At 43.4% G+C, this 60,948-nt stretch overlaps 1 protein-coding gene across 1 annotated transcript; it reads right to left on the reverse strand.

The window, feature by feature from the left end:
- Positions 1-26,532: 26,532 nt before the first annotated feature.
- Positions 26,533-60,697, reverse strand: SUCLG1 (succinate-CoA ligase GDP/ADP-forming subunit alpha). The gene is made up of 9 exons (XM_051974339.1): positions 60,563-60,697; positions 43,900-44,003; positions 39,365-39,481; positions 37,355-37,567; positions 37,150-37,207; positions 31,399-31,482; positions 29,549-29,700; positions 28,511-28,699; positions 26,533-26,784 (listed from the first exon to the last, which is right to left on the reverse strand). The coding sequence occupies exons 1-9, from the start codon at positions 60,621-60,623 to the stop codon at positions 26,758-26,760; spliced, it is 1,005 nt and encodes a 334-aa protein (XP_051830299.1). The 5' UTR covers positions 60,624-60,697; the 3' UTR covers positions 26,533-26,757.
- Between the last annotated feature and the right edge of the window lie 251 nt (positions 60,698-60,948).

Below are 60,948 nucleotides of genomic sequence, written 5' to 3' on the forward strand. Positions count from 1 at the left end.
TCTCCACAATATATCCAACAAGTGATCAATCAGCCTTCTCCTGAGGACCTCCAGTGATTGAGAATTCACTTCTTCCCAGGAGGAAGAAGGGGGTAGTCCAGAAAGAAGGGGGTAGTCCATTCCACTTAAAGGAAGCTCTAATTAATAATAATTAATTCATAATTAGCTCAAGTTTCCCCTGGCTTCTCTCTGTCCTTACTCCTAGCTTTGCCCTGCGGGGCTAAAACAGATATTTCTGATGACATGAAGTAAAGCAAAGAATACAGTATTTGTAGCAGAGCACCAGACTCTGCCATTTCCTTCCTGTAGGACTTTGAGCAAATCACTTCACTTCTCATTGTTTCAGTTTCCTCATCTGTAACACGAAGGGATTGGGCTACATGGGCCTCTGAGGTCCATTCCAGCTCCACATCTATAGTCCTATGATCCCAAGGAGAAAGCCTAATCCATTGTCCATAGGCCAACTTTTCTAATTATGGGAAGCTATCACGTTCCCTCTGAGTCTTCTCTTCTGTAGACTAAAAATCCTCAGCTATCTTAATTTCCCCTCAGATAGCACGTACTCAAGTTGAGGACAATCGTCAGCTAGATTGTCCATCTCTAGAAGCTCTCTAGTTCATCATTGATGAATTCCTTAAATGGTAGATCCCAGAACTGAACAAATCCCTAAATGGTAAAGCCCAAAATGCAACATGATCTTTCACATTTGAGCTGATCTAGGAAGAGAACAAGACAATCACCCACCTGGTCCTGGATACCATGTCCCATCCCCTTCCAACCACAACCATGGATCTGCCTCCCAGGAATGGTCTGAAAAGTAAACAAGTGAATCAATACAAGAGGAACCTGAGAGAATAAAGAAAGCCATATAGCCGAAAGTTGAATTATTACCCAAGCCCCCACCTGCTTTATAGGCTGGAGTAGCTGCCAGATGCTTCTAAGAGGAAAGAAATGTTCCACAAAGGTAGCAGGATTTTTATAAATGAGAATAAATAAACATCTCTCCAGTCCCTGCAGACAATGCTTTTGGAGATAACTTTTTTTTTAGTGCTATCACAGTGAAAGAATGCTATGTACAAGAGGAAATAGTCTCTGTTTGATCTCAGAGAGCAAAGCAGGGAGATACAGGTGGAAGTTGCAGAAAAAAGGCAAATTTAGGCTGGATGTAAGGAAATTTTCCCTAACAATTAGAAAGATCCAAATATGAAATGGGCTGCCTCGGGAAATGTGCTGGAGCTCTTCCCAGAGACTAAAAGACTACTTTTTGGCCTCAAGCTGCAGGCAAAACTCCCCTCAACCACATTAAAATTTAATTGGGAGATACTTAAGAAAATAAATAAAAATAAAATACAGCATTATTGTTGCTCAATTTTGTCATGACCCTGTTTGGGGTTTTCTTGGCAGTGATCCTGGATTAGTCTGCCATTTCCTTCTCCAGATCATTTTACAAATGAGAAAACTGAGGTAAATAGGGTGAAGGATCACACAGCTAGTAGGAGTTTGAGGCCAGATTTGAACTCATAAAAAAAAATCGTCCTGGCTCCAGCATTCTATCCAATGCACCACCTAAGTCCCCCACAATAATGTTAATTGGTGGCTTCCTAAGTCAATAGTTAACCTCCAGGAAACCTTATGTAAAATTTAGTTGCCCCTATTTATTTTTGAGTTTGGGATCACTGATGTAGTCCTCTCCACTGCTAGTTCAAATTACAAATCTACTGTGCAGTCTTGGGAAGAAACTTCACAGTCGGTTATAGATTTGACAGGAACATTCTCACGAGTTCCAAATGGCAATTCTAATCCTTCTCCTGTCTCCATATATTTTCAGTATAACAGGAGAGAGACCTACAGACTCTTGCTGCCTCTTAATTAGCTTTGTATTCTCCCCCAACCCAGAAAGGATGGATTGCCTTCAGGAAATAGCTCTATTGTTGTTCAATTGTTTTGTCATGTTTACTCTTCATGACTGCATTTGGGGTTTTCTTAGCAAAGATAATGGAGTGGATTGCTCTTTCTTTTTCCAGGCCATTTTATAAATGAGGAAACTGAGGTAAATCTGGTTAAATGACTTTACCTGGATAGCTTGTAAAAGTCTGAGGAGATTGCAAGGTTCCTCTAAGGTTCCCAAGCTTCCCTTGGAAACAAAGGTCCCTCTTTTTAATACCAACAATCTTCCAATGCCGTTTATTGCTATGAAATGTGGAATACGACAGTCTTTGAAGAATTAAAAATGAAAATCTGCCCTTGATGAATTCAAACCACCTGGCCAAGATGTAAGAACTGCCAGATGTAATTATGGAGATACTCCATTGATGATGCTTAAAAGATGGTGGAAAATGGGAAAAGTGCCATAAGATTAGAATAGAGGAGGAAATAACCAGAATTGCCAAAAAAAAGGGAAGAAAACAAACAGAACCTGCAAGGCATAGGCCAGTGAGCCTGACTTCAATTCCTGGGGACATTCTAGAATAGATTATTAACGATGAGGTCGACCAACAGCTGCATGAGAAAGCAATGATTACAAAGAGGCATACTAAGCTCATTTTCCTAATTAGTATCAGCAAAGGAGGGGAATGCTATAAATAGGGCTTATCTAGATTTTAGCAAAACTTTGGATAAAGCATTTCATAATGTTCTTGTAGAGAAGATAGAGAGATATGGAATACATGACACTATAATCAGATATATTTATAACTTGTTAGATGGCAGGACTCAAAGAGTCGTCATTAATGAGTGTCAACAAGCAGTTATCAAGCACCTACTATATGTCAGGCTAAGTACTAGAGTTAAAGGCTAAAAACGGTCCCTGCTCTAAATCTCACAATTTACTGGAAGTTTTGCCCAGCATCACACAAATCACAGCATCAGAGAATCAAAGACCTTGTCCACCGAGGACAAATCACACATGAATGGAACCTCTACTGTACCATGCTTGACACAATCTTCTGTCTCTGTTTGAAGACTTCCAAGGAAGAACCCACCAGTTTTCAAGGTAATTCATTCTACTTTGGAATGGCTCTCATTGGTAGGAAATTGTGCCTAACATCGAACTTTAATTTACCCCTTTGCAGCTTCCACTCATTGCTCATGATTTAGTTTGACCTCTTAGGATCACTGTTTAGGAAGGATATTGATAAGCTAGTTCAGAGAAGGACGAGCAGAATGGTGAAGGGCCAGGATTTAAGAAGGTGGCTACAGCTGAGAACAGAGTACAATGAGACTGTCATCTTCCTTTTCCTGGATTCTTGGCCCACAATAACAAACAATCATATAGGAACACAAATACATACAGGATAAATTAGAATCGAGGCACTCCATCATTGGAGGGAACATTTAAATTAGTTGAGGACATGGATCCATAGAGTTTTGAGTAGAATGATAGGGTTGATCCTTTGGGCTTCTTTCCTATTGTTTACCTTGCATTTATAGGGAAAAGGAATTGGGCCTTGTTCTTAAATCAATATATGCATGTGCATATATGTATATGCATAGGTATGTATGTGTGCCTGTGTATTTGTGCATGCATGTATGTTCACATGCATAGGTAACTCTAGCTGGTGGGATTCAGGAGTTAGAATGAGTCTTGTAAATAATAGAATCAGGCCTAAAATGAGTTCTAAGCACCTGAATGTAGTATTTGAGGCTACTAGGATTAGCTGAGATAATATATGTAAATCACTTTGAAAATTTTAAAGTGCTATATAAATGCCAAGTGTTATTATTATGTTATTGGCTTATATTGATAAGCCAGAACTCGGCTACTTATTTCCTATCTTACTTCTTTTATTTCTTCCTTATATCCTTCCTTTCTTTTCTTTTTCTTTCTCTCCTCTATTTTTCTTTTTAATTTTTTTCCTCTTTTCCTCTCTTCTCCCTTCCTTCTCTTTCCTTTTTTTCCTTTCTTCTTTCTTCCTCTTCCTTTTCTTATTTTCTTTTTTCTTCCTCATTCTTTCTTTCCTCCTTCCTTTCCTCTCATCCTTCTTTCCTTTGTTCCCTTCCTTTCTTCCTCTCCTTCCTTCCTTTCTGCCTTTCCTTCCTCCTTTTATCTTTTTTCCTTACCTTCCTCTTTTTCTTTGGTTGACATTATATCACAATAATTAATTGAAGTACTAGATCTAACTTGAAATATTCCCATTACTACAAAGTTCCTAAGCAATCTTGGGCAAATCACTTCATCTCTGAGTGACTCCGTTGATCCATTCATTAAATGAGGATGATACCTTACTTATCTCAAGGCAGAATCCTAGTCCACTCTTCTCCCAAGGTCTTTTGCAACTCTCAACTATATGCCTCTGAGCATATAGCTCAGAGCTATACACAGAAAGACAAAACAAATTTCTTTTCTCAAGGATCTCACAGTCTAACAAGGAGAGATATAAATTGTCCAATTATTTTCAGTCATGTCGGGGATCCTACATAATTCTATTTGGGATTTTCTTACCAGTGATACTGGAATGGTGTGCTATTTCCTCCTCCAGATGAGAAACTGAGGAAAATAGAGTTAGATGACCTGCTCAGGGTCGCACAGCTAATATGTGTTTGAGGCTGGATTTGAACTCAAGAAGTTGAGTCTTCCTGACTCCAGACCCACCAGTCTGTGCACTACAACAACACCTGGCTGTCCTGACAGGTAAATAACCCGAAACAAATAGCATGTATACAAGATAAATTGGAGGTAATCAAAAACTGGAGAATTAAGGAGAATGGGGGAAAGGTGAGCTTTTAGCTGTGACTTGAAAGTAGCCAGGAAGTACAAAACAGGAGATAATGCATTCCTGGCATAGGAGGATCTGGGTTCGAGTTCTGCCTCCATATAGACTGGCTGAGGGATTCTGGGCAAGTCTCTTAACTTTGCTGTGCTGTGGTAAGTTTCTAAGGTTTTGAATTGCAGGGAGAGTGGCTACATGCATGACTAGAGGGAGTTTCCTCAATGGGGAGATCCCAATACCAATAAATTTTTTTGCTCTTTTACTCTTTGCTCCAGACCCACTGTAAACTACTGAAATATCCTCCTAGGATAGACTAGAAAAACTCTGGTCTGGAGCAACGCTGAGCTCTATAAAATTCGTGTGCCCAATAGGCTAGTCCCTATCCCTAAGGCCTTTAAAACTTAACTCAGAATTTAATATCTTCCAAAAAGCTCTTCTCATCCATCTAGTTGGTGATGATTTTTTCTTTCTGGTGTAACACTTGGCTTTGTAGCTATGTATTTTGCTTCATGCATTCAGGAATATTCTCAAACAAGGTTTCATCCTGGATCTATGGGTATAAGAAGGAATTTTTTCACCTAGGGATAAAAAAATAATAGTTAAAATGGGATAGATGGTGTAAGCAGCCTTGTAGACAATCGGGCATGGGCCAGGAAATGAGAAAGGGAAGGATGCACAATTCTAGTTCACCTAATTCAGCTCCAGTTCACCAAGAGCTACAATGATACCAGGAGAGAGGATCTTCTTTGCCCCCATCCTCCACTGACCTCCAAACCCCACTCTGTGCTTTTTAGTCTTTTTTCCTCAATTTTTTTAGAGTCACATACCAGGAAAAATGGTGAAGTTGAGGAATAGTGATCTCTTGAACTTATCTATATACAAGGTGTAATTACCACCTGTATGAGGACTCCCAAATCCATATCTCCTGCCCAGACTTATTCTTTGCTCCAGACCCACTGTAAAGTACTGAAACATCATCTTAGGATAGGCTGTTCTGGAGCACCTCTGAGCTCTATAAGGTTCGTGTGCCCAGTAGGCTTCCTTTTCTGTAGAGATGTCCCCTGCTCATGCTGACACCCTACCCTGCTTTTATTATTATTATTATTAATCTTTCATTTCTGAAATCTTGTATTCAAGAAATTGTCTTCAAACCAGACTTGCTAGCCAATCCCTGGCATCTCTCGGTCTGTGACATCAGAGATGGATGATCCATCAATCATGACTGTGAGAAAACAACCTGTTCTTCCCTCTAACATCCACAACCTTTACCTGTATGGAAGAACTACCATAGTAAAGAAGATAGAAACTGGAGAATCAGACTTTGCATCAAAAGACCTGAATTCAAGTTCAAAGTGCTTTACCACTTACTGCCCAGGTCACCTTGGGCAAGTTAGTTAAACTCTCTAGACTTCAGTTTCTTCATTTGTAAAAATAATAATAATGATGATGATGATGATGATGATGATGTGGATAAGGGGGTTGTACCAGATGGAGTCCTTTCCAGCTCTAAGTCTATAATCCTAGGATACAATATATTCAGTATTCAGGGTCTCTGTCAGAGGAGAATTTCAGAGATCACCCCCATTGCTTCCCCCAAAAATGTCAAGGGGGACAGTTTCAGGGTTCAACCCCGTCATTATGACCTCTTGAAGTAGAGTCAAATCCATCGATCCTCCTCTTTTTGCTGTTGTCTGAAGATTGCAACCAAAGCCAAGCAGCAGCTCTCCAGTGAGAGAAACTATTATTAATAACTAATGATTCTGGGGAATTCAGAGTGCCCTCTTTCTTTTCTATTTTCAAGACCTCATCTCTGAAGGTCAAGTTAAACTCCTTTATGGACCCAACATAACCTTACAAGGAACCTCTAATCTAGGTGAATTCTATTCAATCAAGCTTAGGTGGAGACATCCTTTTAACTAAATAGCCCAAGGCTGGAGATGGTCTGTGTTTAGAGAAAACTTTTCTCTACTTCATTTTACGATAGCTCATTTTCCATCTTTTTTATGGTGTTATCCAGTCAGAGTTGCTTGCCGCCTCTCAGGAACACCTAATCTTTGAAGGGTTTGTGAACTGTGATGATTGTCTTTGATCTAAAAGATGGCCAAATGACCATTCTTTTATTAATAACATGCTGGAGTTTTAATTAAAATGATTAAATTACCCAGAAACCATACTCTTGAACTTTTTTAAACTTTACAACTGAGACCCAGAGCTATCCTTCTATCTCTGGTGACTGCAGTCCAAATATAACCTTCCTCTGCTAAAGCCCTAGATCCCTCATGGCCTTAAGTGTCTTAAAGGCTTGAGCCTTCCCTTGTGGGAATTAAAGTGGGCCCAGAATATAGATTTTTTTTATGAAAGCTTCTAAGTCTCACAGCAGTTGCAATGAACTAGGATATTTCCTAACAGAACTTTCTGTTCTCCCCTCCCCTGCAATTCCATTGTTTTTATCTTTTCCATAATAGTTTTTCTTAGAACTAGATCTGTCCATGGTTCTCCTCTACTCAAAAGTATCCAAAGGCTCCTTATTGCCTTCTAGGTAAAGTTTAATCATCTTTGTCTGGAATTCAAGACCCTTCAGAAACTGGCACCCAACCTTCCCAATCTGATTTCAAGTCACTGCTCTATCCTGTTCTCCTTACCCTCTGCTTTCATTGTGGCAAATCATAGGTTTATAAGAGCTTTTGGGTTTGTGAAATGTGTGTGGTGGTTTTTTTTTTTTTTTTTTTTTTATAGTTCTGGAGAGTTTAGATGGAGAAACTAAGGTTCGGTAAGACAAAATTGCAAGTTCACACAGCAGCAGGTCACTGCTGAAACTGAAACACAAACCTTAAGTCTGAACTGAAATAATGTTTAGTGCTCTTTTTCACCTAGACAGTATAGCTAATGCCTGTAATGCCCTCCTTCTTCTCTTTCTCTCCTTGACTTCTCAGCAATCCTTTCAAATCAAATCCAGATATTATCTTCCATAGAAAGCCTTCCCTGATCCCCAATCGATAACAAATTCTCTCCTTCAAATTTGATTTAGCTTTCTATCTTTCATCATAAAATGTTGTTTGTTGTGCCTGTCTATACTAACATCTCATCTCTTTAAAAAGAAGCAAGTCACTTGGCCACCAAGTGTCCTTGCCTCTAGTCTCTCACTACCCCAATCTATTCAAAATACTGTTATTTAAGTAATTTTCCTTAAATGCTTATCTGACCAGGTGACTCCCCTATTCAATCACCTCCAGCGGCTTCCCATCATCTCTAGGATAAAAGATAAACTCTTAAGTTCATGAAGTCCCAATTAATCTGTCCTCCACCTATTTTTCCAGCCTCACTGGACATTGCTCCTCTTACTCAATGATCCAATCAGATTGATCTTCTCTTTGATCCTTACCCATGACATTCGTTCTCCCATCTCCAAGACTTTGCCATTCTTCATGCCTGGAAAGCACTCCCTCCTTATCTTTCTCCTCCGTTAAGATGCAATTTAGGGCAGCTAGATGGCACAGTGGATAGAGCACCAGCCCTGAAGTCAGGAGGACCTGAGTTCAAATCTGACCTCAGATAATACTTCCTAGCTCTGTGACCGTAAACAAGTCACTTGACCCCAATTGCCTCGGCAAAAAAAAAATTTTTTTTAAATGCAGTTTAGTCATTTTCTTCATGAAGTCTTTCTTGTTTCCCTTCAACTGTCAGTGCCCTCCCTCCCAAACTATCTTGAATGTAACTACTTTCCATATATCTATATTTTATTCACTTAACACTTATGCCATATGTTTATGTGTACATATATACAGGCTTCTTGTCTCTCCTATTAGAATGTAAGCTCAATGAGAGTAGAATGTTTCATTCTTTGTGCACACACTTCCAGCACCAAGGACAGAACCTGGTGCTGTAAATTACTACTTGTTGAATGATCAATTGATTCAATAAATGTTAGTTGTCACATGAAATTCATAGGATCAATGATTTGGAGCTGGAAGATATGTCAGAGGCTATCTAGACCAGGACTTCTTAAACTTCTTCCATTTGGGACCCTTTTTCACCTAAGTAATTTTTACATGATCTCACATAAAGAGGTACATAAAATAGGTTTAGAAATCAAACATGTAGTGATAATAACTCACAATTTATGATCTCCACATTCGGTTATGAGGCCCCATATAGGGTTTAAGAAATTGAGACGCAGTCCAACCCTTTTATCATACAGATGAAGAAACAAGCCTAAACAAGTAGTAAAGTTCCCAGTTCAAGATTACACAAGTAGAAAAAAGTAGAGCTGCTATTGAATTCAGGTCCTCAGGCTCTACCTGCACCAGTCTCTCCACTCTACCAGATCTCCCCTTTCTTTCCTTTAAATTATGAGGGGCAGCCAGGTGGTGCAAGTGATAGAATACAAGTCTGGAGTCAGGAAGACCTGAATTCAAATCCAGATCTCAGATGCTTAATAGCTGTGTGACCCTGAGCAAATCACTTAACCTTATTTCCCTCAATTTTTTCATCTGTAAAATGAGCTTTAGAAGGAAATGGCAAATCACTCCAGTATCTTTGCCAAGAAAACAGCAAATGGGGTAACAAAGAGTTGCATAAAACTGTACAAAATCTTCAGCATAGTTTTTCTTTCAGAGTTATCAAAGTCCAGTGGCAAGACGATAACTAATGATGGCCTGGGATGCAGTGCATGACCTTGGTATTTTCAATGACTGATCAAGTTCTAAGAATTCCCCAGTGCCTGCTTCAGTCACCTTCATAGCTATTTAAATAAATTGTTCTTAATTCCCATTTTACAGATGAGGAAACTGAGGCAAACAGGCTAAATAACTTCCCCAGGGTCATCCAGCTAGTAAGTGTCTGAGGCCAAATTTGAACTCAGGAGGATGAGTCTTCTTGACTTCAAGCCTGGCATTTTATCCATTCTGCCATCTAGCTGCTGTCCTCTCCTAGTTATTCTGGCTTTTTCCACCCACCACACTCTCCTGGTATTCCATTTCCACATGGCCTTCCTCTCCCTCAGCTCCCACCTGAGCTGATTAGCAGCTAAAAATATTAGTTATTGGAAAGAAGCCAGTTGTACAACAGTTTAATACCTCATCGGTTCCACTCAAACGTATCTAAAATGTTCAGAAAGAAAAAAAGGGTTTAGTTCTCTTAAGAAGTCCAGGGCAGGGGAAAAAAACCTGGAAGTCTAAAGCAAGCTGTAAACTGCTGGGAGCTGCTAATCTAATTAAAGAATAACCTTTAATTATTCCATTATAAATAACATAACATGTGTTCCAAAAGCACATCAGTCGAGACCAGTCAAGAAATGACTTAGTTGCTGAGAGAAACATCTCCGACTAGAGGAGACAGAAACAGTCTTGGTATTGGTGCAATTATCTAGGATGGACATTGTCCCTCCCATTTTTATATTTTTGAGAACCAGAAAAAATGAACTAGGGCAGGGCAACTGGGGCCCAATAGCCACGTGACCAATTCCTCCCTATAAAACTTTCAGTTCTCCATCAGTTTGTAGCATTACATGCCCAGCAATCCCTTTTCAACACTTGGGGTTCAGTTCTTGAGGGATTCTCCCAGGGCTCTATTTACTCTCTTTCATCCATCAGGTAGATAAATATATTCCGTTGTCTCTGAGGAGAGATTGCTTCTCCCCCCAGAAGAATTATATCTATAATCAGACTATCTTAAATAGCTGTCTCTCTCTTCCCCAGAATACCTCACTGTGTCTTTTAGATGAAATTAAAATTGTTGCATAAGAAAGCAGGATTCCATAAAAGAGAGAGACTAGCCATTTAGAAAGAGCTGGATGCTGACCAGCAGCCAAACCATGAACTGGTCTGCTCAGGGAGACCACAGGAAAAAAGATGGTAGGTGATCACTGCAAGGCGGTGGATGGGATCAGGGCTTAGCATGTCTTAATGCCCAGAAGCACCCACAGAGCTGAGAAGTGATGCTGAGAGGCTTTGGATGTTTCAACAAATAAAAGATCTTTACTAGGAATGAAGGAAGCTTTCTTCTTAATCCGGAGAGAGAAAATTGTACTATCTTGAGCAAGAAGCAGATAAAATAGCTGAGGTAAAGCAGAAAAAAGGGGACTTACTTTCTGCCTAGATGTGTGGGTTTTTTTTTATTTCTCTAGATTGTATCTGGGTGTAAATATATTGATAATAAATAATTCCTTAACCAATTACTCATTTAATAAATGACCAATTACTCATTTAATAAAAATCCAGCCCCAAAACTTGAGAAGTGAGTGCAGACAAGTAGAGCAATTTGGTTACTACTATAGTAAATTTATAATACTTTTTTAAAAAAAAACTGTCTATACACTAATGCATTGTTGGTGAAGTTGTGATATGATCTAACCATTCTGGAAAGCAATCTGGAACTATGCCCAAGGGTCATAAAACTGTGCATCCCCTTTGACTCAGCAGTGCCATACAGGGTCTGTATCCCAAAGAAATCATAAAGGATGGGAAAGGACCCTCATGGGCTAAAATGTTTCTAGCAGCCCTTTTTGTGGTAACAAAGAATTGGAAAATGAGTAGATGCCCATCAATTAGAGAATGACTGAACAAGTTGTGGTATCTGAAGGTAATGGAATATTATTATTCTATAAAAAATGATGAACAAGTTCATTTTAAAAAGGCCAGGAAAAATTTACACGAACTGATGCTAAGCAAAATCGGCAGAACCAGGAATACATTTTACACAAAAATAACAGCAAGACTGTGCATTGATCAACTCTAAAAGACTTAGTTCTTCTTAGTGAATTAAAGCAATTCCAATAGACTTTGGCCAGAAAATGCCATCTGCATCCAGAAAAAGCACTATGGAGACTGAATCAACACATGCTATGTTCACTTCTTTTTTTGTTTGTTTTTTTCTCTCCCATAATTTTTCCTTTTTCTTCTGATTTTTCTTTCCCAACATGATTCATAAAGCAATGTGTATTAAAAAAAAATTTTTTTAACCTGTCCAGGACAGTAATTCACAGTTTCACATACAACTTTATTTTACACATTTAAAAACACCATTCTGAGAAGAGCTTCGTAGACTGATGGGTTCACATACAATTCTCCTTTCTGTTCTTTGACTTCATTATTTTTATAGCACAATAGTATTCCATCATAATCATATACCACAGCTTACTCAGCCATTCTACAATTGATGGGCATTCTTGTAATTTCCAGTTCTCTGCCAACGCCAAGGTAGCTGCTATAAACATTTTAGAATATATAGGATATTTTCCCTTTTCCATAATTATCTTTGGAAATAGACTAAGTAATGGTATTGCTGGGTCAAAATGATATTGTTGTCTTTAGTACATTGGTTTTCTTGAGATTTGTTAAGTATATAATAACAAATAAAATATTGAAAATAAAATCTTAAAATGACTCAATAGACAAAAATTGCTATAATCGTGGATAGAACACCAGCCCTGAAGTCAGGAGGACCCGAGTTCAAATCTGGCCTCAGACATTTAACACTTTCTAGCAGTGTGACCCTGGGCAAGTCACTTAATTGCCTCAGCAAAAAAGAAAAAAAAATTGCTATGATCTACTAAATGCTGGGGTTCCAAAAACAGAAAACTATCCCTTCCCTCCTGAGGAGTTGGCATTTTCTTGTTAAGATATGACATGTAAATTAGTTGATCTTTTTATTTTTACATGTCTTGGACCCCTTTGGCAGCCTGGTGAAACCTACAGATGCCTTTTCAGAATGGCATTTGAAAATATATAAAATGTGTGGGATTACAAAAGAAGATAATTATATTGAAATAGTTATCACAATATTTTTTTAAAAACAAGTCTATATCGTCTTAAACTGTGAATCATCACCCTAGATGGGGTCACACAACTGAATGTGAGGATCGTGAAATATCAAAACATCAGTCATCTCTGAAAAACACTAAAGATGCTATACATCCCTCAGCATCAAATATTCTGCCAAGATTTTATTTTTGTATGTAAAAATAAACCCAGCCTATCTCCGTACATTTGCTTTCATCTTTAATAAATGGGAAGATTATATGTCTACCAAAGAATTGTTTTAAAATAAATTTCTTCAGGATTTATTATCAATAAATGTTTGTATTTGTATACCTATTTTATATACCTATAGATCCAGAGTCATGTAAAAATTTCTCAGGCAAAAATGGGTCGTGAGTGGAAAAACTTTAAGAAGCTTGGAAAACAGCTAGGTATACACATGATAATTTGGGGGGACAGAAGGGCAATTAACAAATAGGAGGACCAGGAAAGGCTGCTCAAAGAATGGAATATTTGAGCTGAGTTTCCAAGGATAGTGATCCTCAGAGAAGAAGGAGAGCCTTCAAAGGACCTGTCTTGTAATCATGTCTTTTCTTTGTTGAAAAATTTCTCCCAATCCATATTGCCTTTCCTCCTGCTTTTGTTTGGTTTTTAATATTTGTTCCCACTTGCCGTGAGAAACATCTGAGTGTACACCTGCTGCTTTGGTGGAGAAAAACTTCATCTGGAGCACGAAGTGAATGACCCAGAGATCAGGAGAGGGAGAGCCAGCTGTCAGGTGAAAGAAGGCATAAAGATAAATAGATTAAAAGAGAAGATCAAAAAGAATTACAATGATGCTACCAAAAAAAGGGAATATTTGCTGCTCTTGGGTGAAATTAGGAGGGAATTAACATTTAGATTTAATAGAATTTTAAAATCCAAATGTCTCCCTTTAAAGATGGGGAAACTGAGGCATAGTATGACAAAACCAAATCTAAATTTGGAGAAGAGCTAGATTTGAATCGTAGCTTTTCTAATTTCACCATTGCAAACACATGCTACTTCCATATGCTTTGGTCCCGAGGTATTCATTTCCATTTCCGAGGCAGGGAATGTACAAATTCACAGAAAGGCAGCACTGCAGAATGCAGATCTGGGCTGCTGCTTGCTGCTCTGTCTTCTCAACTAGAAAAGGAAGTCAAGAGATCCCACAGGTCTGTGGTGCAGAGGATAGCGTATGGGACTTGGAATCAGGAAGACCTGAGTTCAGAGTTTGGATGCTTGCTTACCATGTGACCTTAAGCAAGGTACTTAATCTCTTCACCTCAGTTTCCCCAAGTATAAAATTGGGATAATAATAGAACCTATCATCTCCCAGAGTGGTTGTGCAAATCAAATTAGCTAACGAACATATAATACTTTGCAAATCTTAAAGCACTAGAGTGAAAGGAAGGATGATTTCTCTCATAATCGTAACTAATTATTGAATCAGGATCAAGTTTTCCCCCTTTCCTATTTCCTCATTCGGAAATCAACCAGTATGGCAAAGTGTTCTCAAGACAGTAAAAGAAATTCTAAATGTAACCTAATAGGAGGATTCCTGCTCATTGTGTTTATTCGGACACAGATCAGAGGAAATATTGATTCTCCTTTTTGCCAGATAGGTGATACTGAAATTGACCAAAATGGGTAAAGTCACAGATATATCCCCAAGACCCTCATTAGAATATTCATTTTCTCATTCATTGTTAGCCACTCAGAACTGATTGCCAACCACCCTCAGGAACATTCAATCTTCCAAGGGTATATAAACTGTGATTCCACCACCATGAGGAATCGTTTATATTCAAAAATACCATGGACCTCTTTGTTATTAATAAACATGCTAACCTTATGAATAAAATGATTAAATTGCCCAGAAACTATATCTCTTGAAGCTTTTTAAATACCACAATAGCAATGCTAGTGATGATGATGATGATGATGATGATGATGATGATGATGATGATGTTGTTACTTTGCTTTATACTGCATAAAGGGGAATCTCCTCTCCCTAATCTCTTATTCAGAGTTCCAATCAGCCAAAGGCTGTACCAGTCCCGGGGAAGCATATAGGAATCCTGTGTCCTTTGCAAGGGGCCAGTGGACATCCTCATTCTCTCCACAGATGGATTACCCATATTCCATAATCTATTCAAACTGGTCAGGGACTTCTCTTATCATCCCTCCTTACAAAGAAATAAATTAATACCTTGTGAAGTAAATTGTACAAGCATGTTTTTTTAGCTGTGGAAACGAGGCTCCAAGAGATTTGTGAGCCCTCTCTTCTAGTGGTATGCTTTATAAGGGGTGTTATTTAACTCCAAAAATACAATCTCAGTGGTATACCAAGGCTTGGGTGTCCAAAAGGAAATAGACACTATTTCTTTTACCATACATTGAAAAGCAGAGTTTACTAAAGACTAGATAGTCTCAGGGTCCATCCACGGGGGTCTGGTTAAGGGAATACACCCTCAAAAGGACTAAATAGAAGCCAGTCTGACTCCTACCAGCTTGGCTTGACAAGTGGCTAGTGGTCTAGCCCTGCCCAGGTGATGGTATAAAAGTAGCTCGGGGCCTCCCCAGTGTAATCCCAGATATACTGTGATTAAAGCAGCCATGCTGGAAATAAGGCCAGACTGAGTCAGAAGAACTGGGCTGAAATCCTGTTTCTGCTCCTTATGGCCAGGCAAAAGCCACTTGGGATCAAGGTAGAAAGGAATCTTGGAAGTCATCTGGTCTACTCCTTTTCTCTCCTTTATAACTGAGGAAACTGAGGACCCAAAAGGTTAAATCACATAGGTAGTAATCAATTGGCCTGCATTATTAAGTACCTACCATTTGCCAAATTAGGGATATAAATACAAAATCTCTAGGAACTTAACGGACTATCGGGAGAAATATGTCTAGGCTGGGAGTGGGGCAGGGATTAGTAATAAATATTACTTTGAACAGGTCATTTCACTTTTGACCTTCAATTTTCTTATTTCTAAAATGGTGAGGGGATATCTAGGTAACCTCTAAGAGCCCTTTCAGTTCCATACCTCTGATCCTATGAAATCACTTACCTTTCTAGTCCTCAGTTTCCCTATCTGTAAAACAAGATGGATTAAATAGCTTCTGGTGTCTCTTTCTGCTCGCCCTAGAGTCTTATCCTATTTTTACCAGGTGATTTGGTAGGAGAGTAGTAGAAGTAGAAAGTATTAGGAAAGACTTCAAGCCTTGAAGCCTGGTCCTTTGAGTTCAAATATAACAATGCCATCTTGCCTTGCACGGGTCTTCGCTGGGTCCCTCTACCTCCTAGATCTCAAGAGTCACTTTTCCAGGTTTACAATGCTCTGTGTAGGCCACATTTTCTCTTTTCCCATTCTGTAGCCAAGGCAAACACTTGTAAGACAATTGGAGGGCTCTATCACCACAAAATAGAAGAAAACACAATGGTCACACTCATGACCTTCATTCATTAAGGCAAAGGGCCTAAGAATATTATTGGAGTGAATCCCAAGACAGAGAGCCTTCAAATAAGAGAACAGTTGGGAGGACTTCTCCACATGACTCCAAAGAATCCGGCTATTAGAAAACTAGAAAATTGTTCAGATTTTGGTCAATCCATGACTATGCAAAAACTATCTGAATTCTGGCTCCATCCTCTTAGGGACAAGCTGTCTTTTCTCAGGGTTCTCCTATTCCCTGAGGAGGGGTATAGGTATCAGAGTCAACTTTGAACCCAAATAGTCCTGATTTCTTAGCTAGCTGTCTGAGCACCATGTTTTTCTCTTCAGATCATATAAATCACTCATTTTGCACAGATCTAATGTTTAATTTTATTGTTGCTTAATCGTTTTTCAGTGGTATCCAACTCTTTGTGGCCCCATTTGGCAAAAATATTGCAGTGATTTGTCATTTTCTTCTCTAGCTCATTTTACACATGAGGAAAGTGAGGCAAAAAGTGACTTGAAGAGGATCACACAGCTAGTAAGTATCCGAGGGCAGATTTAAACCCAGGATGATGAGTCTTCCTGACTTCATGATTGGTACTCTATCCACTGCAATATCTAGCTGCCCCTATATGTTTATTTTGTGTGTGTGTGTGTGTGTGTGTGTGTGTGTGTGTGTGTGTGTGTGTGTGTATAAAAGCTTGTTTTTGGAGTAACTATGCTCATTTTGTAGAAGGATGAACAGAAATACAGGGAGATTAAGCAACTTGGCTGAAGTCACACAAGGGACTTTCTTTTCTTCTGGAAAAAGAAAAGACAAAGGGCTTTCTTCTCACTAGTTCCTGACTCATCTTATTTAAAAGGCCTTCTTCCATTGTGCCCGGATTTGTTTAAGAGCAGACTGCCCTAAAGAATTATTGTTGGAGCTGTGCTATTTAACTTTTCTGCCAAAGACCTGGATAAAGGCATAGAGTGGGAATTTATCATATATGCAGATAACCCAAATCTAGGGGAACTGAAGCTTCTTCTGTCAAGAATGAAAAACCAAGAGACAGAGTTTCTAGTAATTGATGACCAATTTATTTTTTAGGGTAGTTCATAATCAATAAATTCATGATCATTGTGTTGAGGTTGGGAAGGGACTCCAAAAGGTTGGGGTTATAGATCGGTGTCCCGAGGTGTCTCAGAAGAATTTGTAGGTTTGAACCCATATCCATCCATATCCAAGTCAAGGGGCAAAGTTTACTGTAATATAACGCCAATTGAAGTGGGCTAAGTTCCAAAAGAATTTAGCTAAGAACCTGGAGCAAGGAGACACATTTATCCAGTTCTTCATGTCATTGATGTGCTGATTTTACGGGCTAGAGGTGGAACTGAGGAGGGGTTTCAGGAATTTGGTTATCACTGACCAGCAGACCTAGGACTATACTAAAACCAAAAATCTTTAGAATTATTGACAGACATTGTTATAACAATAGCACCTAAGGTCAGAGGGCCTCAGGATCCCTAATATATCTTCCCTAAAGTCTAAGTAATGAAATACTATGTTCCTAGACCAGAAGATTTTTACAGTCATTGATAGACAGAATAACAAAGTTTGGGGAGGGGGGGGAGGGAAGAAGGAAGAGACCTCAGAATCACAGATTCCAAAGTCAGAAGACTTTAGAATCATTGACATTGTTAGAACAGAAGCTCCCCAAGATCTGGAGGATTTCCCTAGTGCTGTCTCCCCTAGAAGCTATATTCTAACATTTGTTTTCTCTCAGTAACCAAAGACAAAACTATGGAGATACTCAATGTTTTTAATATTTTGGGAAAGTGCACCCCCACCCCTACCCCCGCCCCAGATAAAAACCAACTCTGATTGGTAAACAATTAATGAGCAGAAGGGCTAAAAGAATCTTTAGTTCCTTCTGCTGAGAATGTGGCTTGAACTTGAGACACAGCTGCCTCCAGCATTCTGGACAGAGGAATCCCTCTCCCCTCGGAAATGGGCTGGGTCACCCTAAACTCCCCAGGAGGAGTGCAAGGATTGGGGTTTCTTCCCTCAGGACTGAATTCACCTAGATTAGATTCTGTTTATACTTCAAATAAAAGTAAAATCTCCTAGTTGGGTGGAGTCCTGCCCAAGATTAAGGAACTTGTACCCCAAGGAAGAGGGCAATCTTTTTTATCAGCCATATCCTTAGGAGACTAGTTGATTAATCTATAGGAACTGGTTCCTGTATAAGAAAATAAAAAGCCTGGATCCTAATTAATAATGGATTATAAATATGATAGAAAATAAACATTTATCTCACTTCCAACTTTTAAACTCTGGGATAATGACTCAATTGATTTGTTTATCTATTCAATAAATATTAAGTATACAATATAATGTATCAAGGGCTGGAGAAAATAAAACTGAGTAATATTCGTGTTCCTTCTCTTTAACAAGGTTACAATATACTAGGGGGAGATAAGGCATGTGCATAGATTTATAACACTAATTAGAATATAAGTACATAACCGGAGTATAAATTGCTACTCTCTCCCTTGATGATCTCATCCACTTCCTGGCTTCAATTATCACCTTCCCTCAGAAGATGCTGAAATTCCCATCTCTACTTCCTATTTTTAAGAGATTCCAGGGTCAATTAGATGTCTCCACTGGATTTTCCCACTAGTACTGCAAACTTAACGTTGTCCAAAATGTAAATCATCTCCTTCCCCCACATCTCATATCATTAATTCTTATAAAATCAGCCAATAGACTCACCTCCAAATCTCAAAGACTTTTATTAGGAACTCCAAAAAATTCATGTGTCATCTCACTAACATGGCATTAGAGAGCCACACTCACCTCCATCATGGGACAATGGGAAGGGCCCTCGGGTACAAGTGAAGGTCCTAGTGAGCTGGCCCAGTGGGTAAAACACCGGCCCTGAAGTCAGAGTCTTCAAACCTGGTGTCAGACACTTAACACTTCCTAGCTGTATGGACATTAGCAAGTCAATTAAGCCCAACTGCCAAGAAAAAGGAAGGAAGAAGGAAGGAAGGAAGGAAGGAAGGAAGGAAGGAAGGAAGGAAGGAAGGAAGGAAGGAAGGAAGGAAGGAAGGAAGGAAGGAAGGAAGGAAGGAAGGAAGGAAGGAAGGAAGGAAGGAAGGAGGAAAAAAGGAAGGAAGGAGGAAAAAAGGAAGGAAGGAGGAAAAAAGGAAGGAAGGAGGAAAAAAGGAAGGAAGGAAGGAGGGAGGGAGGGAGATGGGGAGGAAAGAAGGAAGGGAGGAAGGAAGGAAAGAAGGAAGGAAGGGAGGGAGGGAGATGGGGAGGAAAGAAGGAAGGGAGGGAGGAAGGAAGGAAAGAAGGAAGGAAGGAAGAAGGAAGGAAGGAAGGAAAGAAGGAAGGAAGGAAAGAAGGAAGGAAGGAAGGAAGGAAGGAAGGAAGGAAGAAAATATTCTAGTTCAAATTCTGCATTTGCCACTTGCCACTCAAATCAATTACCTTTTCCAGAATCATTTTCCTTATATGCAAAAATAAGTTTGGAGGACAGAGGGAAGAAGTAAATTTGGATGACCTCAAGGTCCTCTTCAAGCTCTACAGCTTTGGTAACTATGATCCTCCCTGTGTGAATAGGGAATTTATTTAACTTCTCTGGGGCTCAGTTTCCTCATTTATAAAATGAGGGGTTTGAATTAGAGCTATGGCATCAAACCCAAAATGAGCAGCTAGATGGCACAGTGAATCAAGTGCCAGATTTCAAATCATCTTCCTGAGTTCAAATCTGACCTCACACACTTGATGGCTCAGACACTGTTTGCCTCAGTTTCCTAATCTGTAAAACAAGTTGGAGAGTGGGATCACAAAGAGTTACACACAATTGAATAACAACATTAATCAAATCCAAACAGAAACAGAGGCCATTAAACCCTAGATAAGGATCCCTAAGGACCACAAATTAACTTAGAAAAACATAAACATTATTAATGTTCTGTTGTATATTTTATTTTGCTAAAAATTTCCCAATTACTTTTTAATCTGGTTCAGCTGCACTCCAGAAGGCAAGAGTATCTGATACCTTTAGAGTAGAGGATTTCTTAGGTCTCTTCCAGATCTGGATCTAGAATTTTACAATGATCCTTTCAGTTTAACAAGAAGAGAAATCATTTGGGATCATAAGGGGAGGGGATGTGCCTCCAGACTGAAGCTTTCTCGGATATTCCTCAGCTGGAGCTCCTGATCAATCATCCCCTGAATTCTAACTCCCATGTCTCTGGGGGGAAAGTCAGCCTTGAGTCAGTCAGGGTTCAAGGGCCGGGATATCGACCTAGAGAAAGAAGGGCCAGAAACAGCTGCTAACCAAATGGCTCCTTAGCACCCTGGCAGAGCTAATTAGTCAGGGTCTTCCGGCATTACCCAACTGTGCTTACAAACACTGCCCTGCAACCATTCGCTGACAGTTTATACCACGCTTGAAGCAACTGAGTGAACTCTCAGTGATGGGCATTGACCAATCAAACAGTGTGTAGGAAGATAGGAGGGAGTATTAGGTAGGGGGATTGCCTAGTGTTATTTCCCCCACTGACCAAATTGAGTATTTTTTTTATTTAATATATAATCTAACATTTAGTTTTATATGTATATATAAATAAAGGTATTAAAATAATACCTAATATATCTAATTAAATATATAGATATTAAAAATAATATCTAATATAATCTAATAATATAATTTATCTGCCCAATTCACACACACATATCCTTCCCCTATCTCTCTCTCTCTCTCTCTCTCTCTCTCTCTCTCTCTCTCTCTCTCTCTCTCTCTCTCTCTCTCTCTCCTCTAATTCCTGCTCTATCTATCCCTGGATGCTATTCCCATTCTCATGGAATTCCAGACAATAAACCTGGGTCAAATCCAACTCTTCCTTCCCATCCCCCACATCCATTAAAACTTTTTATCTTATGGCAATATCTCCCCCATCTGCTCGATTTTCCTTTCCAGACACACTGAAACCACACTGAAACTACGGAAACGTTCTAAATGGTCTCTCTGCTTCTAGACTCTCCCTTTCCAAACTTTCCCTCACCCAGCTTCCAAAATAGTCATTCTCCGCACAAACATGTCCTCACTTTGTTCACAAACCGTCAGTAACTCACTAGTGCTTCCAGGATAAATTAAAACTTCTCAGTTCTCCATGGCCTGGCCCCAATCTCTCCTTCCGGCTTTATTTCACATTGATCTTACACTATATTCTAATCGGTTGGATTACTAGTTATTTCTCACATTACTTGTAGCAAAATAAGATTTCTTGTTTTGATTTCTAGTTGTATCCTTAATACCAAGGACATAGCTGTTTTTAATCTTTTCCAGCCTCTTGAACATCTCAGTCCTCCATGGCCTGGCCCCAATCTCTCTTCCCAGCTTTATTTCATACTGATTTTACACTATATTCTATCCAGCTGGATTACTCGTTGTGCCCCACGTTACTTGTGGCAAGATCAGATTTTTTGTTTTTATTTTTAGATGCACTTCCGAAGCCTGGGACATAACTGTTTTCCATTCTTTTCCAATTTCTTGCTTCACTTTTGTATATGTATGTAGGCTATATCTCATGCTTAGAATATACACACCTTCATCTCAATCTAAATCCTTTTTCCTTAAAGGGTTTCTTCTTCAAATCTATCCCTTCTTCCCTGAATCACCAACTCCTTGATGAAAGCTTTCTCCACCCTGTCTCCCAAGAACTTTTGGTCTTTTTCTCTCCTTTGGCCCTATTATCTTCTACTTTGGATCATGAATTTTTTGGTACCCACTGTGCTCCCATTACACTGGAAATTCCTGGAGGACAAAGCCAATAATTATCCATTTCCATATGCTGGACTTGAGAGAGATCAATTTATTAATTAGGTTAATCGATGATCTGTTTAACAAATTGATGGACAGTGGCCTCTCTCAGTAGGACCATGGGAGGTGCCCTGACAAGTAAAATTAGTCTGGACTGGTAAACAATTGAGGGAGTATACTTTCAAATGAGGAGGTGGGCTGAAACCCTTCAGCTCCTGCTTGATCATGAGACTCAGCCCCCTCCAGCCATCGGACAAAGGAATCCAACTCTACTCAGATCCCTTTGGTTGATTTTCTCCTTCATGAGGTGGATTACCTTAAACTCCACCGGAAGGGTGCAAGGACATGGCAATACATGGGCTAATCACCTAGATTAGATTCTGTTTACAATCTAAACAGAAACAAGATCTCCTGGTTGGGTGGGGGCCTTCCCAAGATAGAAAAGCAAGTTTGGGAATGATTTCATCAGTCTCATCGATCAGCAATTACTGGTGGACAGGGGCTGGTCCCTGAATGAGGGAATACAGAGAAAAAGCCTTAATCCTAATGGAATAACTGGTTATTAATATAATAGAAAAATATTTTCCTCACTACTATGAGGCAGGCATTTTGCTAAGCAATGGGGATTAAAGAAAAAAAGGCAAAAATTGGTCCCTACCCTTAAGGAGCTTATAATTTAATGGAGAAGAGAAAATATAAATAAATATAAACCAAGCTACATGTGGAATAAATAGGAAACAATTAACAGTTAGGGAAGGTTTTCCTGTAAAAAGTGGGATTTTAGCTGGGACTTTAAGGAAGCAAGGGAGATTAGCAGTCCAAGCCAGAAGAGGGACACCTTACAACAGAAGGTATGATCTGGAAGAGGAAGAAAGGGAGATCAGAAGATCAAGGAGAATGAGACGGTTGACATCTTGAGAAGAGCAGTGTTGGTGGAATGAGGTTAGGACTGGAAGAAGTTAGGAAACAGTGAGGGGACAGAAGGATGTGACAGGCAAAAATGGGAAGTTGGGGGAGTGGGAATTCCAGACTGGGGGGAGGGAGTTGGAGGGGACCTCAAGCAGAAGAAGAAAACCCCTAAGATACCAAGAAATCCAGGATAGCTGAAACCTAGAAAATGAGCAGAAGAGTCATATGAGTTAAGGTCCAATAGGTCAGATTGATAGATACTGAATTCTGTCTACTCTATAGATAGTGGAAAGGTGCTGGATATTTTCAAGCAAAAAAAAAAAAAAAAGTGATGGAAAGAGTCTTTTGGGGGGGGGGGGGAAATCAACCTGAAAATAGTGTGCACCATAGATAGAGGAGACTAAACTAAGAAATTTGCAAATCTCACCAGTCAAGTGCCTGGTAACCAAGTCAGACCTAGATCAGTGGGCCAAAGGAAGTAGTAAAGGAAATGGATGGGAGAACAGCACTAAATTGTGTAGAATTTTCCATTACTAATCTGCTTAAAATATACTGTTTAGCACCTAAGGTGTAATCAGTTGCTTAATTACTGCTGGTTAATATTTTTCCAACTACTTACCTATTTGGCATCCATATTATTCTCCAATATCCCAGCATGCAATTGTAGGCTTTTGAGGCTCACACCTATCCTTTCCATTCCTTCTCTGTTGAGCCTGTCGTTCCTATTATTATTACCTTCATTAAGCCAAGCGCATCTTTTGACTTTGAAAGATCCTATTAGAACTCAAGAATAACCCACTAAGAGAAATAATTAGTATTTTCTATTCTGAAGTTGCTAAGTTGAATATCTATGAAAAGAGTTTAAAAAAAAAAAAAAAAAAAGCTCACAGATCAGTGGTTAATTCTAAAACCGGTAGAATGATTGATCATTTGGTCAAAGAACTATTGCCCGTCGACTGGTAAAAATCTGAATAGTCTAAGACAGATGGATGTCTATTCTTTTCTTAAAGGTTTTCCAGGATGGAATCTTCACTACTGTCTTTTGTAACTCAGGGATTTATCAGCCTGATGTTGAAGCTCTTTTTTTGTGTGTTAAGTGGAATCAATTCTACTTTAATATAAATCTATTTCCTCTAGTTCGGTTTTTCACAGACACAGTCACTCAATCAATCAACATTTATTAAATACCCATTATGAGCCAGACACTAGTAGGGGCACTTTTGGAATACAAAGACAGAAAATGAAACAATCCTAGTTTTTAAAGAGCGGTTGTGGTAACAAGACGGAAATATTCTGTTCGAAGGTTTGTCGGCCGTTTTGTGTCTTGAGCTGTGATTTCATCCATTTGGGGATTTGTGTAGTTCAAATTACTACTGGTGTGACCCCAGGGAGGTCACCCCTTTCTGCCCCATTTTCTCACTGGGGAAATAAAGGAGGTGACGTTCTAATGAGTTTCCAGCTCTACCTCTGGGATTCAGTGAAAGTTTAGCTGAAATGGACCTTTAACTCGGGGAAGTAAGATTTGATTTTGTGTGTATATTACTCAACAGTTTTGATTTTCTCGGCCTTTTTATTTCCATTTATAAGAAAGGCAATCCAAAGTTTCATCAGGCCTCTCGCTAGAGCCGGTATTACTCATTTACAACCGTTGGCATTTCATCAACTCCTACAGTAAAATAGCATTTGCCGGCATGGACTTAGTAATAATTTGTAAGAAATATACTCCAAGTATATGTTTTCGGCATTTTTTTTAACTGCAGTCAGTTCTGACATTATTAATATCACATAACACAGCACAGCACCATCTGGCTAAGGTTAAAGAGAGAAAGTTGAAATAATATAAGCGTCAAAGGAAGTAGATCTTCCAAATTACACACACAGCTGGAATATACATTTTCCTGAGGAAAAGCCTATCTTCTGCTTTGGGAACAAAACTGCGAAATAATAATGAAACTGCACGGTGGGGTCCTTGAGGTGCTCTGGGCAATTCCTGCCGGTGGTTCTCCAGGAAACCCTGATCACTATTGGATACAAATAAGCTCCCAAAGAACCTTCCCTCACAACTCAATTAACACCTCTCAGTGGCCCTGGGAAATATGCTGGGCTTGTTACAACTATCAACCAATGGGACCAAAACAGGTTCCATCAATCAATAAACAAGCACGTGGTGCCTACTGTGCGCCAGGCCGCAAGGAACTTCCATTCTGTTTTAAAAACCCACGCGTGGAATAGAATGAAATATAAAACACAAGAAACTAAAGGGTCGTTTTGGAAAGATGGTAGGAAGGACCCGGAGATCTGCCTTCTTAAGGAGCACAGTCACTTTGTCAGATTATATTCATCGAAAACTATTTCTTCAGTACCAACTGTGTGCCAGGTGCCAGAGGAAGAGCAGATTGTGGGGGCCTTGGATCTAATTTGCATTAGATCTATCAGGCAATGAGAGCCCCCAGAAAAGGGAGAGGTCACGGTGGATCGGGCTGGCCAGGGAAAGCATCCCAGAGGACATGTGACTTGAGGTGAGCCTAGGATAAGTAAGATTCTGGTGAGTCAGAGGGAAAGGAAGGGGAGATAGCATCTAAAATAACGGGGTTGAGTTAAACAACCTGTAACATACCTTCCAACCTTCCATGTACATTATCTGCCTGCTTTTGTATCCCCAGTGCTTGATATAGTGCCTGGTACACAGGAGGTGCTTAATAAATGCTCACTGATGTATCCCTAGTGCTTGATGTCTGGTTAACAGAAGGCATTTAATAAGTGCTTGCTGGTGACATGTTGCTGGTGCTTAATATAGTGTTTAGCATACAGGAGGTACTTAATACTTTTTTTGACAAGTCCCTGGTGCTTGACATCATGCTTACATACAGGTACTTAATAAATGCTCATGGAAGTATTTGATGTAGTGCCTGGTAACAGGAGGTATTTAATAAATGCTTGTTAGTAACATGTCCCTGATGTTTGATACAGTGCCTAGTACACAGGAGGCACTTAATAAATGATCGTTGGCAGTATATACACTAAAAGAGGTAGTGTCTAATATGTAGATATTACAACAGCAGGGGCAGGGGCCATTATTATCCCCACTTTACAGATCTGAGGCCAAGAGTGGCGGTGACTTAGCCAGACAGCACAGCTAGTAGGTGTGTGTGTGTGTGAACTGGAACCCAGAGCCTCCCCAACTGCCGCCTCCCCCTGCGATGGATCAGGTGCCAGTCCTGGAGTCGGGGCCACTTATGGGAACTGGGAACTCTCCGAGGCTGGAGGGCATTGTCATTATTATCCCCCCCTTTTAAGTAAGGTCCGGCTCACCCAACGCAAGCTCGGGTCAGACCCCAGACTCCGAGTCCAGTCTGGGGACACTAAGGAAGTCCAGGCTCCCGACCTCACCCTTGCAGGCCGTGGCCACTGCGGGGGTTCCATATTCACCTGGCTGTGACAACCGCCCCGGTCTCCCCGCCTCCCTGTGGCGATGGAGGCTCGTTCCTGCCTGGCCTCCCGCTTCCGGCACCTCAGAACGAGGTGGGTGCCCGGCTTTTCAGTGAGCAGCGGCTGGCACTGTGGGCGCCCAACAAAGCTCCCTCTGGCAAGGCCACGCCTGGAAACGAGCTTCCTCGGCCCCAAATGTGGGCCTAAGTAAGCTGGGGGCCGACAGAGGCTGGGAGCGGGAGAAGGAACCTTGTCACATGATTTCTGAGGCAGAAGCAGGAGACGGGAGAGGGATCCAGCAGGAAGTAGTCGGTTCCGGCGCCAGTCAATGCTCTGTCATTGCAAGGACCCAGGTGCGTCCAATACCACCTATATCGTCTTTAAAAAAGTTGTAAATGCTCCCCCTTCCCCAAGGCCTCTATCCCCCAATGAACTTCAGAACTTCAAGTCAAATCAAATAAAAGATTTATTATTTGTCTATGATGTACAATCAGGTAAATACATCTGAAGGTAGGACGTCCCAAGCACACGTATCGCTTCCGGCTGGACGGAAGGCCGGCGTTGGGCGGGCGCGGACAGGAGCGGACACTTAGCGGACACCAGCTACGCGGAGGCCGGCAGCTGCTGGTTCACGTTTCTACAGTGATTCATTCCAAGGCTTTTTTCCCACGTTTCATAACAACTTCCTCTTCTCAAACTCCTTCAGAGACAGACAAGAACGGGGAGGGGAGAGAAATGAGAGACCCAAGTGGCACTTGTGCACAACAGGATTCAGACCCTCTCCCTGCCAGGGACAGAAGCCCGGGATGGGGCTCCCCAAGGGCAGCTTCTGCACCCCCGCGGCCTCCCTGAGAGTCAGCCCCGAGTCCCGCTGGCCCCTCGCTGCGGGGGGACAAACACGGCCGCGCTCCCTACGTGGGCACTGACAGAAAGGGCTGGTCCCCCCAACGCAGGAGCACGACCGAGACAGCAGAAAAGCAGAAATGGCTGGAAGGGAAACTAGATTCTGATTCCTTGGGGTCTGAAGAAACACCCCAGCCGCGGCGCCGACATTGCTTTCTGAGGCTGTCAATGACAAGATAAAGTCACTGAAATCCCAAGGCTTCTGCTGCCACCTGCTGGAGCAATCTGGCAACACAGGCTCCTGCACTGCTGGGGGCCTTGCCCACCTCCACCTGGCTTGTTCCCCTTCCCTCTCCCCCTCTCCTATCTTTTTCTATCTTCCTTTTCCTCTCCCTTCTTTCTTCCTTTCCCCCCTTTTTTCCTCCCTCTCTCCCTTCCTCCATCCTTCCTTCTTTTTTTCTTTTCCTTTTCTTTGGTGCTCCCTAGCCACCAAGGTCACTCTTTAATAGGACCAATGTTATCCAATCTGATAGGTGGGTGAGGACACTAGAGGATAATGGGAAAATAAGTGACTCACTAACTCACCCAAAGACAAGGCCGAGAAAGAATTGTATCAGTATTAAAAATAGGCTTTTTTGTTTGTCCCCCCTCCCCCCACACTGCCCCCACCCCCACCTCCCCCACCCCACCCCACCCCCCCTGCTCTCCTTGACCAGACAGTGGTGGTAATTCGGTTCCATTAACCCACCCCTCCTTTATTAAGCCCTTGCTGTATGCGAGGCCCTCAGGGCATTATAAGCCCCCCTCCTCTCCAGGCCGACCAGAGTGCATGAGGAAGGTTCCTTCGGCCCAGGGAGAAGCAGCATAAACATCAGCTTGGGTCACTCACCACAAGCTCCTTAGGATCTTTTCAATCTCAGATTTTGGGGTGAAAAACAACCCGTAAGGAAACCAGAAACCAAAACCCCGATGATGGGGACCAAGCCTGTCCAGCGTGGACACCTAACTCAATGTTAAGTTCAAAGGCAAAGAGAAAATCGATGGTCCTGTTCCAGAAACAAAGCCCTGCCCCTCATCAGGCCTCCTTCTCCACCGTTCTCCCTTCATGACAAAAAAGGTCCTTCTCTCGGGAGGTGTCCGGCCCTGGACCGCCCAAGCACAGACAGGTAGAAGGCACAGTGGGGGAGAGGAGACTCCCGGAATCAGAGACCTGCCCACCAATCCTGTGCCTCCGGGGAGCTGGCCCCGGCTCTCCAACTGGAAGAACCAAGCTCAAATCCTGACATCTACCTCTCAGTATCTAAATGACCTTGACCAACTCAATCAGTTTGCCTCATCCTTTCTTATTCACCCATGAAATTGGCCCTGAAAAGTTGCCTGTGAGCCCCAGAAAAGGACCTGACACTCAGGAGAGTCAGTGGGACCCTCTTGGGGAGGCCTCTCTTGCAGCCACACGTACAACTGGTAGTCCCAAAGGCCTGGGTTTTTTCATGAGATTTTTACTCAGAAAGTTATTTCCGAATGGAAGAAAAGACCCAGGAAGGGCTGGACATGGCCTAGTCGGGGGGTCCCCTGGCACTCACTTTGTATATGGTGCTGCCCAGCTGGGCAGGGGACATACTGACGACCACTCCCGCATTCTGAAGAGCAGCGATTTTCTCCTTCGCGCCGCCTTTCCCTCCGGCGATGATGGCCCCGGCGTGGCCCATTCTCCTGCCCGGAGGAGCAGTCAAGCCAGCAATGAAGGACACCACAGGTTTGGCTTTGGGACCCTGCGGGGAGAGCAAAATGCTACTTTTAAACAAGGGCCCAGTTCTGGAAACACGCTAATGAAACGGTCAATCAAACCGTGGAGCTCAAGAACCCCCACAGGTGAGTGGGGAAGTCTATTCCTTCCATGTTGAATGACCATGTCAGTTCCTTTCCTTCCTCCCTGAAGACCCCCTGATCAGCCTCCCTCCTTCTATCCTCCAAAATAAAACTCACTATCCAAAGAATTATGGAAGGCTTGTCCCTGTCTTCACTAGGGACCCAGAGAGAAGAACAGATTTATCCATACTGGGGGAAAAACAACAACTCAAGTGATGGCTTCCCTCTCCCACAACTCAACTTCCAGGATCACGCTCACTCTTCTCAGTATTTTATCCAAATAGAATATGAATTGTCTTTAAAAAATTAAAGCACAAAAGGCAGCAGCTCAGATATAGTGGAGTATGGCCCCAATGTGGCTCAAGTTTCAGAGATGACTAAGGAAAGAGCAGTCAGTCAGAGGATTATGAAAGCAGTTTATGTGAGAAATAAAACTTTTCACAACCTCTCTGAGCTCAAGGGATGCCAATAATCTTCAACCCCAAAAAGTCTTTTATTAATCTATTTGAATTCTGCATTTCCTATGTGTGTGGGAGAGCTCTTATGGCCTAGTCCTGCCTGACTGACCCTGGCCGCGGCCAGAGTCCTGAACCTCATTCTCCACCTCCCCCTAAGCCGGAGGCACCCAGCAGCAGGCCTGCAGCAGAGGTCTCCGGAGAAGGCCTCCTAGAACCGACGACTCTACGGATCATTTTATCAAACAGGGACGGTGGTTTTTAAAGCCCACCCAAGAATCAGGCATGAGCCCTTACTGAATTGTGTTGTTTCAAGAAGGCCGCTGCACTTTCTTCAGCATTGCCACCGATCTCCCCAATCAGGATGATGCCTTCTGTGGCCGGGTCTTTCAGGAAGACTTCAAGGCAGTCGATAAAATCTGTTCCATTAAAGGGATCACCTCCAATCCCTGAAAAGGAAAAGAATGGAAACAAAAGCTGACAAAATGGTGAGGAAGACCTGGAAGTGGCTGAGAATGGCTTCAGATGAATGGTTCAACAGCCCTCCTGATGGCTCTGAACTTTTTTTCTTTCTTGTCCTAAAATCTATGTTAAAGGACATCTCACTTAAATTTTTTAAGGTGAAAGATTCCAAAACAATAACTGGGCTTCCTTGGTGTGAATATAAGTGATATCCACACCCCCCTTTCTCTCCCTCCCTCTCATTTATAAAAGGCCCTTTTTTTAGCTCTAATAGATTATGATTTTTTCCTCTATCTTAAATCCCTTTTCACTTTGTCACTTTTTTCCCTAAAAAACGATTCTAATGAAGAACAAAACAAACTACCAAAAAAGATATCTATTCTAAATAAAATGTGTACAAAGGTCAGGGCTAGTTTTGTGTCTCTGTAGAGTCCATGAGGTCAAAAAAGATGTGTGTTATCTCACTAACCACCTTTAAATCCCAATTACTGCATACAAAGGAATAAGCAAGGGCCACACAAAGGCAGCTCAGGCAGACCTGGGGGGGTGCCTCTGTTGCCTCCCCCCCAAGTTGGGAGCACCAGGGCTGATGGCATGGCCCATGCATGCCTAAGGAGGCAATCCCTACAAGAGCCTGTGGATTTGGCCCCAAGCAGAGCTGGTTCAGCTTTTTACAAGCTGATGGGATCTGAGCCCAGGTCAGAGCCAGAAGATCTGGCCCTCCCCCTTTCACAGCTTCAGTTTTCCATCTGTAGAAAAGCAATAGAAATACAGGGACTGCCTAGCTCACAGAGAGAAAATCGCTGCAAACCTCAAGGAGCTATAGAAATGTGAGCCCTTGTGACTGTTGGGTGCCTTCAGTTCCTACATCCCGGGTGAAGGATGGCACACAAGCCTAAGGAAAATTTCAAAGGAGAGAAATCTACCAATGTTCGGTAGCTACTGTGTTCAATATAACCCAAGCCAGATAATGTGAAATCTGAAATTGCAAAGGATCAGTTAAAAACCTTACAAATAAACTGAGAAGAGAGCTTTGGGAAGCAAAGTAAATCCCATCTCTCCATTAACAGCAGGAGCTCCCACGGCATGACATGGTCCAAGTCTTAGCATTTAGCCATCAGAGCTCCCCAGAAGCGGAGTGCCCTGTTCACAGCCAAGCAAGGCCTGGAACTGGCACCAGCCTAGGAGATCACCCTGCCCCTCAAGGTCTTCTGCCAGTGACTCTCTGGGAGCACCGCAGAAACAGGGGGACCGTGGCCCGTGACTGTTCAAGCAAAACACACAAGTCTTACCTCAAACTCTTGGCTAGTATCCTCACCTGTAAAGCTGGAACAATACCACCTGTGCAACCTATCTCATAGGGTGGTGAAGTTCATGTGAGATGAGGCACACAGAACACTATATAAAGCATCAGGACCACTTACTTCCTGAGTTCAGATCCAGCCTGAGACACGTACTGGGCAAGTCACCCAGCCTAGTTTGCCTCAGTTCCCTCATCTGTAAAATGAGCTGGAGAAGGAAATGGCGACCCATTCCAGTAACTTTATCAAGAAAACCCCAAATGGGTCAAGAAGAGTCAGTCGTGACTGGAAAACGGCTACACAATGGAAGGATTATTACACGCCCAAGTCACTAATTTCTACTGCAATCAGCTAACTGCACAGTTTCACTGGGAATCTCCTCACCAATACACAAGGACTGGCCCAGGCCAACTTGGGTTGTTTGATGAACTGCTTCATAGGTGAGGGTGCCGGATCTAGATACGATACCTGAAGGAACAAGAATCCAGAAAAAGGATGTTAGAGTCATCTCTTAGAAGACGTCACACACACTGAGCATGTGCTGGCCTTTATAAAACACCAACTCCAGTTAATCTACAAATATGCCTTGGAATAAACCCAACACTAATTCTGAGGCTAGAAAGATACAAAAATGAGGCAGGACGGTTCCTGTGTTGCAAGAAAAATGCTTTTATTTTATGGGTTCTTACAAGCTAGACATGCTAAGCAAAGGAAACAGGAATCCAAGTTTCTGATAAATGAGGCGGTCAGAGTGGGATAGGGAGATACAGTTTTGCTTGCAGGCACAATGGTTTATTTTGTTAGATAAGTAAAAACCCAGAAATCCCCAGCCATTAGATGACCTCCAAATTTCAAAAAGACAACCACATTTGTGAACAGCTTCTTTCTAACCCTTCCCCATTCATATACTTATTCTGTCTCTCTTCATAATAAAAAAGCAACGAACCACAAAAAATCAAAAGAAAAAAAATCAAGAAGGGAGGCTCACTATCTAATCTCCATTAGATCTCAGGTCTTACGTCTTTTAGACACTGGACACGTATAAAAGAGCTTCTTTTCCCATAGACACTACAGGAGAGCTGGATGTCCTTTCCTTTCCCACACATGAAGTTATAAAGCAGAGAATTTGTTCTAAGCCACAATTTACAAAACAATTTAGAAACGAGATAAATAATGGGGAGGTGACCAATGTCACTAAGCTCATAGACATACAGAAAAAACCTCCTCTGTCTGGGACTCCCAACAGATATAAAACTGAGAGTGGCAATCACAACATAAAGATTAACATGGCAAGCAAAAGATGTGATCGAATTCATTTATCTCTGGTTATATGGTTTACGAGTGGTTTCTATTTATGCCATTTGATGTAAGGAAAATAGAATCCTAAAGGCTGGGCTTTGGCAAGTATGTCGAGCAAATTCGAGAACTCAGCCAAGTCACAGGCTCTCTAGGCCTCAGTTTTTCCATCTGCAAAATGAGGGTATTGGACAAAACAGTCTCTAAAGGACCTTCCAACTCTCAGTCTGTGTAACACGGGGCAGACTGCAGCTATAAGAACGCCATCACCGGACAAGCAGAATTCACATCAAACTGAGAAGTTGTCCTCCTTACCCCCTCAAAATGAGCACACTGATATTCTTAACCAGAGCACAGCCATTAATCACTTGATAAATACTTGGTGCTGTGATATGGGTATAAATGAGCATTTCCCTTGAATGACGTTTGGTATACATGATTTCAGATTCTTGAATCAAAGAAAATTGGCCAAATTAGGAAAAAGATCTTGTTCCTGCTGGTCCTTAAGAACCGTGTAGACAATGGTCCAGACGGACTAAAATGTTATCAAACTCAACAATCCTCACAAGCCTTCATTCTGAAAAGGGACTGCAAGACAGTTTCCATCAGCTTAGTAACTCACAAGCCTCCATTTTCCATTTCAAAACCACTCGTTGCTTTGAGCACAAGTTCATGCTGTTGGTGGATCTCCCAACTTACAACAGTACCCTCTAGGGACAGCTGTAGATGACTGCTCCTGAGGGGATTTACCAGTTTGCTGGCCTTGGCCTTCCTCTTTTCCAAAGATCTTCCATCTGATTTACACTGAGTTCAATCTAGCAAGTCTACAAAGCTGGCTCCCAAATCTTTCTCGAGCTCTAACCTCTCCACTTTCCATTTGTCCATCACATATCACCTTAATAACATCCACGAGCATTTTGATTTCCCTTGTCCCAAACTGAACCAATTTCTTCCCTAAAATATCTTCTTCCTTCTGCCTTCATCAGTCCCCATCCAAGTTAACTACAGTTTTTACTTCCATTTGTCCCTCTTCCTCCCCTTTCATCTGCAGTCATACAGAATGCTATATATAGCCACAATCTCTCCACTCCTTTCCTGTCTCCTTGCCACCAGGCAGCAGCTTCCTAACAACTCTCCCTATCTCCAAGGTCTCCCCTCTTCAACCTCAATCCAGCAAAGGACAGAGGAGTGGTCAGAGAGGTAGAGGAGAACAACACTTCTGGACTCATTTCCTTCTATCTTCTGATCAAAACCAGTGACTTTCTACCATCCAAACTTCTTTCTGTGGCACCTGAAGCCCTGGCCAATCTAGGATCACTACGGCTTTGCAGCTTGTCTTATACAAGTCTCCTCCAACTACTCTCCCCCACCTCCCTGCTTTCCCTCACACTGTTCTCCCAGACCTATATTCTTCTCTCTTGTCCCATTCCTGTCCATCCTTTAAAGAACAGATAAAACAATGTTCCCCTTCATGAAACTGAACCGACCTGCTCTGGCCACAAATGGGTCTTTCTCCTCTCCAGTCTGTTTGCTCATCATGTGCTCATCAGCACTTTGTACTATTGTGTGGAGTCCACCCTCCACCTGAGTGTTGGATCCCTGGAAGCTGGGGACTATGTATAGCACCCATAGCAGGCCAGGCAGAGGGAGACGTGCCCAGGCACAGGAGACGGGCAGAGAGAAGGGAGAGGGCTGCAACAACCTGGAGGCCAGTGTCACTGAGCCAAGACAGAGGAGTGAGATCTAAGACTGGAAAGGGAGGAAGGGGCTAGGCCAGACAGGGCTTGATATCTCATCCTAGAGGTGACAGGATGCCCCTGGAGTTTACTGAGGAATGGGGGAGGGGGAGAAGACAGGGAATCAGACCTTAATTTTAGGAACATCACTTTTATGGCAGAAAAAGGAGAGGCTTGGGACAGACAGACCCCATAGGGGGCCCCTGCAATAGTTCAGTGGGAAGATAATGGGGGCCTCCCCTGTCAGAGGAGGGCAAAGGGCATATTTGAAACACATGACGGGAGGAGATCAAGGCAACAGCTTGAATAAGGGCAGTGAGAAAGTCACAAGTCCAGGATGACTCCCATGGCATAAGCCTGAAGGATGGGAAGACAATGACATCCTTTACAGTGATGGGGAAGGGAGAAGTTCTGTTTTGGAAATATTTAAAACATCTACTAGACATTCAGCTTGAGACACCCGAATGGCAGTAGCTATAAGATACTGGAGGTGACCAGGAAAGGGAGATTTGAGAACTACCAGCATCGAAATAGTAAGACTCTATGGAAGTTGAAGGAATCACCAAAGTAGGAGAGAGGGTCAGGATACCAAAGGGATACCTACACTAAGAAGGGCATGCCCTAGAAGAGGATCCAGCAAAGGACAGAGAAGAAGTGGTCAGAGAGGTAGAGGAGAACAAGGAAAAGGCATCCTGCAAACCTGGAAAGAAGAAAGTACTAAGGAGAAAGCCCATGAGAATTAAAAACTGAGAAAAAGCTTTGGCAATTAACTGCTCTCTAAAGAGAGCAGTTTCAGGTGAGATTGGAAGCTAAGGCAGGAAGGGGTGAAGAAGTAAGCGATGAGAAAAAGTGGGGGCACCTAGTCCAGATGGCCTTCTTCAGGAGTCTGGCCCCCAAAGGGCAGAGAAGATACTGGGCGAGATAGTGGGGATGGAAGGGTTAAGTGAGGGAGTTTTGAGATAGAGGCAACAGGGGCAGGTTTGTTGGCAGCAAGGACTGAAAACAAGTGACAGAATGGGGGTGACAGAAAGGGACGATCCACTGGAGGAGATGCAATGAAATGGGATTGCTTGACCAGGTAAAGGGACACATACATCCAGAAGCTCAATAAACGCCACTGAACGTTTCACGCCACCACATACAATTCGCACCCAGGTCCATGCCAGTTCTAAAGCATTATAGAGCTATTTGATTTCCTCTAAAGAATACCTACCCAGCATGGGTCTACGCCCAAATGTACATTTGCAGCTATCGTTTGCAGATAAAAGGTCATAGAAAGCTAATCCAATGACTTTATTCTTCTGGCGGACTTTCAGCCGCAGATTCCGATTAGTTTGTTTAATGCTTTAAGCAAATTGCAAATTAAGAAAAACAGAAAAACGAGAGTAATTGTGTACAGTAGTTTACTCTCCTGTCTTCCCTCAAGAGTTTAAACAGTAAAAACACATTCATAAAAAAAGCCATAATAATAGAACCCACAAATTTGGCACGGAAGCAAGTTAAATGCTTCCCATTTGGAGGCCGTTTGCTTTCTTCAACGATATTCCATTACTGATGTGTTGTGTTATTACTCAGTCGCCATCAACATAAATTCGAGTCTCCCCATTCCACTCCAGCACAATTACATTTCAGCCAGATTAGTTCAGACACATCTGCAGGAAGGCTCATCAATCTCCCGCTGCCAGACATCAGGCTTCAGGACAAAAGGTTAGGAGGGGGCCGGGTCACGAAGGGCTTGGAACGGGGAACAGAGGATTTTAGACATTAAGCCGGAGGTAATAGGGAGATTCTGAAGTTACTGAGTCATGGTGGGAGAAGAGGGTCTGATCTCCCGGGTATGATCGTCAGAGCAAGAGAAAAGTGCAAATGCCCCCAGGGTGGGAAAGGAGACATTGCTCCTCTCTTTCATGAGTGTATCATCTCCATACTTAGATCCAGTTACTGACCTTACAAAAAGGCAAGGTATGCTACTGGAGAACGTTTGCCTGCCTTGGAGGCCAGAAAACCTGGGGTCCAATCCTGCCACACTGCCCGTGACCTGACCTCTCAGCACCCCACGCAAGTCTCCTGACTCACAGTGATGGAAGGAATCTGCTTAGAGTTCCCTTTATGAATGAAACCAAAGGGGTGTCTCAAAAAAAAATTATTTTTAAAAATCTAACTAAAATGATGGCTTTGCCCCCACATAACTAAAAGTCCACAAAGGCAGAAACTGATTGCATTTGACCTTTTTACCTCTACTCCTTAAAAGTATTAACCGAATGGAGTGTGAACACTATGGTTTTGAACTCATTTCCATAGAGCATGTGCTGTCTCTCAATTGCTGTTTTTAATAGTTTTGTTGACTTTTTTTCTGTTCCAAGAAAGAATTCTAGGGGAAGAGAGGTTGAAGAGAAATAGACTAAGATACATATTTTAGAAGCTACTAAGGAAACTAATGGTTAAGTGTATTGAGCATATCATGGTTTTTTTTAAAGTCTCCGTGTCAAATTGAGTGGACGCCCATCAGCTGGAGAATGGCTGAATTAGTTACAGTATTTGAATGTAATGGAATATTATTGTTCTAGAAGAAACAATCAGCAGGCTGATTTCAGAAAAGCCTGGAAAGACTTACAAGAACTGATGCTAAGCAAAGTGAGCAAACCTGGCTCTTTTCAACAATGAGGTGATTCAGGCCTGTTCCAATGGTCTTGTGCTAGAGCCACCTGCCCCCAGAGAGAACTACAGAGACTGAATGTGGATCAGAGCATGGTATTTTCACATTTTTGTTTTTTGTTTACTTGGTTTTTTTTTTTTTCTTGTTTTATTCTTTTTTGCACAGGATAGCAAATATGGAAATATGTTTAGAAGAATTGAACATGTTCAGCCTATATCGAATTGCCTGCTGTCTTAGGGAAGGGGGAAGAGAGAGAGGGAGAAAAATTTGGAACACAGGTTTTTGTAAAGATCAGTGCTGAAAATTATTTTTGCATGTATTTGGAAAAATAAAATACTATCAATAAAAATAAAATAAATAAGGCTTTTTAAAGGTTTCTGTGTTTTCAAACTTTAGGATTTTGAGAACTGAAAAAACAACAAGCAGGAGAGAGCTCTCAATACTCACCAATTCTTCCTTTCTTGTGAATGTGGCCAGGCATGATGCCGATTTTGCATTCCCCGGGCTTAAGGAAAGTAAAACAGAAGCAAACACTTCAGAAAAGACTTTTTGAAACTCTCCAAGAATTACAAACAACTCACAAGAAGACTCAGGTTAGCTCAGAACGGGCGAGTCTCACAACAGGCTAAATCCCCGCTTGCCCTTTACTTACGTTGATGACTCCAGGGCAGTTGGGGCCCACCAGCCTCGTCTTCCCCTGCCGGAGCAGGGCGTGCTTAACACGCACCATGTCCTGCTGTGGGATCCCTTCTGTGATGCACACGACCAGCGGCATCTCGGCTTCCACGGCTTCTTTCACTGCAGCAGCAGCAAAGGGAGGAGGCACGTAGATCACAGAAGCCGTGGCTCCCGTCTGTTCTTTAGCCTGAAACACCAATCACGGGATGTTGGCTGGGCGGGAAATGACCCGGACAGGCCGGTGGGTCCCTCAGAGACAGCACCGGGCCTGAGGCCAGAAGGCCCAGGTCTGGTCCTAGACACGTGGATCGCTCCGAGTCTCAGCCCCCTCACACTTACAGCCCCAGGGTGCCCATCTCGCTGGGCTGGGAGGAGCGAATACAATACTATTTTATAAAGTTGTAAGAGCATTAAAGCGCTCAGAAATGTTCGACATGATTGTACTGATCACTATTATGACCATCATCATTAATAAAAGAGATTCGCTGCTAGCACTTCTTAGTATATCCAGGGGACTGAAGAAGGAATGGGATCTTCCTCAGCCCAAGTTTCCTGGGCATGGGCCCCTAGACTCGCTGCTTAATGGGCCTCCTTTTCTGCCCTTTGTGAATCTTACAGATCCCTTGGGCCCAGACACATGATGGCCCCACGACCTTGTCTCTTTCCATTCTCTTCTTCAGACACACAATGAGAAGGACAAAAAGACACAGACCCTCTTGTAAGCCCCAGTCTGGCCCCTCAAACCTCAACAATTGTTATGTGTGAGTTGGCAAGGCCTCTAGGAATGGCAATGACACTCCCTCCCAAAATTTAAGCTCTATGAGGCAGGGGCTAGGTTTTTATCAAAGCCAACATACTCCAGGCCTGAAGAAGAGTTCTATAAATGCTTAATTAATGTTTCTTGTCATGAATTTTCAGTTGGTGAACATAAAATATTCCAAACAGATGATTTTTTTTTTAAAATATAGAATTATGATTATCAGCCTAAGCAATAGAACTTGTGTAGAATAATCAGAACTCATGGTGAAAATTCTGTGGGGTTTTTTGTTGTTGTTGAGTTTTTAATAACACTTGGATACAGAATAGAGAAAATTTTCCTTGCAGAAAAAGGGCTTATGGGCATAAAACACAGTTTATTCAGCCTGTTTGTTAGTTTTGTTGAACTGCTTTTTCTTTTTTCAATCTTTATTACAAGGAAAAACTTGCTATGGAAATGATTGCTGCTATTAGAAGTAGTAGTACTATACTATTGCTATTGTTATTAAGAAATCTTTCATCGAAGGGCCTTGCTAACAGTCATCTCCAAGCAGAGTCTTTCTGTGAATATTTAATGGGGAATTGTCTAGGATTGACCCTGCTCCAAAACTGGATAATACTTCCCCATATACCTATTACAGGGGTGGATGAGTTACCACCGTGGATGAGGAGCTGGAGATGGAGGGAGATGAAGGAGAATGTGCTTGGGAACGCCATCTTTGCTCTGCACAGAATAAGATCAGACAAGCTCTCGAGTTGGGAAAGTAGAGCTAACAGCTGACATTTTTGAAGAAGCAGGGTAGCCCAGAGGTTAGCGAGCTGATCCAGTCAGAAAGCCCTGGGATCAAGTTCTGTATCAACTACATCCAGACAAGTCATCGAGTCTGGGGGGGCCCTGGCACAGAGGAGGCCTCCCCAACAAGGCAAAATGAAATTACTTCTTTTATAGGTCACCTACAACCCCCAACCTTTCTAGGAAGAGGGCCAACTTCCATTTCCCAACAGCTAGGAAATCCCCGAGAGTGACTGAATGTCCACGGGATGGGAAAGGACCACAGGCAGCCTACAGAATGACTCCATTTCTTGTGTCCATTTAAGACAAAACCTAACTGTTTTCAGTCCCCACCCAAATTCTTAGATCTCTCTCTTGCAAGTAGAAAGTGATCTTCCCACAGAGACACGATTCCTCATACGAAATCTCACTCCCAGCCAAGCTAGTGTTCCTTACCTCCTTCACAGTATTAAAGACAGGCAAGCCCAAATGTGTCTTGCCTCCTTTCCCTGGCGTTGTTCCTCCAACCAGCTTCGTGCCATATTCCAATGCCTGCTGGCTGTGAAAAGTGCCCTGGGAGAGAAAAAAGGCACAAAACATTTGATAAAGGGAAAGCTGAAGGCCCCAAGAGTAACAAACCCAGCCCCGCACACTTTAGACCTTTTGTCATAGAAATAAACTGATAATTAAAAGAGGAATAGCCGATCCCTATTTTCACTTTAAAAACATCAATTCTCTTAGACCAAAGGTCTAAGTACAGCAGTGTCACTAATCTGAAGGCATTACCCAACAACCCCAAGACTCCAGAACACAAATCTTAGAGAAACTTGCTGGGCCCAAACACCTTTGTACTTGAACCTGAAAGGGAAGAAGACAAGCAGGGGGGAAAAATCCTAGTATCACTTTATGGGATATATTTGAGGATGATTTCCATTCACGAAATGTTTTATATAAAAGTTCAGATACTTGCAGGTACTTCCAGCATCTAGAAAACTGTCATACAGAAAAATCAGTGCGAGTGTGTGTGAGTTCATTTCTCAGAGATAATGGGCAAATAAACATTACTATTTTGTCCAGGATGGGGAATAAAATTGTTCATATCAACATGACCAACATTTTAAAATAATTATTAACAATTATCATTAACAACAACATATTTAAGGAAGATCCCATACAGCAAGAGATTTTTGTTTAGAAACTAAGACTTTTGGATAAAGAAAATTATAAAAAGTCAATTCTCAATAATTCAGAAGCCAGTTTGTGGAAAATCAAAGTCCTTAGCTTTTTCCGTACATCTTCTTGCTGGGATCATTGGGATACTGTACTAATCATGAGCACCTTCTCTAGGAGAGATAAGGAAAGTGGAAGGAAATGAATTTAAAAACCAGTCCACACTATTGTCTGTTACTGGCAGTAGAAATGACTGAAAAAACGAAAATGTTGAAACTGATGGATAAAATGGGATCTGGAGTAAATCTAGAGATCCAAATCACCCCTCTGATTCCTGTCTACTGATATCTACTGATAAGAATTATAAGGTAAAATGCAGATTTGTCTGGGAAAATACTATTTGTATTATTATAAGAGGTTGGTGCTACTATAGAAATAAGATGCTTTAGACAAAGTGAGAAATTCCAAAATTTGCAATTTGTACGTTCATGATATCTTTTTCAAGTCTATCCCTGAGACTATCTATTTCATTATTTCATGTGCTATCTGTTACTGGCAGTGGAAAAGACTGGAAAAATTAAAATATTGAAACTGATGGGTAAAATGGGATCTGAAGTAGATCTAGGTTTCCAAATCCACCCCTTTGATCTCTGTCCCACAATAATTACTGATAAGCATGATAAGGTAAAATGTAGATTTGTCTGGGGAAATACTATTTGTATTATTATCATAAAACGATTTGTGCTACCATAGAAATAAGATGCTTTAGACAAAGTGGGAATTCCAAAATTTGCAATTTAAATATTCATGATATGTTAAGCACATTATCTCATTGATAGAAATGATTAATAAGCCAAAGCATGATCAATGAATTGATATCAGGAACATAAACATGACCCTAATTAGTTTGTAAATAGTTACATATATATCTCACATAATAATTTCATACACAGTTTATTAATTAGAAAGGCAAAGAAACCGAATCCTAAAGTTGGAAGGGGCCTCAGAGATCAGATGAACATTCTAGGCTTACTCCTGGCCTAGAACGCCCCAACCAAAACTCACTGAGCCGCCAATGAAGCCTCCAAAGCAGTCTCCCCACTTTTACCAGCTCAGGGGTTCTTCAGCTGGGAGCAATAACCCTGTGGCAGCGTGGGCAGTTAGGACTTTCCTGACGTCAGACCTCCATGTCCCTCCTGGTTCTTCTCTCTGAGGCAGTCACCCTAATAGTTGAAGGCAGCCGTGTGCCCGAGTTCCTCCTCGCTAGGCTAACTGTGCCCAGTCCCTCAAGTCAAGCTTCCCTCAAGGCCCTGGCACATAAAGGTGAGGTGCTAAGGAGTAAGTCTACTTGGGAAAGGCTGCCTCCTCTAATAACACTGCTCCCCCAGGCCGCCCGGCACTGTCCAGGGACGGTGCCTTTCCTAGGCACTCAGGCTGAAGACACGGGCACTTGGCTCAGGACCCACCCAGAGAGGTTTGATCTTTTTCAAGCCCATCCCTGGGACTATCTACCCAAAGGACTTCTGAGCTCCCAAGTTCACTGCTGGGAAGCTAGGAAATGTGGCCGGAGGACCAGGCGCATCAGACTAGCCAGAACCAAAGGCCGGGTGAGCCCATGGCAGAGAGGAGAGCCAGTTCTGAGCCCAGAGAATCTACAAGCTCTGGGCTGTTCTGCTCAAAGATCTTCACTGGCATTAGGAGTGCTGCAGATCTGGACCAGAAAGAAGGATAGAGACACGTCGTGTGCCAGGGACTCCGATGCTGTGTAAGATCACAGAATCACAAAGTAACCTGGAAAAATCTCTACAATCATCTAGTCTGGTCTCTTCATTTTACAGAAAAGGAAAATGAGGTCCAGAGAGGTCAAGCGCTTTGCCAAACATCTAGTGGCAGAACCTCAGGCCTGTGATGCTCCCACCACTCCTGCAGGTGCCTGGATAAATCTCAGGAGATGCCCCCAAGGATGATTCCGTGTTCCTGGGACAATCTGACATCAGGAAAGGGGCTTCCACCCCTCTGCCTCCCCAGAACAGTAAGCAGTTAACAACAACCCCCCATTTTGGTTTTACTACACATTTTTCACAACAGTTTTAGCAGCTCATAAAAGTCAATATGTAAAATGAATGTTGGCAGCCATTGGCCATTTGCATTGCTGGGTATCTATTAAGAAATAAAATTTTCCCTCATTCATATGTGGAACAATGAGTGCCTGGGAAAAAAGAACTAATGAGCTGAGATGAAACAAAAACGCAGAGTCCCTGCGGAAATAAGCTTTAAATTTAAAACCAAAGCATCGCCTCCACAATAACAGCTTCTGAATGAACAAACAGTAACTAGGACAGTTAAGACCCTCGGCGTCTGAACGTAAGCCTAGAGTCAACAGAAACAATGGACCACAATGGAGACAACAAATCTAACTGTCTGGACCAACAACCACCTGAGATGGGTCCCAAAGACAGAGTTGGCACTCAAGTGCTCCAGGGAAGGACCCCTGACCCACGACCACTCCTTGCTCTGGGGCCGAAGGCCCGCAGGAGCTCCAGCCCGGGACTCTGGGTGGGCGTCTCCCCCAGAGGAGCAGAGGTGGGACGAGGCTCATTGGCTGTTTGGTAACAAGATGTCAAATTTTCAGCCACAATGACTCTCCAAGATCAATAAAACTGGAGAAAGCTGCCATCTGTGCTGCTCTGTGCAGACAGCAAAAAATCACAAGCCCTCCAAGTACTGGCCGGAGTATAACCACATAGGAGTTTTCTATGTAGCTTACACTTTGTGGCTAGGAAGCAGGGGGTTTCTGGCTAATCCAATTTTTGGGGATAGAGTGACAAAACGCCTGCTTTCAGGGAATTAAAACACAGTAAAATGTTTTTATTAAGTTATTTGTATGTACACTTCCTTTCCTTCCCTCTATGGGACCGTAAGCTCCTCGAGGGCAGAGAATGTTTCTCAAACAGCTGTCTCTCATATATACTTGCCTGGAAGATGTACAGTATTTGTTGCTTATGTGCTAAACTTAATTTCCCTTTTTTGGGGTTCAAACAGATGATTCAAAAGGTACTTCAGGATTTTGTTTTGTCTTGGGGGTAGGGGTCACTGCTTTGAACAGCAACTGTTTGCCTCATAAATGTATAAAAATGCTACTGAAAAGAGTTACATGCTATTGATTAAGCCAATTTTTACTGACAAAAAACAGTGGTAAAGAAATGAGGCTAGAGGGAGAAAGAGAGGGGAGAAAAGGAAAAATTAATGATGTCGCTCACATTTTAAACCAGAAGTAATTCAGAAAAAAAAATTCAAATAATGAAAGGAATGACATTTTATGAGAAATATTATTCCATTCAAATTGATTTTTTTAAATCTTCATGAATTAATGATGTGTTTAATTTTTAAAGCAATCTCAAAGTAAAAAAGAGTTTCCAATCCACAGAATTGTAGAGCTTGTTGTTCTACGAGTCATGAAATAGCACGTAGATGCAGTAACAACAATTAAAATACATCATCTGAGGGCAGCTAGTTGGTGCAGTGGATAGAGCACCAGCCCTGAAGTCAGGAGGACCCGAGTTCAAATCTGACCTCAGACTGTTACTTAACACTTCCTAGCCGTGTGACCCTGGGCCAAAGTCACTTAACCCCAACTGCCTCAGCAAAAAATAATAATAATAATAATAATAAAATACATCACCTCATAAAGAGATGATGAGAATATTTTGTTATCACGTACCTCACAAAAGAGAACAGGAAATCATCACTCAAGGATTTTAAGGGGAAAAAATGAACTAAGCCAATACCTCCAAGACAGAAAATTGACAGCACGTACACACCTGCTTGCCAGTGAAACCTTGGCAAATAACCTTTGTGTTTTTATCGATGTAGAGGTTTTGCCTCGAGGCCTTGTAGGCGCAATGCCGGACTCCGCTCTGCTGCACTGAAAAACAGAGAAGGCGATGATGAGTATAATGAGCACACAACTGCCAAGTCAACAGCAAGTCCAGAAGCCCGATGGCCCTGCCAGACTCGCGCCTCAGCCGCTCGGACACAAAAGCCACCCGGCCCTCACCACCAGGCAGAACTCGGTGGCAATGGCTACACTGAGAAAAAGAAACAGCTTCTCCATCTCAAATTCTGCAAACTGAGGCAAAGAAAAGCTGAATGACTTGCCCAGCCTTCTGCAATTAAAGAATGTCAGGGCTTCACAGTCATCACAGCCACTGAATACTATGTAAGTGACCCTGAACACTGCCTTCTTTCCATCTTCTGTGGGGCTCGGTGCTGACGGAGTCAGTAAAATGCACCTACCCACTACAGAACACTGAACCCCACAGAAGATGGGCCCAAAAGATTAGAACCAGAGACCCCCAGAGAGAACCATCTGTCTAGCCAGCCCTCTCCCCTCGGTGGAGAAGGTTCCCTTAGCCTTCTGCTGCCATGTTATCCTCCAGTCACCCTCCCAGTGGGAGGAGCGCCCCTCGGCTCTGGATCTCCCACCTGGGACCAGACTGTATTTATTCTATTCTATGAGAGGTTCTCCCCAGCACAACTTCCCTGCCGTGCTTCTGCCTTTCCGTCTCTTATCCTGGGAATGACAATTAAATAAGGACCCAGGTTTCTGGAAAGGGGCCATCATCTGACTCCCCTCAACTTCAGCCACCAACCTCGTAACTCCCCAGGCCCAAAGTCCTTTCCCTGGTCACCCTTCTCTCCCTCCAGCCCTTAGGACAGTGGCTGTCACTCAGCAAACACTCGATAAAAATTCTTCTGCACAGATTGTATGGGGTCCCTTTGCTCCCAGGGCTCCTCTATGCAATTTAATTCAAACTTAAATCTGGCATTCGGGCCACTTCCCCCTTAAGGACTAACTCTAAACTATTCCCTTGCATACATTCTGTGCTCCATTCCATGCCTTCCCTGAATACACAGCACACACATTATACAATACATATGTTGCAGTATCAGTGCAATAGTCTATTAAAGGGAGATTTGAATGAGAATTGCAAAGGATAAGGATAGAGTCTCTATCTCTAGATTATATAAAATACATGTTGAAGTATCAGTGCAATAAACATAAAAAGTGCCATAAAATAAAAGATAGGTAAAGCTGGGGAAGAAGGAATTTAGAAACTAGATCTAGAAAGAATTGGAACTAGAAGAGCTTTAAAAGTCACCTTAAGTCTTTCATCTAACTGAAGACACTGAGGCAGGTGTCTTCCCCAAGATCACAAAGGTAATAAGGATAAGAGGCAAGATGTAAACTCAAGGTCAAAGTCCCTCCCATGCCCCATCCCCACGGACCCCAATCCCGAAAATAGGAATAAAAGAGAATAAACTTGTTGTCATTAGGGGTTTGGAGCTTCTTCAGCGGGTAGTGGGGAGGTTTCATATGGTCAGCTCCTTGCAGGTAATGTGAAAGGCTACGCTCGGACTTCCATGTCAGAAAGGTAAAACAAACAGGGGTATATTTGGGCTGGTTTGGAAGAGAAAATTAACTGGAGGGATGACAACGACTGTATGACTATCCCAAGTAAGAGAGTAAGAGAGTGGATTGCAGTGGAAGGGAGAAATGTCACCACAAAGAACCGACAAAAATCAGGGCTTGCTCAGCTCTCTGGGATAAAAGGAAGAGAGGAGGAGGGATGGGAGCAGCAGTGACCAAGGCTGAGGAATCAAAGAGGAGAAAGCTAACGAATCCCACTTCGGACAACAGACTTTGGGACACTGACAGGGACATCTAGGAAGAGATGCCCAAGAAAGGACCCCTGACCTTAGTAACAGAAGCCACCTCTGACTTCCCCTTTCCCTCTTCTGTTCCCCGCACACTGAGGAGTCAGGGCCTAAGGCAGCTAACGAGAAGAGCAAAATGAAGTCCTTCATGACGACTGGACGATGCTGCTCACCACCTGGCAGAAGGGCTGAGCTAATCCAGGTCCTCCCGCTGAGTCAGTCTTGGTCTTTGGGTCTGATGTGGACAGAAGCCGAGCCATGGGACAGCTTCCCACCTTTCCCCCCTTAAAGGTTACGCCTTCCCACACTGTATCCTGCGAGATAGCCAACAACCAGATGAGAGGGTCAACGCACCAACCACTGAAGTCTGTCTTCAAAAGGATTTTGCCAGAGGAGACCAGAGGTCAGCAAACAGCTTCCCCAGCAGAAGAGCTAAGAATGGTTTTTTATGTCCCTTTACACAAAAACAGAGGATTTAATACCAAAAAAGGCAGTTTGCAGGACTCAGCCCAGGTCCTCGTGTGCAGACCACTGGGCTAGAGCAACAGTGTGAATCTGTTAAGAGGAAATTTAACAAGAATAAATATGAAGTCCTTCATGTTGGTACAAAAGGAATAATTTCAAAAGCAGAAAATGAGGGAATTGTGCTTGTTCTTAAAAAGTGCTGGGGGCTGAAATAGCCTGGAAGCTCAAGGAATCAGCAGAGTGAGGAGGAGCTAAAAGGGTAACACAAGCTCAGGAGGGGACATGGGCTCCAAGACAGAGGTGATAATACCACGGGGACAAGTCTGTTAATGAATTCAGAATAATCTCCAATAGGCTTTTAAAGTCCTTTAGAAGCTGGCCTCTTTCCATCCTTCCATTCTTCCTGTACCTCATTCCCCCTGCTCTCTCACTATTCAGTACGATGGCCTCCTTGCCCCACCTCTGGCCATTTTCACTTGTCCCCCTCCTTATCTCCCCCTTCTAGCTCCCCTATCTTCCTTCAAGTCTCATCCAAAATCCTACTTTACTAGGGCTCCTTAGTGCAGGTTCCAGTCTACTCCCTATGGATTGTGTTGGTGCACAATTGTTTGCGTGTCATCTCCTTCCATAGTCTGGGAGCTCCCTGAGGGCACGGAGCCTTTCTATCTATATCCCAGCATGGAGCACAAGGAGCAGCAACCTAAAAGCACGCTGATCCGACTTACGTGGACCATGAGCCTCTGACTGTGTCACTGTAGGGACTGACGGCTCTCCAGCCTGCCATGCCCCTCTTCTCCGGCCCTCGAGGTTGGGCCTGAATCTTAATTACTGGGAAGCTGAGAAAAGCCATGACTCAGACATAACACAGGAAGAAAACCAACACAGAACAATCAGGGAGAAGCCGGAGAGAAGTCAAAAAACAAACACCATAACTCCCATTCTAGGCCCAGCTCCTCTGCCACATGCAGTGGAGCATGTTCTCCAACCAATTCAGTGCACTATTTATCCGACTGCAGAACGTAGTCTGGACAACTAACATAGTCATCCCTTTAAAGGGAAATGAAGGGTTCATTTAAGAAACTGCAATATTGGGGAGTTTGCTGCCAAATAGGAACCCAGAGGACATTACCATCTCTAGAGAAACTTTTTTCTCTTTGGACCCTGGCCTCTGTTATTTCTTGCCTTTTATTATCTGAAGACTGCACAAAGTTATCTCTATTGTTCTTCCTCCCACGGTGTGGGAGAAGCAATATCCTAACTCCTCAACTTCCCAGGCAAGTTAGGATAGTTTTTCCTTGGGAGGTACTGACACCATTCTTGGGACATAATTACTAAAGAGACAAAAGACTGACCTCCATGGGTAGCAAGTCGCAAAGAAATACCAAATTTAATCCCTATCTCTGTTCCCTCTGGTTCTTCCTTCTTCCCTTCTTTCTACCTTTCTACTGACAGTCCATTTACTTGGGAGTTTTAATAAATTCTTTGTGGAATTTCTCAATTTTTTTTGCACTTAAGTTGCAGTGATTTTCATGGTGGTCTTTTTATAAATGCTTATCACACTTATCACAAGTACTGTAATAGAGCAGGTCTTCTTACATTTTTTCTACTTGCACCCCCTTTTCAGCCAAGAAATTTTCACATAATTCCAGGTACACAAGCATATAAAATAGATATACAAATCAAACATTTACTGATAATAAAAAATTTGCAATCCCCATATTCAGCTATGAAATTCCCCGTGAGGACACAAACACGGTTTAAGAAGTCACACGTTAGATCATTTTTCAGATCAGAAAACTGAGACCCAAAGAAGTCCAAACATCATCTGAAATTATGCTTTATATTGCCTTTGGAGGCAGGATGAAACCGGCATTTACCAATTCTTTTACCTGAGTTATTGACTCAGTTTAGGAATCAGCCTTCCATTGATTGCCACCTTCTTCAATCTTCTAGCTTCGTTTACCACAAAAACGTTCCATTTATAGCATGATAACCAATCAACTTGATTAAAGGTCTCCTATGCTCCAGAGGCACATCCCAATAAACTAGGAAGACACTGAACATATAAACACGATTAATGAAATAAGGCACTCAATCATCTAAAAATTGATTTCTTAGCTCCTTATTGCCTTTTCTACAATTTTGCCACCATCACTACCAAAGCAGAAAAGAATCAGCACATCAATAAAGAGCATCCTGTATTCTCCTGTTTCAGAGGTTGCCAATGTCAAGAATTCTTCATTAACTCTCCAGTAGTAGTAGCATGCTTGCATGGTGAGCCCCAAGATACTGAGTTAGCGTAGTCCTCCAGAAAGCAGGTAGAGACTGGTAAGGCCAGAGGCGACTCCTTTACAACATGGTGGAAGAGGTTAAGCTTGTAATGCTGGCAACGATTTTCCAAACCCAATATCATCTCTAAGTGTTCCTAGGCTGCTCTAGGAAGCGTCAAAGTCGGCCTCTGTCAATTGACAAGAATATTCAACTCTAATTAACTTGGAATTTACTTAGCAAATTAAAAATATTAATGGAGCTAGGGAAATGTTTAAATTACTTAAAAGAGTACGCTTTTCGATTTTATTCAAATTTATTTAAGTAAAATTAATAATCTCATGACAAACCATTCTTAAGTATCAAAGCATAAGTCAAATCTTTTAGGTTACTTTATGTCTACTTAACACAATTGAACTTAAAATGATTGACATTAGGACAAAAAGAAATCTTCCCAACTACCATTTCATTCAGCCTTCTTTTTAAACAAATAATAAAACTATGTTTCCTATAATGATCTGTAACTCACATGGACCTTTCTCCAAATTACCAATAAGACTATATTTTAATGAATTCCATGGGATACACCTATATTACTTTGTTAAAATGGAAATTTTGCTGACAATAATAATAATAATAATGATGCCATACTACCAATGTAGTAATGCCAAATTCCTCTCTAGTGAATTTGCAAATTGAATGTTGTACTCCGAACTCAGTGAGGAAGAAAGGCTGTGAAACCCAAAAATCCACTCTCAAAAGAAGGTCCCAGGATATAACGGGGAAAATAATTGATTTGGATCCAGAAGACCTCAGTTCCAGGTCTTTCTCTGCGACTTATTACTTATGAAAGTCACTTGATCTACCTCTTTGGGTCTCAGTTTCCTGATCTGAAAAATGAACTGCTAAGACTTCTGACTCTTTCTTCAGATCTTAGAATCTTAATATATTTGCAAAATGGGTTTAACAAGTTGGATTCCAGGTAAAGAGTAATTGTGACTTCACAATTGGACAAATGTCCAATTCTCTTCTGGCTACAATAAAACTAGCCCTCAATTAAACTTTCTGAAGAGAGTGGCAACTATACTGACAATCCATCAAAGAAAGGATTCTCTCTCTAAATTTTGTGTGGCCAAATCTGCAAGGTGTTTTGTCTAAATGCCACCTGCTGTAAGCACTGAAACACCTACAACCTATAATTTATAAAATGGGTTTATGTTCCAAAAAATAACTTTTTGCTAAGTGACCCCCCACCTGGTACCCAGTGTCCTACAGGAACATACCACATGGTGGTCTGGCTCTAGGATGATCCCAGAAGTCTACTCCGATGCCTCCTCAAGTTGGAAGGGCATCAGGGGTCTGGCCCACTCCCACCTTCCATGTTGCCTAACTCACCTTCTCCCCCTCTGCCCAATCCCTTCACTCCAAGCACACCCACCTGGTGGAGCCCCACAGCCCCTCTCAGGCAATGGCCTCCTGACTGCCTTCCCTCCCTGGTCTGACCTCTCCCTTTCCCAGAGTTCCCTGGTGAAAGTTTCTGCTACATCCAGGAGAAAAGATGGATTCCTGGCTGGTACCCCTCAGCATCCTCAGCATCCCAACCTCACAGAGCTCCCACAGATGGTGTCCCGTTGCTCACTCGCCATGCGTTCCCCCACGTTCTAATGCTCTCCCTCCCCTTTCATCTCTTCCAGCTGGAAGAGGGCCCCGGCACTACATCCAACTCTTAGTTTCGAGATTGCATCCTCCCTCTTATGAATGCTGTTCCATAAATGGAATGGAAGATATGGAAAGGGCGTCCCCTCGGTCTTCTCCACTCTACTCAACTCTCCCAAGAGCTCCCTTTTCTCAAGGCAGCGTATGGACCCCATTGAGGTCATGCTCCTAAGACCTCAGAGCTGAGGAGTTCTAGGGTTGGCTCCAGGTTTTGGCCCAGCTCTTCCGGAGGGCTCTGGGATTTCTGATAAGAGGCGGGCCTGGCACTTTTGGCTACATTCGCTTTTTTGCTTTTTAACCACCAGACTGGGAGAGCAAAGTGGTGCAGTGTGGAGTGCAGAGCCACAGGAAGCCCCTTCCCTTCCCTCCCGCCCCTTTCCAAGTACAAATTCTGCCTCAGACAGTCATTAGTCCTGGGCAAGTCACATAGCATTTGCCTCAGTTTCCTCATCTGTAAAACGAACTAGAGAAAGGAATGGCAAACTACCTTAATACCTTTACCAAGAAGCTCCCCCCCAAAGGGTCACAAAGATTGGACACAACTGAAAAACAATCTAGGTTACACGGTCAGCTCGCAGTGAACGTTTAAAACCCATGGTTCAATTTAACAGCAACTATTGCTTAAATGGCTCTTTTTCCATTTCATCTTCCTAATTCCAGTTACTCTCTGAAGCCCAGCTTCTTCATCTATAAAAACAAGAAGATGCACCGATCTCAGACATCTGTTCCAGGTAAGAAATGCTGCAATTCCACCTACAGACATCACCAGGAGGGCCCCGGCAGAGACCTACGGGCCAGGACCCCTTTGGGACCGCCAGCTGACTCAGACATTTCGAGGACCACGTCTGTACTGCCCTAGTCCCCTGGGCTTCAGTAGAATGGCACTTAACTCGAGGACCAGCTGTACAAGATTTAACCAGATACCCCAGGAGATTAACTAGAATTCTCTGAGTTTGCTTATGATTGTCACTTTAATGACTGTGAACTTGGTGAGTTTGATAAATTTTGGCTTCACTAATTTTGCTTTGTTTTCACTCAGAAAAAGACAAACCCAACTGCCAACACATAGAAAACTCAATGGATAAAAAAATACTCATTGTCTTTGGCAAGTGGTTGGAGGCTAATGTTTGTGCTTTAAACTGTGGGTGTGCTGTTACAAAACGATGGTGCCATGGATAGAGCAGCAGCACAGGAGTGAGGAGGGCCTGAGTTCAAATGCAGATTGCTGGCTATGTGACCCTGGGTCGGCAGGTGTGAGATGTGGCAGACACCAGACATAAGCACAAAGAACAAAACTGTAATTGGGGCAGCTGGGGGTCACGATGGATAGAGCCCAGGCCCAGGAGTCAGGAGGACCCGAGTTCAACTGTGACCTCAGACACTTGACACTACTAAGTGTCCCTGGACAAATCACTATACCCAGAATGCCTTGCAAAAAAAGGGGTGAAACCTTGATTTCCTGAGCAAATTTCTATAAAGTAGAAAGAAAACTGAGATCAGAGACAGAGGTCCCAGATTCAAATTCAGCTCTACCACTGACTGTATGAGTGACCTTGGGCAAGGGAAGCTAATCCATCCGACCTTGGTTTTTCATCAGTAAAATGAGGGAAGTGATCCCTGCCTGCTCAAAAATCTAATTCTGTGTCTGAATTAAGCCATATATTGTTCCACATACTGTCCCCACAGAAGTGACTCCACCTTTTCACGAGGGGAATGGCTTATTTTTATCTACTTATGGTACTGGACCCACACCAAAGCTGGCTTAGAAGAAAGACCAGGGATTCAAGTCTCCAGACTCATGTGACCCTGATAAAATAATTTAACCTCTCCATATTTCAGCTTAAGCCATATCTTAAAGATCCCAAGACACCAAATTAAGGAGAGCCCCCCGGATCCCAGCCTGCCAGGACCATCCACCAACGCCTCAGGGCTCTGAGCTCATCTCAGAAAGAAAGTAGCAAGCAGCCCAAGCAGCACCTGGCTGGCCGGAGCCCATCATCAGTGAGGCTGAGGAAGTGAGCCCTGGGTTCTACCCCTGAGAGGGGGCTGGGCACTGCTGCCATCCCCACCTCTTGCCCACCATACAGTCTTTTGCCCACAAAAGTCAATGAGGACTCTAAGGTCCTTTATAAAACCCCGCATCTGTGATCCTCAAGGGCATGAACTTGTAAGCCAACTCCATCCCAAGAGCAGCCCTTCTCACCTTTCTGGCCTACTTACTGGGCTGATTTTACAACTCTGGAGAGAAGCAAAGGGAGACTTTCTCAGGAAAGAAAATATCTAGTTCTTAAACACACTAAATCTTCCATGATGTCTAGAAGGCAGCTGCAGACAGACAGAGACAGACACACACACACACATGCTGGAACTCAACTGCCTTGTTGGACCTCAGGAAGCCCTTATGTGACATTATAAATGGTAGGAAGATGCTCGTAACTCAGCGCAGCTGCATTATTGCCAAATAACACTGGCCTGGATTCTGTAAAGAGGCTGTGGAGTTGGAGGAAGGGAATCTTCCCCTGAGCACAGGGTCAGCCCTGGGACAAGTTCTAAAATAGAATCTTTCTCACCCTTCTCCCTCCAGAGGGCAAGCCCACCAGGGATTTATGGACTAGGACCCAGAAAAAGCAACTCCAAGCTAAGAGGAAGTGAGGTAGCTCAGTGGGCGGAGTACCTAGGCCTGGATTCAGGAATTCAAATCCTACCTCACACAGCAGCTAGATGATCCCGAGTAAGTGATTTAATTTCTCTCAGACTCAGTTTCCTCGAATGTAAGATGGAGCCAATAATAACTGCATTTATATCCTAGGGTTCTTGTAAGGACCAAATTAACACACATATGTATACACACATACCTATACTAGTTGGGGGATGGGGATCCCTAGCAACTCATAGGGATGACCGCCCACTATCCTCCAGGGAGTGCAGGAGCACACCTTCCAGGCTGGCCCCAAGGCCATTGCTCCCCTTAGGCCAAAGGGCTCTGCAGAACCTTCAGCACAGCTCATCCTGGTCAGTTCTCAGGAAGAAAGTAATGTTTGAACTAATTCACAATAACATGTGAATGATTAACCTCAAGGTAATCTCCACTTTTAAAGGATGCTGGTCAATCCAAAGGGATCTCTAACAAGTAGAATTTCAGGTAGGAGTTTGCTAGAGGCTATCTTGTCTTGCACATGAATTGGATTTAAGTGAAGCAGTTGCAAAAAATCCCCCACCTTACTCCGAATCACTGAAGTCCAGTGGCAGGACAAATCGGACCAAGTGGCGATGGCCTGGGATGCAGGAGATGACCTCGGCATCCTCAGGGTCAGAGCAGGCTCTGAGAACGCCTGATTCAAGTCACAGAACGCTCTCACCTGCCCATTCTCCCGGGAAAGTCTTCACATGCTTGGAGCAGACAGCCCCGACTCACCAGCAGGTTTAAGGACCATTGGTTATCCTTAACCCATTCCAGTTCACCTGCCAAGAAGCTTTTCTGACCAGGTGCTGTCCTTTGTTCTCAAAAAGGACATCACTGTATTAGAATCAAATTACCTGTGTCTGATCAGAGCAACAGAGCTCAGAATGCTCAGCCACAGGTCAGACAGGTAGTTGCTATGAACATTTGGGGGGACTCTCCCACTTTGTATACCTTGCATTTTTTTTTTTCAATTCTCCTTTGCTCCTAGAGCACAGCCCCTTCTCTGATGAGGGCATGCCATACTGGGCAGTTCTGTGCCAAGGTCTCCCATGCCACATAATCAACTCCAAAGTTCTTGAGAGACCTTGAGAGCATCCTTGTATCGCTCTTTCTCACAGACCTTGGGAGCGCTTGCCCTGTGTGCATTCTCCATAAAATAACCTTTTTGGCAAGCCTCTGTTTTGGCAACAGAGTTGTGCTCTCTGTGGTAAGTGTGGCCGCTGCACATGTTAGAGCTTCTCAGAGCCATGGGTGAGTTAGATGAATCAGGTGGACACCAAAGGTGCATGAGCAGCCCCAAAAGGGCGCAGCAAGTGCTCACCTCAAAGGAGCCACATACCCGAAGGTAGCTCAGTGCCTAGAATGCTGGAGTCTGGAAGATCTGAATTCAAATCTGGCCTCAGGCGGTTGGTTTGAGGTGGGCCCAGTCATTTTTAAGACAGTAACTGAGTGTGTAAAACATGACAATTAGCCCTACAGACCCAAAGATGGTCCTGAAAGGACCTTCTGCTCTGAATCTCTGCTCTTTCAGTGCTACTATTTGACCAAGAAGGGAAAGGCTTCCATCTGATTTTCCACTGCAAGAGCTGACCAGGATCAACCTTCCACACTCTTCTCCTGACCCCGTTGGTGACAAATCAAGATTCCTTTGTGAGTGACCACATGTAGTTACCTTGTGCCCTAAAGAACAATTAAAGCAGCTCACCTTAAAGAAGCTTCACTCCGGGTTCTCCACTTAATCACATAATCCTCTAAAACAAACTCCACTACTAGAGAGAACGTTTTATTGGCACCCAACTCACTGACTGGCTAAGTGTCAAATCTCCTTCCTTTAAGTATTTCCTCTCCTCCTGGAGAGCCGCTCACTTACCACTTCTGGAGAGCCTCACCCTGCAATCCTGACAACCACGACCACTTGCCCGCCGCTGCCTGTGTATTTACTTCAACTGTGTGGATTTCTGCGCTCCCTAAAGGGCCCTTCAGCTATCAGGTACTGTGGCAGTCTGCAGTGATAAATGACCTCTGGAAGTCTTGAATCTGAAAGTGAACTGGGAAGACCAGCACTGATGTCTTCCTCTCTGCTGCCAACTGGAGGTGAGGTTTTCAGAAGAATGGAAGCTTCAGGAAGTGAAGAAATAACGAAAATGCTCTCTGAAAAGAAGACCCAGGTTTTTGGGGCTCAGTTTGACAAAGTATTGGCCTGTTTGGGAGTACCTTAGAAAACACAGCAACCTGGAAGCTGGCAAATCTGGCCACAATGTTCACCGCGTGTCAGCAAGCCTCTCCCTTGTTTCCTGGCAAGCCCCATACTGCCTTGTTAATGAGCTGGTTTGTGAGCTCCAAGAAAGGGAACCCAACAGGTCACACCCAATAAAGTCATTTCTTCAACAGGGTTATCAGACTGGCAAATCAAGTGGGTAAGGTAAGCACGGTACACCTGAGCTTTCACGTAACACTTGGCAGCATCCCTTATATTTTTGTAGACAGAGCGGAGAGATGAAGGCTTAAGGGCAGCAAAGTAGAGTAAGGTACCTTTCTTTTTTTTACTTTTATGATTACCTGGGTTTCAAAGTAATTAATTAATTGTTAAAATATGTGTGTGTGTGTGTGTGTGTGTGTATTTTTTTTGCTGAGGCAATTGGGGTTAAGCTATTTGCCCAGGGTCACACAGCTAGGAAGTGCTATGTCTGAAGCAGGATTTGAACTCGGGTCCTCCTGACTCCAGGGCTGATGCTCTATCCACTGAGCCACCTAACTGTTCCCCTTAGGATATTCATAAGGACAATCTGGAAATAATAAAATTGGACAATGGATTGGTCAATAAGGAAAGAGAGGATAATTTTTGTTTGTTTTTAAAAACAGTATCTCTGATTTCATTTGATATGATCTCCTTGGAGACAAGATCTTGGAGATGAGATGACAGCTTGAGAATAGTAGTTAAGTAGGTTCCTAACTGACACAAAAGACACATTAGCCCAGAAGATCTCTAGTGGAATAGCCCAGAGATGTTCTGGGTCCTGGTTGGAGGATTTAGGTCTAATTTCAGGGACCACTTCTTAAGAACAGATCTAACTAATTGGAACATTCAAATGATGATGATCCAGTAGGTAAGAAGACTAGAGACTAGGATTTAAGGAGACATATCACAGTTGTTCTCAAATGTTTGAAGGTCATGCAGAGGTGAGATTGGGCCTGTTTTGCTTGGACCCAGAGGGTCAAAATTCTGATTTGGAACCACGGGCAGAAGAAAAACAGAGTTCGGCTTAAAATGAGAAAAGGTAGCAAGCAATCAGAAGTGTTCCAACAGAAAGGAAGCAGTAGTTTCAGCCTCAATAAGGTCTCTCCTTGCTAGAGGGCTGCTGATGGCATTCCTATTCAGTCTATGGACGCATTAGATGGGCTTCTAGAGCCATTCCAAGTCATTGAATTTAGTGTTATCTCCTCTTCTAGAGACAAGGTAGTGCCTTTTAATGGAAATTTAGGTTTTAATCCAAGCACTACTCAGAGCTTTGAGAATCTAATAATCAAATTTGATAATCAAAAGTAAGTTATAATCTTTTTGGTGCAAATTTCTTCATCAAAAAAATGAGTGGGTTAAACTACATGATATCTAAGATCCTTCCAGCTGTAAAATGAGATTCTGCAATTTGAACTGTAAGGTCTCTAGAAAACACCTGTCCTTTCCCTTGATGCTCTAAGACACACTTGATAATACGTGACCTTCCATGATCTGACATTCTTGGCCCCGATTCCTTCCATGTGTCACAACTTACCCTTCTGAAGAAGGGTCCAAAAACCTTTTCCCCTTGCTAATTAAAAGTACCAGCAACCCTTCACTAATAGATTCTCAGCTCCCTCTTTCCAAATGGAGTATTTTTTCCTTTTCTTTATTACCTGGCCATGTATTTTTACCCAAGAAATGTGGCAACATCCGAGAGTGCAATGTCCTGAAACACATTGACAATTTGGTCATTAAAAACACTATTGCAAAACTGATGACATTCAGTACAGAAAGTGCCACCGAGAAAAATCTAGAAAAAAACAGCAATAGAAATCAAAATCTGCATTGCATGTCACACACATACACACACACACACACACACACACACACACACACACACGCAAAATCCTCTTGGGCCTTTAATACTAACACCTATTTTAGATCCTGAGACAACCTAAAAAAAAATTTAAATTCATGCTAACAGAAAGAAAAACAAAGATCTCTATCAAAATAAAAAATATTTTCTCCCATTATTAAGACGAGAAATATGTATAGAACGCAATATGTCCTTAACTAGAATGTAAACAGTAAAATCAGATTTTGTAAAATTAGTCTTCACCTCTTTCAGAAGGATGGCTATCCAAGAACCCAATCTTATTCCAGCTAGTATCTTATGCAAAAACTTAGACAAGTTTGGTGGCCTTAAGCTTATGGCCTTTTCCTTTGAAGAGATGGTTCAAACCTTTGGGTAGCCACAATAGTTGACTGCCCAGAACCAGATCAAAGGGATCTCTGTTGAACTATGGAATTCTGGATGCAAGATCCAATTAAATGGCAACAACTGCCATTGGGAAAAAAAGCCAGCCATTATGTTCCTCACAGACTGTGACTCCTAATTCCCTCCAGGCCAGAAGTACTATTCTTCAGGGTCTTTGGGCCTCTGGGGAAATCCCAGACAGAAAATTCCTTCCCATTAATGGCTCCTACTGCCCTTCTTCGACGCCGCAAACCTAAGTGGTCTTTCCTCCCCTTCTTTCCCCCCCATACCTCCACTTATGACCTTCTCTCATGACTTTAAGACTGGGCCTAAGTTATCTTACAATTGTCTAAACAGAGAACCATCTTCTTATAAAACAGATCATTTTCTAGTGGCCAGAAACTGGAAACTGAGTGGATGCCCATCAACTGGAGAATGGTTGAGTAAATTGTGGTATATGAACGTTATGGAATATTATTGTTCTGTAAGAAATGACCAGCGGGATGAATACAGAGAGGCTTGGAGAGACTTGCACGAACTGATGCTGAGTGAAATGAGCAGGGTCAGGAGATCATGATATACTTCAACAACAATACTGTATGATGATCAATTCTGATGGACCTGGCCATCTCTAGCAATGAGATGATTCAAATCAGCTCCAAAGGAGCAGTAATGAACTGAACCAGCTACACCCTGTGAATGAACTCTGGGAGATGACTATGAATCATTAAATAGAATTCCCAATCCCTCTATTTTTGTCCACCTGCACTTCTGATCTCCTTCACAGGTTAATTGTACACTATTTCAAAGTCCGATTCTTTTTGTACAGCAAAATAACTGCTTGGACATGTATACTTATATTGTATTTAATTTATACTTTTAACATATTTAACATGCATTGGTCAACCTGCCATCTGGGGGAGGGGGTGGGGGGAAGGAGGGGAAAAGTTGGAACTAAAGATTTTGCAATTGGCAATGCTGAAAAGTTGCCCATGCATATAGCTTGTAAATAAAAAGCTATAATTAAAAAAAACAATTATCTTCTCACTCCTTCAACTTCCAAAACAGCTCCTACCCCCTAAAATATCGAGTCTATTTTCCATTTGCCGAGTCAGCCCTTTCTTTGGCTACAATGTGTTTTGCAATGTGAGGCCTCCAGCTTCCTCAAAAGCAGAAAGCAACAATCCTTTTAAGCTGATCCTGACTTAACCGGTCCATGTCCAGTGTTGTACACCATGGGACCTCAGAGCCAGGCCACGGACCCCAAGCTGTACCTAACCGGGCCTGTGTGAGAGAGTGTGTGTGTGAGTGTGTCTGAGTATGCGTGTGAGTGTGTGTGGGGTTTGTATTTATTTACATGTTGTCCCTCCATAGACCCGGAATCCCTGGAGGGCCGGGGATATTCTTGCCTCCCATTCCCCAAAGCTTAACGCAGCACTTGGCACTTGGTGAGCACTTGGGGTCCCCACCCTCAGATCCCGGATCCCAATGGTCCTGGAGGCCCCAGGCCTAAAATCCCATTGCTAAAGTCTCACCCCCACCTCGAGTCTACAGCCTGTTCCATGCCCTTGCTTCTCCCCACCCCCAGAACTCTCACAGTGCTCACCCCTAAAAGGGCTGGAGAGCTTTCCTTGACTGAGTCCCTCTAAGCACAAGCCATCACCCCCACCAGTGCTATCACTTCCCAGGGTCCCACCTGGGTCCCCAGAACTGGAGGGGGATGGTAGCTGCAGGCCCCACGGTCCCAATCACCCTACATCCAAGCTCCCCGCAGACCTAGCGCTCCTGATGCCCCAACGTCCCAACCCCAAGAAGCGCTTTCTCCCTTAACTCTCTTCTCCCCCTCCTTCTCCTTCCTGAGCGACCCCTTCCCCAGGGCTTTGTCTAAGCTGTGTCTCCCGAGGCTCTCCCCTCCTTTCCTTCCTATGATATTGTTTGGTGACCTCACCAACTCCCCCGGATGCCTCGTTAACTCCCCCGCTGGCCCTCGGGTCCCCCAGCCCGCTCTCTGCTTGCCTCTTGGAATTCTGGCACTGGACATCCCGCAGACATCTTTAAAGACCTTTCCTCCTCCCTCACCTCCCCCTTGCTGCTGACGCCCCCGGTCCCCCGGGCGGTCATCCTGGCTCGGAAGGGGGCCGTCGTCCCCCCCCCCTCCCCGCCGTCACTCCCGTAGCCTGCTGAGCCCAGCCTGGCAAAGCCCTTGCCTCCCTGGATCTCGGAGCAGGCTGCCGTGGGTTGGGGCACCAGCAGGCTGGGGGGAGGGGGGAGGCAGGTCTGTCCTCCCCTGTCCAAGTGAGCCGCCTAACGCATCCACCCGATCCGGCCAGAGTCAATCAGCTCCGGGGCACGGCAAGCCCGGGGCTGCCACAGCTCCGGGGCACAGCAAGCCCGGGGCTGCCACAGCTCCGGGGCACGGCAAGCCCGGGGGCTGCCACGGCTCCGGGGCACGGCAAGTCCCGGGGCTGCCACGGCTCCGGGGCACGGCAAGGCCGGGGCTGCCACGGCTCCGGGGCACGGCAAGGCCGGGGCTGCCACGGCTCCGGGGCACGGCAAGCCGGGGGCTGCCACAGCTCCGGGGCACGGCAAGGCCGGGGCTGCCACAGCTCCGGGGCACGGCAAGGCCGGGGCTGCCACAGCTCCGGGGCACGGCAAGGCCGGGGCTGCCACAGCTCCGGGGCACATCCGGGGCACAGCAAGCCCGGGGGCTGCCACAGCTCCGGGCTCCTCGGGGTGCTAGGCGGGACCCCCTGGCCGCCAGGCTCCTCGGCAGGCTAGCTCCCAGTGGCCGGTGGCTTTGCCCCGCAGCTCTCGGCAGCAGTCTGTTAGACTAGAAGCTCGCAGGGAACAGAGCTGCACACAGAAGGCGCTTAACTTGACCAGCTCAGGGACCCCCTCCCGACCCCAGGTGCGGGGCGCACACAGGCCCTGACAGTCGGCGACACGGAGTGGCCGCGCTCCTCGGGACCTCCGCCAGAATCCGAGGCTCCCTGGCCGGAGCCCCAGAGCCCAGACTCCCCGCCCCCAACCCCCGCCTCCTCGGGCCTCAGGCCTGGGTGCCCCCGCAGGCGGCGGCCCGGCCTCCTGTCAGGCGGCCGCGCACGGAGCGGGAACGGGCCTCGGCCACAGGAGCAGGGGAAGGGGGCTTGCACTCACGGAGGAAGGGGCGCGCCAGGAGGCGGGCGGCGGCGGCGAGGCCCGCACAGCCCGAAGTCATGATCACGGCAAAGGCGGCTCAGGCAGAAGTTCCGGCGGCTCCGGTCATTCGCCAATGACACCCTCAGGACCCCGCGGAAGGGACCTTACAGCGGCCGACCCGCAGTCGCGAGCGGAGAAGGTGGCCGCGGCAGACGCCTGCACAAACCGATGCTACTACGGCTCCTTAAGGGCTTGCAGACGGACAAAATGGAGAGAAACCGAAGTCCAAACACTGAAGGAGAAAGCTTGAGATTTCTCCCCGCACCTCCCCCGCAGCCGAAATCTGCCCCAAATCTTTCCGTAGGCAAACGGAGAACAGGCCCTCTACGAAGGCAACGGAAGAT

Source organism: Antechinus flavipes, chromosome 2 (assembly GCF_016432865.1).
Source record: "Antechinus flavipes isolate AdamAnt ecotype Samford, QLD, Australia chromosome 2, AdamAnt_v2, whole genome shotgun sequence".
NCBI classification, from domain to species: Eukaryota; Metazoa; Chordata; class Mammalia; order Dasyuromorphia; family Dasyuridae; genus Antechinus; species Antechinus flavipes.

Coding starts and splice junctions, on each gene's coding strand:
- SUCLG1 (XM_051974339.1), bottom strand. CDS start 60,623: ATGACTTCGGGCTGTGCGGGCCTCGCCGCCGCCGCCCGCCTCCTGGCG. Junction 31,483..37,149: donor TCACAAGAAAGGAAGAATTG/GTGAGTATTGAG, acceptor TTGTTCCTTCAG/GTATCGTATCTAGATCCGGC. Junction 26,785..28,510: donor TGGGCAGCACCATATACAAA/GTGAGTGCCAGG, acceptor CTGTCTCTGAAG/GAGTTTGAGAAGAGGAAGTT.